The sequence below is a fragment of the Ruditapes philippinarum genome, unplaced genomic scaffold, assembly GCF_026571515.1.
Source record: "Ruditapes philippinarum isolate M1 unplaced genomic scaffold, ASM2657151v2 ctg4908_1_1_1_1, whole genome shotgun sequence".
In the NCBI taxonomy this organism is placed as follows: Eukaryota; Metazoa; Mollusca; class Bivalvia; order Venerida; family Veneridae; genus Ruditapes; species Ruditapes philippinarum.
Window position 1 is genome coordinate 197,275 of NW_026862890.1, and position 72,089 is coordinate 269,363.

General features: G+C 32.8%; 5 protein-coding genes across 5 annotated transcripts in view; 2 read left to right on the forward strand and 3 right to left on the reverse strand.

Annotated features, from left to right (window-relative positions):
- The first annotated feature begins 4,647 nt into the window (after positions 1-4,647).
- LOC132720547 (SH3 domain-containing YSC84-like protein 1) lies at positions 4,648-18,622 on the forward strand. Its single transcript, XM_060704706.1, has 9 exons — positions 4,648-4,893; positions 6,519-6,667; positions 7,381-7,503; positions 8,300-8,364; positions 9,633-9,874; positions 11,198-11,390; positions 12,218-12,527; positions 13,588-13,692; positions 14,033-18,622. The coding sequence occupies exons 2-9, from the start codon at positions 6,553-6,555 to the stop codon at positions 14,143-14,145; spliced, it is 1,266 nt and encodes a 421-aa protein (XP_060560689.1). The 5' UTR covers positions 4,648-4,893; positions 6,519-6,552; the 3' UTR covers positions 14,146-18,622.
- Positions 18,623-22,893: 4,271 nt separating this feature from the next.
- LOC132720548 (uncharacterized) lies at positions 22,894-24,999 on the forward strand. Its single transcript, XM_060704707.1, has one exon. The coding sequence runs from the start codon at positions 22,990-22,992 to the stop codon at positions 23,845-23,847; it is 858 nt and encodes a 285-aa protein (XP_060560690.1). The 5' UTR covers positions 22,894-22,989; the 3' UTR covers positions 23,848-24,999.
- A 3,089-nt stretch (positions 25,000-28,088) lies between these two features.
- On the reverse strand, positions 28,089-49,031 carry LOC132720549 (uncharacterized). Its single transcript, XM_060704708.1, has 11 exons — positions 48,951-49,031; positions 45,459-45,535; positions 40,590-42,052; positions 40,196-40,323; positions 39,099-39,294; positions 38,289-38,332; positions 37,828-37,894; positions 37,090-37,118; positions 34,710-34,817; positions 33,445-33,666; positions 28,089-32,687 (listed from the first exon to the last, which is right to left on the reverse strand). Exons 2-11 carry the CDS (start codon positions 45,500-45,502, stop codon positions 32,640-32,642), a joined length of 2,349 nt encoding a protein of 782 aa, XP_060560691.1. The 5' UTR covers positions 45,503-45,535; positions 48,951-49,031; the 3' UTR covers positions 28,089-32,639.
- A 6,655-nt stretch (positions 49,032-55,686) lies between these two features.
- LOC132720550 (synaptonemal complex protein 3-like) lies at positions 55,687-66,999 on the reverse strand. The gene is made up of 8 exons (XM_060704709.1): positions 66,816-66,999; positions 66,584-66,656; positions 65,428-65,462; positions 63,320-63,440; positions 62,782-62,881; positions 61,263-61,361; positions 58,383-58,487; positions 55,687-56,225 (listed from the first exon to the last, which is right to left on the reverse strand). Exons 1-8 carry the CDS (start codon positions 66,919-66,921, stop codon positions 56,172-56,174), a joined length of 693 nt encoding a protein of 230 aa, XP_060560692.1. The 5' UTR covers positions 66,922-66,999; the 3' UTR covers positions 55,687-56,171.
- Positions 67,000-71,972: 4,973 nt separating this feature from the next.
- LOC132720541 (uncharacterized protein K02A2.6-like) overlaps positions 71,973-72,089 on the reverse strand; it is a 3,302-nt gene continuing 3,185 nt past the window's right edge. Inside the window, exon 2 of the mRNA XM_060704697.1 lies at positions 71,973-72,089. This exon is cut by the window's right edge and continues 2,492 nt beyond it. Coding sequence (XP_060560680.1) covers positions 71,973-72,089 — 117 coding nt within the window.

A 72,089-nucleotide genomic window follows, 5' to 3' on the forward strand; every position in this document is an offset into this window, starting at 1 on the left:
CAAATGAAATATAAAGTACAAATGCGTGTGTATAGTGTCGTGTGGGCTGCAACTAGCTCAATTTTATTTAAAATACCGTAATTTGTGATGCAGACGGTAAGATTGTTAAATGTTTGCCTTGACTCTACTTTTGATTACACGTTAGTTATATTTACAGAAAAAAATGTAGAAGTACTCACAGGGTTCATGTTTATCGAGGGTCATGTCCACATCCTGAAATTATTAAATAGTAGAATAACAACACGCTTTGGTGAGATAGAGTGTACCACTACCCTCCCACAACCCAAGTCCCAGCTTTAACCAAAAATTTATATTACCACATTTATTAAGTATTCATAACTTCATTTATATGACACTGTTAGATAATTTTCAACATACGGCTATTAAGTTAGTAATTACTAATACAATATTAGTTATGACTAATACCAATTGTCTTATATAGTGTCGTATTATTGTTGTTATGAATACTAACTGTGAGAAATGACTTTTATTCATATCTTTTGGGATTTAAAGCAAGGAGGAAGGGGTACTGGATGGGTTTAGTGGCAGTACAGGCACGGGGAGGGGGCTAAGTACTTCGATTGGAACATCTCGGCTATTATTCATAATGATCCGAAGTTTGACGGAAAGGGACAAGATTTGCAATTGATTGATACTACTTACATCGTCAGATGTATTAAAAAGCGAAAGAAAAATAATAAATTAAAAATCAACTAAATAGTTCTCGAGCGGAAGCATGTTGTCCTGTGGTGCACACTGTCTGAAAAAGATAACAAGTTCAGTCATCCGTTGAAAACATTTCTAGTCTCTTGACAGTACTTAAACGGCCAATTATTCCCCAGAAATGCTGGCGAACTGGCGAACTTTGGCAACCGACCTCTTATGATCTCATAAACAGCACAAGCGTTTTAATACGGGTTTCTATGTTTTTATCTGGATGATTTTACGTCATAAACTAGGGGATAGTACTTTACGTTCGGGAAAAGGAAGCAGATAAATGTTTTACCATCGAGATTACCTTAATCAATACAATGTATCTTGTTTCTCTACGGCACATTCTATATTTGCGACAAAAGGTTCTTCTGGGACACCATACTTTTAATTACAACTACTTTCTAGCCAGACTCCCAAATTTTAAAAAAAAAATAGTGTTTAAATTTAGCTTACGTTTTACGTTATGCAAAATCTATTAATATATAAAAACACTTTGTTGCCATGTAATCCAATTAACTCAAGTGTCTAGTGTCCTACTTCTGGTTTCCTTTACATACTACATCAGCCATATAAATAACTGTCAATGAAGGCTCTATACTATAGTATTTAGAGATGTCAATTTTATTTGTATCTTTATAGTCTGTTTTTTTTGCCATTCATAATGATTACGGGTGATGTATATTAATGAGCCGCGCCATGACAAAACCAACATAATGCGTTTGCGACCAGCATGGATCCAGACCATCCGCGCAGTCTGATCAGGATAGATTTATTTCGGCAAAATGTAAATATGTTACATGATAAACAAACACAATATAGATTAAAACAATTACAAATAAATAAATAAATAAATACTATATTATGTAAACCATGACATGTTCCCAAAACCAAGGATAACACAAAAAAAAGCAAGCTGGTCCTTAGCATTTGGTGGCGTGACAAAGAGAGGTATTTCAGAAAAGAAAAAAATGCATGTATCACTTATTATAAGAAAAATCACATTAATGAAATATATTATTTAAAATTATTACAATTTAAAATGTAAATTAATGTAATTCATTAAAAAGTCAGTATCACATTAAGAAATAATCATGTGCATATTAAGAAAAGATTACATTAAAAAATTATCACAGTTTACAGGATAGTTGCGATTAATTATCACAGCGACCATGGTGTATTAAGAGTAACTAAAATATGAACATACAGTTATGAGTATGTAAGGAAAGAACATGCCATACATCGCTTCGAATTATGTAAGGATGGTATCAGATATACTAGAACCAACAACAACCTAAACAAAAATATTATGTTTCTTATATGTGGGTCGCCGTAAAATTTTACCATTTTTAATGATTTTTGTCAAAGGATGAAAGTCGAAATGCTATTCAACACATATAAATATATACATGAACATCCCATTAATAACCCATTAATCACGCATAATGTGATGCACTGTGTTTTTTTATGTTTTTTAATTGGTGCCGTTGATTCTGGTTTGTCAAATATCCAACAGGACTGAGGTTATCCGAAATGTCCAAAAATATAGGCATAAAACCATAAGCAATCAAATAACAATGACAGCAGCATAATGCGGGTGATAATCGGAAATGCAAGACAATTTCTTATTGAAATGGGATTATTAATTATAATGTCTTTAAACAGGGTCTTTCAAATAGAAAGACCCTGCTTTGACTGTTGGGCATCAGCTTGTAATCGAAAGATGATATACAGGCACTCAATACAACTCAATTGCTAATTGTACATGTATCTTAAAAGTCCGAAAAAAATCGGAGTGAGGCAGTCATCAAAAAAGTTTCAATAGTGAAAAAAAATACATCAAACAATCATTCTTGTGCTGAATTAAAAAATTAAAGCATTGTCCCCTGGTAAACATTCATTGACATTGTTAAAAAAAATTTGGAGAGTGACAAAAACAACAGTTTCTGCACATTATAACGCCAGCAGTACAAGTATAACTATAAATGTTCATTTATTAACTTACCGTGGCATTTTTCATTATTCCGTTGTTATACATGGTTCCGTTTCCGAATTTATACTGTAAATAAAAGCTGCTTCTGTGAATATATAATAGGCGATGTTCTGGAATTAGTTTACCGGGAAACCATGGCATATTCTATTTATAACAATGAGTTATGGAAAAAGGTAGTATTTTAAGTACAATACTAGCTGACAATTTACATCTTGCGATCAATGATAAACTGAAAGATATATGTTTTGTTGTTGTTTTTTTTTTTTTTTGGGGGGGGGGGGGCATTATATCCAGGTCCATTTATTTATAGTAGGTTACCCTCCCCACAATTTTATGGAAAATGCCAAAAAGTTACTAGTGACAGTTGTCTATGTATATGGTAGTGTTCATCCGTGCAGTACAATTTTACTTCTCATTATATTGTACAGTTGGTAGGTTGCGATATTTGACCTCAGATCTTGTATATTTAATTAGCATCATGTTACTTTTCAGTAATTGAGAATTTAACAAATAAAAAAAACAAATAAAAACCCAAGATCGATTATTTAACTTTACTTTCTTTTTTGGCCATTTGTTGCAGCTGGGATTCCATTTCAATTTATGTAGCTGAGCTCAGTGGAGGCTGAGCTAAATTTTATAAATATTTAATGACTTAACAAAGTTAAGTGCCACTAGTTTCGATGGAAATATAATTAGAAATAGTACAAACTAGATAATTATAGTCATTATGGGAGTTTAAATAAAACTCGCAACTTTTCACTACTGTATACTACTTACATGTATATATCGATATCGTATGGTGGCTGATTTGGTGCATTGCGCGTTGCGCAACCTATATCGCTATCGCCTTTTCGTCCTGTCGCTATCGACAACACGACAATGCGCAAAACCCCGTAAATTACCAAAAAGTGATCAAAATGTGCATAAACATAGACACTTTGGGTGTGGAGCTAAATACGCCTTTAAAATCCAAATAATATGTATATTTGTCAATCCCATCATATACTGAACATAAGACTTAATTGCTGGAAAAAAAAATAAGAGAAACGATTTAAGGAATTGCCTGTTATTATGAATTGATGATATATTTTTGTTCATTTATAATTTGTAGTTGTAAGTGATTTACCGTCATTTCAATGGTTAAATATTGCAGCATTGCCGCTAACAACAATAACAAACCTACTTCTTTGCGCATTCAATCAGGCACATGTATATACATGTACGAATGTCAACGTAATAGCGGTAGTTCCACGTTACTCGAATTCCGTTTCTCTCGAAGTAAAATGCCCAGTCCCTTGGATTTCGAGTTACCGAGAGTCAACTGTATATAAAAAAACTTTATGTAAGGCGTTTTGAAAAAAATTCGTATTCCAACGTCTATAATAATTATATAGGCGTTTTAAAGGCGTTTTTTAGCTCCACACCCAAGTGTCTGCGTGCATAAATATAGTCTTTACTGCGTTAGTAACGCAGTAGAAAATAGTTGTAAATACTGAAAAATCAGTCATTAATCGCACATAATATGTAAGATATTACTTGAATCTTGAAACTTTTTACTTTTCCTTACATCTTAGTACATTTTTTTCAAATTTGATTTCATTGAATATTTTGACTCATCTGGAATCACGGATTTATATTACATGTAGGCCTAATATAAATCCGTGGTAGTAATTTATTATTGAACACAAATTGGGATTTTCGATTCAGTACATTTGTTTTTGATTTTGTATCCTGATGAAGTTTATTTTGAGATGTTAGACGTGCATGTGTTTTGAATGTCGGTGGAGGGAGTATTGATCATTGATGTTGGTTGTCTACAGTAGTAGCAGTATTTTGGTTTCATTTGGTCTTCTCTTCTTAATCCGATGTTAAAGGTCTGATAATGATTTGCGCGGTGCCTGTGGTAATGTATTTTTATATAGGCTATGTCACGTCTCCTATGAGGCTTGACTTTTAATGTTAGTTAAACATTAAATACATGTATTCCCTCTATAAGTAGAATTGTGTGAGGGGATATTCCCGGGATCCCCCGGCGATGACGCAATAAAAAAATCAAGTCGTAAATTAAACTTATGAAGCAAGGGGAAATTACTCTAACAATGTAAACAAAACAAACCAGGAAATGAATGTTAAAAACTTAAATATAGATATATCATCATCTGAATAACAGAAAGTACATCAAAATAATTGTAAGTATTGTCTGTATTATTTGTATGTCTGTATTAATTTTCTGTTTTAACTTTTAGTCATTTTATAAAGTCGTCATAATTAAGCAAGACGGATATTTATCAGTTTAAAATTCTTTTAGGAATTCCATTTTTTATGGTTTTTAAATAGTTTAAATTCAGATGAACTGATAGATGATCGAAGGTCCTGTGACATGCATGTATGCATTTCAATTATGACACACTTGACCCCTACCCCGTTATAAAAACTATGATTTGGCACACAGGTCAGGCCCTGTCCCACGGCTTGGAAAAGAGTCAACTCGGCCCTATACCAACTCGGCACGGGTCAACTCGGCACGGGTCAACTCGGCCCACTTTACAAAAATATATATAACGTATTAACTTTGCTTTGCATGTTGTTAAGGTAAATGAATAATGAGAAATATTTTATTATTATATAATTTTACATTGTAGATCTACTTCTACGGAATTAAATATATTTAGAAAAAAAGTTATTTATTTGTCTTGCAGATACGATAAAATTAATATAGATCTAATGAAAATGTGTTTCCTTAGATGCATTTTGTTTGTATTAAAAGTACTATTCAAAAAATAAGAAACAAAAACGTGTTTACTTAATATCATAAGCTTCTAATTAATTGCAGGTGGTCACTAATCAAATTTGAATGAATGAATTAGTTGGACACTGAAGGTATTTAAATTTACGGTTAAACCTACCACGAGTCAGAAATACAGTGAGATACGCAATCGGTTATCTTTACTCACTATTCTACTGATAAGAAAGCCTGTCTGCTGCTAGTTCAGAAACTGTCAATCCATGTATTATAAATAATTACAATAATTACAATAAATACCTAAATATTATTAATTGGAAAGTGGGCCGAGTTGACCCGTGCCGAGTTGGAATAGGGCCGAGCTGACTCGGGGGCCGAGTACGTTTTAGGGCCGAGCTGACCCGGATTCCCACGGCTTGAACTGCTCCTGTAAGCTGTCAATAAACACATTTAACATTTTAACACAATAATTTATTGCAGAATTTGGCATCTGTCTAAATAATCATTTCAGCCATGGAGTTTTTGTCTGTGTTGTTTTTAAAAAGATATTTTATGTGTAAATAAAATAAAATCAAAGATGTAAAGAAACAGATATAGTGTATATAAACTAATTGAGGATATATAGAGATAAACATTCTCAATAACATTGGTAATAATTACAAAAGAAGTGGATGTAATTACAAGAGGGGAAAACACTTCCAAAACGGCCTAAGAAGCTCAGCTAAGCATCCTTGATGATGTTCCGGCCTGAAATACTACATGAACTACATGTGATTTCAACAAGAAAAAAATTGTCAATGACCATCAAATCTCAAAAGAATTAAAGATTCAAGCTCCAGAAATAAAAACACAAACTCCTTTCCCCCGAAGATCGAGTTCTTGGCGCTTAACACGAAAGTGGGAACTCTTTTCCTATAACTCCTCTGTCTGGATGATAAATTTACTTTGGAAATGTTGTATTTAATATTTTAAGGAAACAGTAAAATATATTAGGTAAAGATCAAATAAATGTTATTACAGTGATCTTTCTGAAAATGCACTTTTATTCAAATTTCTTTCTAATACTTTCAGATCATTTGTTGACAGTCAATCAGTGAGCATCAAAATGGTTAACACCCCTATTCCTCATAGCCTGAAGTCAGAGGCAAAAAAAGCTGCTAAAATTCTCAAAGAATTTACAGTTCCCACTGCCAAAATGGGACCTGACAAACTTATACCAGGTATGATAATAAAATTGAAATGTCTTGTGTTCTTATTAAAGTAACTAAGTTAAAGGCCTAAAAAAATCTTCTAAATTTCTTATATACAAAAATCATCTTTCAATTTATTTGGTTAAACCACAATAAAATAAGACATCATTTGCCTTTTATAATCTGTTTATAATACAGAAGTGTTATATATTTTTGTTTATATACACAAATATGTGAACTTTGACCGCCCTCAAGATGGGGATTTGTTCTATATTAGAATTTTAATTGTTGTTTTTATGATACATTTTGTATTTGTTTTAAAAGGAAGTTGATTCCATATATCAAGTGGTGATGATTTAAATCATACACAGGTGAACATGTTCACATGCTGACTAATTATAAAGGAGTCACAAGTACTTTAGTCATACCTTTCACCATAGCAACTGTTTTAAAGTAATATTGGTGGTTATATATAGTTTCTTTTGAAAATGGTGTGTTTTTACTCAACCCTAAAATATTGTTCAGTTTATCTGCAAGCGTTTTTAAAATACAGGGCTGATTTGGGGCTGAAATTTGGCACAATTATTCTCTCAAAAAATGTATATATATTTTCAACCAATTTCTGAAGAAGAAAAAATCCCATCCACCAATTTTTTTCTTTTTGATCATTACCATTTTCTCACATATTATTGTTACAAATCATAGATTATTATTACATGCTATTCCATTTCATAATCTTTCAGCTGGAATATTTATGAAAGCCAAAGGGTTGGCAGTATTAACTGTAGTGAAAGCTGGTTTTCTGGTCACTGCTCGTGGAGGGAGTGGCATAGTTATTGCTAAAAGGGATGACAGTATAAACTCAGGTTTGTTGAAATAATTTTACATTTGTGAGGAGATAATTTGAATGCTTTGATAACGCGTCAGACTAGTAATCTAAGGATTGCTACCCACATGGGTTCAAACCCTATCAGAGGCAAGCCGTTGTTTCCTTGGGCAAGAAACTTTACATTCATTTCTTAGTACTTTTTAGTTCCAGGAACGGATTTGAGAGTGTTTCAATAAGCCTATAGCTTCCAACACAAGCTAACTAAAATAAATGTGTATAAACTAAACTAATGCTTTGATATGATACTCTTTGCTTCAACTCTTGATTAACAGATCTCTGATACATGTAGATCATTTAAATTAATCTATAATCTGACAAATTTGTGTAATGGATTTGCCCAGCTTTGAATTTGGAAGAGTCCAATCAAATTTGAAGGGATTTTGTTATGAAAATACTTAACTTTAGCTACCAATAATATAAGATGGACCCTGGTTAAAATGCATAGTGATGTGCAGGCTGACCTGGCTCAATACTGGTGGCAAAGGTTAATCAATTGGTTTTGCCTAAAGTGCCCTGAAATAATGTAAAGTGGAACAATAAAGTACCTCATAGTGCTATTTGTGCTCAAAATAATTTGATTTTAAGTGTTACAATAAGGTGCCTGTACCTGGGGGATTTTCATCATCAGTATAGCTTGGAAATCAACATTACAACCTTAGTAGTAGCGTCAGTGGGACTTCTTCTTCTGTATCTTAATCAAGTACCAATGTTTATATGTTATAAATTTATTTTGTGTTCAATACTGAGCAAAAAATGTTTTATTTATTTATCAGGTTGGTCGGCTCCTTCTGCCATTGGTATAGCAGGTATTGGTGGGGGCTTTGAAATTGGAGCTGAGGTATTCTTTTGTAATTTTGTTCATGTATATAAAATTCATAAATTGTGAAAGATATACTATTCTCAAATTTGATATTTGAAAATATCAGTAATTGCTACACAGTCTTTTGACGTCACACAAAGTAGATATGTTATGCTTTAGATCCTACACAATATAAGTTGACACACCAGGAATATTAAGAATTAGGACCAGTTTTACTTGATCTATAATAAGGAACGCTGATTCCCATGCATAGTTTGAATGTTCTTTTATTTATATAAGACATATTCAGTAAGAATTTTATAGATTTTCATAAATTTCTGCAATAAAGATATTTTACTTAAAAATCAGCATAGTATATCTTTAAAGGTAAAATATGACCATCTTGTTATAATCCAGTAGAATTTTTCTAAAATGTAGTAATCTTTTCCACAAATTGTAAATCTAATTTAAGTTTTCAAATTTCATAACAAAACTAGAATTTATAGAGATTATATGAGTCTCTCCCCTTGTGGCTGAGGGGTTGCCCTTACGAGTTGAGTCATCAGAATGGCAGCCACCAGAGTGATCATAAGAAGTGACTGAATGGTTCAAATTATTGGGGTCTATGCATCTTAGCTCCAGCACAGGTGAGGTTGTTTTGACACCTGGAATTGCTTAAAATTTGAAACACCCAAGGTTAGCGGAAATCATCCTTCGGGTTTTGGCGCCATATGACTTAAACTGTGTCAGTGTGCCCTTAAACCAAACAAAACAAACAAATGTCATCAGCCTCATTAAGTGTTATGTTCTGTAAGATTTGACTGTAAACCTCTTGAAGAGTTAACTTCTGTGATATTACACTATTAGCCTCAGCGAAAGTTACATGTATGTTCTGTGAAATAACACTAAAATTTACACAAAGGGTTAACTTCAATTAAATCACATGGTGAGCCCCAGCAATTATTAATTTCATTGACATTTCTTTTAGCAAGAGTTATGTTCAGTGATATTACCCTATATGTTACAAAAAAGTTAACTTCAATTGGAATACACAAAAAGCCTCAGCAAGAATTTGAAACATTCAGCAGTGAGAATACACAATAAGTCTCAGCAAGACTTATGTTCAGTGAAAATACACTTAAAGCCTGACGGCAAGATTTATGTTCAGTGAAAATACACTTAAAGCCTGACGGCAAGATTTATGTTCAGTGAGAATACACTTTTAGCCTCAGCTAGAGTAACTTATATGTTATTTAATTCTTTATAAGGCTTGATCTTACATTCTTCTTTATTACAATATATTACAGGTGACAGATTTTGTCATCATTTTGAACAAACGTTCCGCTGTAGATGCCTTTTCAAAGGGAGGTAATCTGACAATTGGCGGGAACTTTACTGTGGCAGCTGGCCCTATAGGACGTAACCTTGAGGCTGATGTAGCGCTGAGAAGTACTGCTGCAATTTATACATACTCTAAAACTCGGGGATTATTTGCTGGAATTTCTGTAGAAGGGAGCGGTCTTATAGAAAGAAAAGATGCTAATAAAAAGTAAGCTTTAATTGTTTATTATAAATCTATCATTTCTTATGTTCCATTTGGGAACAGCTGAGAGTTCTCAATAAGTAATATTTAAGTTGAAGTCATGCAGTTGAGAATGAACTGAATTATTTATTAAATCTTGCTGCTTTGTTTAACATAATATGATAAAATAAATCCATTGACACCAGTCATCTAAAATAACACCCTAAATACTAGGTACAATACAAGAGTATACTAAGATGAAACAGGGTCTTTCAAATAGAATGGTCAGGAGTCAGACCAATTTTACGAAAAAAGATGTCTCCGTTGAATCACGTGATAAGGTTATTTACTGACCGTGATCTGGCATAGTACATTACACCATTCAAAAATCAAATTATAAGATGTTTTGTAAATCGTTCAAAAAATTACTGAAAACTAATCCTGGCTACATTACATAATTAGTTTTTACTTTAAAAAGTAGCAATTTTATAAATTTGCAATGAAATTAGGAACTTTTCGTTCCCTGGTGTCAAGGCAAAATTTTACTGCTCATATTTGAAAATAGGTCCGAGTTTTATAAGCTTTTTTAAATTTATGCATTGTTCAATGGGAAAATAGAAATTGATTGACAGTTAAAAAAGTTATTTTATCGTATCATGTAAAAAGTTTATAATATTTCACGATGTTATTTACAAATATTTGATGTTTAATTTGGTTCATTTTCAAAATTGTGCCGTTTAGAGGCACCTTTTCTGAACAAGCAATCTATGTTTTCAACAGATGTTGCTTTAAAAACATTATTTTCTGACATATTTATCCTTTTTTCACAAGTTGAAAGATTTTTAAAGAACTTCTTGTCTTAGAATTTTCATTTTTGCTCTTGTATTAATTTTTTGCCCTTATCTTGAACACTTACCTAATTTGCGTATAACAAACTATACGTAGTTCTGCTGAGACATATTTAATTGTAGTGAGGGCATTTCAAGACTATTCTATTTGACAGAGCCGGGATAAACTTATAGATAGTTCACTTTTATGCTTGAATTTTCTTTTTATGCTGCATGTTCTTAATACAATTTCATTAATGTTCACAGTTTTTATGTCAATTTATTACCAGACATTGTTTTTAAAGCAGCTTGATTTCTGTTTTAGAAACAGAGAAACTTAGATAATTTAAAATAAATAGAAAGGAAATGACAATTATCGCACTATGACTATAAATTTACACCAATGTTCAAATACTCAAAAACCATTTGAATGTTTGGAATCTTATCAGAACATTCAAATGTTCGAATGTTCAGTTACATCCCTGATACATTGTATGAATTTTCAAAATTTGTTTATTGTAAGGTTTTATGGGCGGGATATACGAGCGTATGAAATACTTCAAGGGTATGTTGAACCCCCAGAAGAATGTGCGTGTTTGTACGAAGTTCTTGAAAGTCACAATAAACAAGCACAGAAGGAACTTGTGAGAATGGCTAAGAAAGAGGCACTGAAGGCGGCTACTGGTGCATCAGGCGATATAAAGAGTAAATTTAGTGTATGCAACAACAAGATTTTTATATATACATTGATTTGTAAAATTATCTTTAAAACTTTGTTGTGAAAATATTTAAGGCACATTTTGCCTCAGAAATCCATATTTTTTAATTCTTTAGAAATGTCAACATATGTTTAATAATGTTTAAATTATGGATTAAGTGCATTGTAAGGCATTTTACAAATGAAAAAAGAGCCGCTGAACATGCAGATATGTGTCGTAAAGGTAGCAAAATGTAAACAAAGTAGTATTTTGACTTCCATACAAAATACTAATTCACTGTAATAATACCAACTGAATTCCCCAACAGAACTAAAGATGCAAAATATAGTAAATATATATAGCAAATGAGTATGGGTTTGGAAACTGTAACCAAAGATAAAAAAACCCAAAAATCAACCGTTTTTGAGAAATTAAAAAAGGATAGCTTTTCTGAGTTTAACTTAAAGTTGATTTTACTTACAGTTTTTATCACAAAATTTAAGCATCAGGTTACTGTGTCACCTTAAAGAAAAATTGTTACAATTGAAAAGTAGAGTTTTGTTCCAGATCATATACAAAAATGTATATTTCTTCATTGTGAAAAAGAATGAACTTACAATCTCATCAGAGCTTTCAAGGTTTTCTTTAATATTCTTACCCTCTATGTTAACAAATGTTAGTAGTCTCTGGAAATATAAAGTACACTATTATTGATAAGTGGTTTATCTAAGCAGCTATTTATATTTACATCTACATGTGTACGTCCATTTGTTGTTTTGGATATAATGTCAAAGATTTCATTGTAAAATATGTTGCATTAAAAAAATCTATTATTACTATTATAGAGTTTTACTGGCTCATTTAAAACGAGACGAAAATCTAAAGATAAATCAGACAGCTCACCAGGTAAAGATTGGGACTCAGATGATTCCTATTCTCCACCTCAACATAGAAAGGCCAGACCTACAGGAAGTGTAACCCCTCCTTCAAAAAATAAATTTCCTCCTCCAGATAGTAAAATTTATTCAAAACGCATGACAAAGACTACAAAAACTGTGACAAAACATACACCAAGTAATTATAAGTCATCAAGTCCTGTTTTACACAGAAGTCCTCAGAAATCAGCTGCAAAAACAAGACCAAGATCTGCCTCAGGTATTCTTGTTTTAATATTTTTGTAGTAAATATCATGCTTTATTCATTATATCTTATTTTAACATTTAATTTTTCTAAATACTTTAAATGTACATTAGAGTCATAGGCAAATAATAATTTAGTTTAACCTATAACCTGCTGAATTTGAAAATTGAATTACCCAATCTTGAATTGAGAGCTTAAAGGATTTCAATACTAAAGTATAAGAATTGAGCTCATTTTTGTTTGGTTTAGTTTAATGCTGCACCAATACAATTAAGGTCATATGGCACTGGAACGGGAAAGATGATTTGGGTAACCTAGGGTGTTACAACACCAGGGGTCAAAACCACCTCACCTCCTGGTACTAAGAGATTCATACACTTAGACATCATTAGTTGCCTCTTACGATCACATAGGGATAAACGGTGACTGCAATTCTGAACCCTCAACCCTTTAAAAACAACAACCCCTCAGCCATAAGGGATCTAAAATTGAGCTACCAACAGTATAAAGTCTGGTCAGACTATTTGGATGTGCAGGCTGGCCTGGCTCTATTCTTGTTGCTTATGGCCAGTCACTTTGGGTTTTAGCAGGTTAAGAGTTAAACTTTGATGAATTATATTTGGCTGGTCATAAAAAGTTTATTTTCTTGATTAGAGATTTGTTGATATTGTCATGAATATTTACTGTGACTTTTAAAGCAGATGCCTCCAAATTCATGCTAATTTTCATGAAAATTTTGAAAATCTATCTAAATAGACATCATGAAGTGAACAATGAAAGTGATTTTGACATTTCAAACAGCAATGAAAATCTATGTAAATTACCAAAAACATGATTAAGTATGCAAAAATAGCCATTTCTGCATCAGACATGCATTAGAAATATGGTGATAAATACTGCAAAATCACATAACATGTAAATGATGTAAATCTTTAATCTTTTTATCTTTCTTTGAATTTTAGAACAACAGTTTTCCCAAGTTTGATTTTCTTGAAAAAAAAAAAGATCTGGAGGCATAGAGCTTTAAGGTTTTAGTTCTTTAATATGATAAATCTTAATTAACCATTTTTCACAGGAGCAAGTAATCTATCGATTGGGTCAAATGACTCCTGGGAGCTGTGGGCTGTAGCAAAATATCCATTTGAGGGACAACTACCATGTGACCTGCCTTTCAAAACTGGTATGCAATACTTTAGGCAAATAAAGTTTAAACTGAGAAAAGGGGGTAAACTGCTTGTTTCATCATACATAATTATATGATATTATGTTTTAATATTACAGTAATTGGACCCCATTGGAAATAAGCTTTTAACTTAATGGGCAATTTTAGGGTAACATAAAACATATACTACTTAATTTTATAATTATTTTTGTTTTTGAAGAAAGGTTGTGCAGTTTCCATTCCAGCATTGTAAGCATTTACCAAAAGCTAAATTCATTTTAGGTAAAATTAATACATGTATTTTGACTTTCTACTGTTACGTATTTTATGATTAATTAAGTAAGATTTTATTTTACAGGGGATAGAATAGAAGTATTAACGCGGACAGACACACAGAATGACTGGTGGGAAGGTAGATTAAAGGGCAGAGTTGGAATATTTCCTGCAAACTATGTTCATATCAAAACCTGATTTCTTATCCTGCAAGAGAAAATATGGAAACTCGCATATTTTGTAAAGGATATCTTTTTTTTAACTGTGCAGAAATGTGTATGATGAGTTTAGAGGGGAAATTATTCTAGAAAAATACTAATGACATTGTTAAATATGTCCAGATAAGATAACTAATCTAGAAATATAGAAATTAATAATTTCTAAACTAACTTTTCAGTACAACTTTTTATTCATAACATATTATGTAAATTTATTATATGAGATGGCATGTTTTCAATGTCATATAATCAATATTGATTTCTTTATTTAACTTACTTATTCATGATAAATATCATGGATGACATTATTTAATAAACATCACTTTACTGTTACCATGCCTACTATCTCAAATTGACCTGTCCATCAATCAATTGGAAAAATCAATTTTTTTGATGAATGAATGGAATCTGAGATGCCACCAGCAGTTAAAATTGATTTCCTGTTCTTAACATTTTTAAAACCGTTTAGATAAAATGACAACAATTATAAGATCCTATCAATAAGTTAAATTTATGGATAGCCTGATTTTAGAAATGGCACTTTAGCCAATGATTTTGTTTTTGTTTTCAACTTTTTGTTTTTACTTTATTATATCATTTGATATGGAAATTTGTATTTCAAATTGGCTGTCATTTGCCTTGACCAAAAAAATGATAATAAGGTAATAAGAAAATGTATGTTTGGCTCATTACTAATGTGCCTTGGGTAAGTTGTTATTGTTGTTTGCTTGATAATTGTTGATATTCTTTGGGATCACTCTTTCTCTCCAGATTATGATAAAGATTTGTGATATGTTTTATCCAACATTCCTTGAACTAGTCAATAACAAATGTCTCCATATAGCATTAATGTTTATTTCACCTTGTGTTTGAATATTGTTGGAGATCTTATATTTGTCTATGTACTTCAGTGTGTCTGATAAAAGTGGACCTGCTTAGGTGCCCACTTTTGCCTGAAATAAAGCATGAAGGACTACCCCTAAGCCAGTGAAGCTGGAAATTTGCCATATGACCATTACCATGTCAGTCTGACTAAGAATTCAACAAAGATATAAAAGATACTGAATATTTTTTAGATTATTTTATTCAGATTTAAAAACTCCACATGATAATTATAGGATTCCTGATTTTTTTATTCATGTTTTTTTTTTACTAATAAAGTACTTTCTTATTGCTGTGTGTTTTAACATACTGTAGTACACATTCTCTGTAGAGTTTTAATTCTATATATAAAAGTGCTATTTTTTATTTTGTGTGCAGGTATTTAAAGTAATTTAAGAGGTTTACAATTTGTTATGTTACAGTTCATAATTCAGATGTTGAACATCATACAGGCATATGATATTATACATTTATTGACTGGTATCAATTCACAATTAAACCTGGACACTCTTTTCACAAAAACTTAATAATTTTATTATCTTTTTCATGCACTTTATTGAAAAATATGAATCACTTATTGTTAGGATGATTTGTTTATCCATACTTGTTACATTGTTACAATATTGATTTATTTGTGAAAATTAACATTATACATATATATATAATATGTGATGCATCACTGATGTTTTTATGGTTTTTTTATGTTTTATATCACAAAAGATATACATATTTGATATTCTTTGTAACAATATTCTTTGCAACTAGGTAGGACATAAATTGATCTGTAAGAACAAAATACGATAGATTTCACAAAAAAACTGAATTAAATGTCCTTTATTCATTCGTTAAATGTAATTTTAAGTGTTTTATTTGATTTTTTAATGAAATAACAAAAGTTATTCATTCGAATTAAATGATCCCTTTTTCTGTCTCCCAGCAGTCAAAAAATCAGTTTTGAACCCTTACCCTGCTAAATATCTTAAATAGACTTGTCCATCTTTCTTTCTGGACAGAATTCATCATTTTTTATGGGAAAGTTCCAAATATGTTGTGACTGAAAAGGGAACAGTGTAGGCCATGATCAGTAAAATAAATTATTAATTTTCTTAGTCACACATCTCTTTAACATTTTTCAAAGAATTATGAGACATAAGGAAATTACTTTTTTGTCAAAAACTGCTGATCAACTGATTTTTTAGTTATGAAAAAGGTAGAAAAAATAATAGATAATAAAAAAAAATCTGTGCTGACAGTATTGCAAAAAGGGCAAACACTTTTTAGACATTAGAACCTTGTTTGTTTAAAGGGGTGGGGTTACTGTAATGCCTTATGTGTAAATCATTAATACGGTAGAGAATCATTTTGTTCAATACAGTTTCACTGGATTTAATTTATTGTTCAATCTCTATTTGTAAAAAAGATCTTAATAATGATATTGTTTAATTTATTTTACATACATGTAGGTAATATATGAGAATACATTTGTCAAGGGTGATTCATTGTTTCAGAATGAGTATTTGTTAAAAAAATTATTATGCTAGAACATTTTAACAGATTATTTATTTGACTTGAAAATTTGTTGAGGCTAATTTTTAATATTTGAAATTTTTTTATGAATACATGTAATTATTATGTTTGGACATTTGTGAATGTTTATTTATTATTCCTAAATATTTATAAAGGCCATAAAGGGTCATTTTTATGCCTGGACATTTGTTAAGGACAGTTTATTATACTTGAAAAATTGTGAAGGACAGTTTATTATGCCTAAATATTTGTTAAGGATACATGTAATTGAATTTGCCTGAACATTGGTAAGGAAACCTTGAGCAATCTAACTTTTTATGCCCCCACAATGTGGGAGCATATAGCGTTGCACTTGTCCGTCCGTCCGTCAGTCCGTCCGTACGTCCCGAAATCTTGTGAACGCAACTCCTCTTAAACCGGATGACAGATTTTACTTAAACTTACAGGGATGAACAACCTTAATGTGTAGATGGTAGTAAAGGAAGGAATTTTCGCTGCAACCAAATTTAACAGAATTATGGCCCTTTGTTGATTTTTTCACTATATACTATGTAGAAATCTTGTGAACGCAACTCCTCTTAAACCGCATGGCAGATTTTACTTAAACTTACAGGGATGAACAACCTTAATGTGTAGATGGTAGTAAAGGAAGGAATTTTCGCTGCAACCAAATTTAACAGAATTATGGCCCTTTGTTGATTTTTTCACTAGATACTATGTAGAAATTTTGTGAACGCAACTCCTCTTAAACCGCATGGCAGATTTTGCTTAAACTTACAGGGATGAACAACCTTAATGTGTAGATGGTAGTAAAGGAAGGAATTTTCGCTGCAACCAAATTTAACAGAATTATGGCCCTTTGTTGATTTTTTCACTAGATACTATGTAGAAATTTTGTGAACGCAACTCCTCTTAAACCGCATGGCAGATTTTGCTTAAACTTACAGGGATGAACAACCTTAATGTGTAGATGGTAGTAAAGGAAGGAATTTTTGCTGCGACCAAATTTAACAGAATTATGGCCCTTTGTTGATTTTTTCACTAGATACTATGTAGAAATTTTGTGAACGCAACTCCTCTTAAACCGCATGGCAGATTTTGCTTAAACTTACAGGGATGAACAACCTTAATGTGTAGATGGTAGTAAAGGAAGGAATTTTTGCTGTGACCAAATTTAACAGAATTATGGCCCAGTGTTGATTTTTTCACTATATACTATGTAGAAATTTTGTGAATGCAACTCCTCTTAAACCGGATGGCAGATTTTGCTTAAACTTACAAGGATGAACAACCTTTTTGTGTAGATGGCAGTAAAGGAAGGAATTTTTGCTGCAACCAAATTTAACAGAATTATTGCCCTTTGTTGTTTTTTTCATTATATACTATGTAGAAATTTTGTGAACGCAACTCCTCTTAAACCGCATGGCAGATTTTGCTCAAACTTCCAGGGATTAACAACCTTAATGTGTAGATGGTAGTAAAGGTAGGAATTTTTGCTGCGACCAAATTTAACAGAATTATAGCCCTTTGTTGATTTTTAGTTTTCAACTTGTGGCACATGTAGTCCAAAAAATATTTGACCTAGAGTCATAAGATTGACAGAACAGTGGCGTGTGGGGGGATCCGTGTCCTATGGACACATTTCTAGTTTGTTATTCTTGTATTGTCTTGTTTTTTGAAAATTATTATTGATGTAACTCAGATCAATGTATAATTAATGTGTTGGTATTTTTTTCACTTAAGGTTGGTTTGTAAGTTATGCTCTTGACAAAGTAAACAGCATTATTGAACTGTTTTCATGACTTGCTTATTAAAGTTTATTAATGTTTGTACATGACATGTATATACAGGATATAAATATATGGTGCAATTTTGTTATTTTATCAAGTAAATATTCCATTTCTTTCTTTTTTGACACAAAGCATTGTTAATGATAATTATAAAACTATTTTGTTGATAAAAGTTATGCATATTTTTTGTACAGCATTTTACACAACTATTGTTATATATTTATTGTCTGATCTTTTTCTATTAAATATCATTTCAACAGTACCAGTCTGAATTGTTTTTTGAAGATAAAGATTTTTTCACTTGGGTATTTTACATTAACTATTTAATCAGCTTGTCCTTTTCAATTTATAATTATTATTTAGCTTGATTATGGAGAGAGCTTCAACTACTGAGAATATATATTCATGTAGACGGCTGAGGGGCTACCTTGAATGGATGAGGCACAAGTTTAGAATAACAAGAATAACACCCACCGTTAATCCCTGCGTGATCGTAAGTTTTTATTGAGTGATTCACATATCACCTTGACCTTTGAAAGCCCTTGAAGGCTTCGCCATTTTAAGCGTCTTATTGAATTTACATTTTAAAAATATAAAAATAGGCGAGTGTGGCCCTTGCTTGTGCAATGGTAGTTCTTGTTTTATGAATAGAAGCTGTTTGTGTCTGTGTGTATTTATTAAAAAAAAATTTTAGCATATAGACGTCCTAAAAACATTCGAGATTATCTTAATAGAAGTGCTTTACGTGATCGCACATTTTTATCTAGCCAATGTTTACGAAGTAGATGTTCACATTGTAACAATATAATTGTTGGTTCCCAATTTAATAGCAGCATAACAGGTAGTTCTTTTGATTTACACAATGATGTTAATTGTACTACGCGTAATGTAATTTACCTCATTACATGTAAAGGCTGTAAAAAGCAATACGTAGGTCAGACTAATCAAAATGTATCATGCAGAATGAATAAACATAGATTTGATATAAGAAATTGTGACGTTAATCCAGTTTCACATGTTGCGATCCATTTCGGATCAAACGATAATAAGTGTTCATTGTCAGATTTTTCATTTTTACCTATAGAAATTATAGACAACAACATGGACCGGTTATGTAAAGAATCTTTTTGGATCCATAAATTAAATACTATGATTCCAAATGGACTAAATAATAAAGTATTGTTTGATTTATAATAGGTTACATGAATATTAATATGTTTGTCTATTATCTTATTTTTATTAACACTGTCTAATAGACATCTGTATCACTGTTGATCCATTTTAATTCATGTACCAGCTTTATTTATAGCATAAATATTTGTTTCTACATGTTATCATAGTTTTGCCGCTAAACGCCATAACGTTTTTCGCGCGTTTAACGCGTGTTCCGTTATGACGTCGCTTCCGGTAATTTTATTATGTTTTGCACTGATGAAGGCATATAGCCGAAACGTTTGCAATTAAATTAAATTACTAAATGTTCGTGTTTGTGTGGCTTGTCTGATTATTTTTTTTGTGTGTATTTATTGGGATTCATCACATTCAGTGATAGTTCTAGTACATGTCTGTATATGGCTGTAAAGTTTTTTCATTTTTTTTTTCATATAAAATTGTTTACCTGTTTGGTATAATGTACATGTTTTACTAAAATAGTCCTCTCGTGAGTTCTGTCAACGCATATTCTTTCAACAAACATAGCTTAGAAACGTAAAAGTTGAAGTAGCACATTTTGGCTATTAATTAATTTCCTGTATGCTCACCAACATTGAATCATATACAAAATGTACATGGCATAATATATATTTCCATGGTACATCCACGAGCTTTTAATTAAATGGTGTAAAAAGCTTGAACTGGCAAATTATACCATAAAATCAAAAAACCTACAGTCATGCTATGTTCATTCACTGAAAGTTATATTCAAACATGTATATCGAGTGTTTTGACGCACAAGTGTAAGTGCATTTTGTATGTTCTATTTCGTTATTCACAAAATTTTCAACTGCTATTGATAATTCTAAGGCTTAGATGGATCAGTTTTTTATATTTGAGATCTCCAAACATAACTATTTCAAATTAGTTGGCAATTTAGTGAAAGGCATGGATCGACTGGTACCAAAAGTCCATTTTACCCGAGCAATAACTACCCACAGGTACCCGCCAAGTATTCAAAGAAGAAGAAGAGGATTTATACATATCGAGGGAGATTCAGGTCAGAACATTACGTAGTGCAAGAATATCTTGTAGTTCATGCGACATCATTAATTATTATATCTGAACGTGCGTTTAGCATGATAGTTCTATTTTTTCCAAAGCAACATTCATATCTTATTCATTTTATCTTTGAAAAACAGAAACAGATGCGGCACCGTTTTGTATTAGAGCCTCTGCCTGAACCATTTCCAAAAAACAAACAACATTCTTTCTCTGTTACTGGTCCGATTTGAATGTACGGGTGATTGTGTGGGTGTGTATTCCAACAAGGCTGCAAGACAAACACTCTCGGATTTTTCCTTTTATTATGTCTGTATGCGTAAAGTCTAAACAAAATGGAAGAAATTGGTTTTCCTTGTGAACTTGTGAATAGGTATATAAACATAAAGCACAAGGCACTTCCGTGACGTCACGACTTGAGCAAATATATAACAAATGAATGCGCGTTCTTATAGAAAACCAGTCATTCTACCAATTATATAGTTTTATGCCCTTTAATGAACTTAAAGATGAACGTGATTCTTATATAATTATCAAGTAATGTACCTGCATGCAATTTAAAAAAAATAATTTACACATGTAAAAGAATATCACGGGCCTAAGTCGCTAGAACATGGAATACGACAAATTCAATGTGTTTATTTAACTCATCTAGATCTTTACAAGAGTTACATAATCTGGTAAGAAATAAAGATTATTTAAGAATATGCAATAAAAACATGTACCAGAAATAATACGGAGAATAAGTACTATATTCTACACATGATTTAAATGTTTTTCACAAATATATTTTTAGAATGTGTCATTGAATTAGTATGCTTATTCATCACATATTCCAAATTGAAAATACTAGGAAATTTATAAAGTCTGGATCTAAGTATCTTTTTTTCCTTTCATTTTTAGCGAAGGGCGTTGTCAAAGACAATGAAAATCATTGCCTATACAAGAATAACACAAAATACATATTCTACTCGATGGCACCCCGTTCTATTTCAAGTTGCAGCAAGAAATATGATTTTTAGTTCTAAACTTTAATCAAAAATCATAATGAGTTTTTTTTGCAAGATAATTTTCAAAACAAAACAAAATATGCTTAAACAGCAAAGTTTCACTTTTCACAAGTTGATATTTGGAAACATCATTTCCTGTATCATTTTAAATTGTCTAATTATCAATATTAACAATCAGTGATAAAAGAACAATTATTATCATAAATGTGCTCGGGAATATTGTAACTCCGGCGCCAACTCCCACAGTTGCTTTCTTTTTCTTTGGGTTGCAATCACATGTTGCAGCGGTCGTCCGGAACAGAAGAGTTGAACATGTCTGCCGATTAGTGACTGGTACACATGTTTTGTTGTTGGATTCATCAATTGAGTACTCCATGTAGAGATCACATTCTGTCATATTGGTGACAATGGTGTTATGGGTTGATAGGCAGTTGGTAAGCTGATGTTGAGAATTGTCTAAGGACTGAATCTCCCTATCAAAGTCGCTTGTACCACATAATGGACACTTGTTGGTGCTTGCACCTACAGGTGCTTCCCAATTCTGCATTCCACAGATTCTGGCTATAGAGAAGAAATACGGTTTGTACGCTATGACGGCAGCTGTAGTTTTCGGCATTATTTCATCGAAATCGTACTTTCCGTCTGAAGACTTCTTTAATGCGATGATCGCGTGCTCCCCTACTCTCATAATAGATTGGACCAGCGTCCCGGAACAGTCGTCACGTGGTGCTATACCAGCTATAGTGATGATTTCCTCAACATCGTCGTCCCACTTCTTGAATACACATGACACTTCAAACACAGCGTCAATTACGTAAATTTTCTTGCCGTCAACAAAGGTTTTATGCGGCATATGGCTTATTGTTTTACCATATACCACATACTTGGATTGAATTAGCCTCTCCATAATACTCATATCTAAATATCCCTGTATAAGACAACCACTTGTATAAGAAACACAAAGTCCTATGAAAAGTATCTCCGCGATTTTCACATGTCCCATTTTGAGTTGATAATCACTTTTTTCCTAACAACAAATAACTATATACTTTACAATGATGATCTGCCTGTTTTACCCACAGTCATCTGCATACATTCAAATGTCTTCATAAAGTTCACACTTTAGTTCAACTTTAATCTTCTGAAGTAAGCTAATCCATATTATAAATGAATTTTAAACATTACAAAATTAATGTATAATGATAATACAAAAGATTCAAAATTTTGTAATCGTGTTTAATCTGTGAATTTAATCTGTTAATCTATTACCTCTACCTATTTTTTCAAAGCATTGGTTACTACATACATTAAACTGCATATGACCTTAAAAGTACAAAACTGGAGTTTTAGTGGTACATTGGTTGAATAACTGAAAATCATTTTTAAAAAAAGAAGTAAAAAATGGAGCAGTGTGTAAAATATTTATTGCTACTGGGCATTGTGTTCGGTTTCATAGTGAAAGATGTTATCTTATCGAAATGTTCAATTTCCAAAGACTGGACAGAACTTTCTATGGAAGAACGACTACTCATGTCAGATAGTGTAGTGTATGGAAAAACAAAAGAACATCGGGCGAACGTCAGAAACATCGGCGGAAAATCTTATTATGAAATAGACGCTGTTTTTGAAGTGTATTGTGTGCTGGAAGCCGGCGAGGATCCGATCACGGAGGAGATCATAATTGAGAGGGTCGCGCCAAGAGATGGTTGCTCTGGTACTAAAGAGCATATGAAGATAGGCGAAGAAGCTATTGTAAGCTTACAGATGTCTTACGGTGGAAAATACCAGTACGACGAAGTTATGCCAACTCAGAGCGCCACCTTCGCTGCGACCAAAGACAGTCTCTATACCATTGCGTCATTATGTAATATGCAATTATGGACTTCGCCTTCAAATGCCACTGTCGACAGATGCCCGATTTGTGGCCGAGGAGAGTTCTCAAAGAGCGTAATGGAAGGCAACCAGAAAAATACAAACCCTTGCCTCTTTGACGGTATCAACTTTTTAAACGATACGAACTGTAACATGTTTGCTTCTAGCAGCTTAGACGCTGACAGCTTGTGTATTCCTCAAAACACGCTGAAAACATGCACAAGAATCGTGTACCAGGCACCGAAAGTTACATGCGAGTGTACTGGGGGAAATGACCATAGAAATGTTGATCTTAGCGGGTTTGGAGACATTGACGCTGCTCTGAATGTTCTACCATGTTTAATTACAATCTTCATCAGTTTTGTTTGTGTTTTCCTTGCATTGTAAACTTCTTTGAAACTGATGTGATGGCTCATTCCTTATAAGTGTCACTAAACATGTCTAAAAAACAAAACAAATTGAATTCACCAGTCACAAAAAATGTAGGAAACAGTTTCATACTTTTTCAGTTTTCATTTAAAATGGATCTCCCTCTGCTAGGGAAAAGTTGATATCGTTATTTATCTGTTAAAACCACAAATATGATCTTGGTCACTTTCATTATTTGTTGATGTGTTTTTAAAGTGACCGTTTAGGAGCATGACAAACATATCCTGTATTTATCTATATAGCTGTATTCTGGTAATTGTTAAAATCAAATTTGCCACAGTTTCCATCATATCTATAACAGTCTGGACTGAAGATCAAATATGACTAAATCTCTACACTTGTAATATGGTACATGTACTAAGTTTACTCATTTTTTAATATTCAGTTGCTGTGTAATAATTGTAAAATTGTACATCAAAATTCAGTCGTATATAATAATGAAATGTACCGTGTAAATGCAATTTATTTCACATATGATGTATCCATTATATTTCTATGTCTTTTTCTACGTAAGAATTGTTTTAATTTAATAGATAAATAGAAAAAAATTGTTCAGTTTTCAGTCAAGAGATATGCCTATTTTGGTAGAGTTGGGAGGTTCCTACATTGAGTAAACTTAGTGTAAACTTCAGACTTTTTCTCAACTGAATACAAAAAACAAGATACTTCAAAGCTATCAAAGGGTTTTCGAAAAAAAAGCTATTCAAATCGTAAACTGCTACAACATAAATTTACAATGACCTGCAATACATGTAACTATAATATATGCAAAAGTCCCCGTATTAATGTTTTGTAGCGTATTTTGAGTGGTTTTGTCAAATGCATATTCCTTTCCATTTTAGAAAATCTAGATTTTGGTTAATGTATTTTGGAGACATAACTTTTTCTAAAAAAAATAAAGGATGTTTACAGGATCTGTAAATTTATAAATTGACCGAACAAACGCGAGTTGGATAAAAGCTTTGTCAGTATTATATGAATTTGAAGTCTTATCTAAATCGAAATTACCTTCACTTTCCGATAGTAAAATGTTTTCCTACCAATAAGTGAAGGTAATTTTATTCTAAACAACAAAGTCTACAAATTTATATCTGTCATACAAATAAAATGTTTAAACAAGATCGTTTCTTTTCTATTCCCAGTACAATTATCTTTTCCATTGAACACTTTGTAATGCGGTGTTAAATATCACGTGTTCAGACAGGCACACCAGTAAAATTGGGACCACTCTTACTACCCCTACAGTCAAACATTTGTGTAAAACCTTTTTTTTTTCGAAACGAAATCATACCATATATAGAGACTTCCTTATATTTTTAATAACCTCTAAGTGTGACCTTAACCTTTAACCTAGAGACCAGGTTCATGCACGCCACACTGCTTCTCATAGTGGTGAGCATTTCTATGAAGTTTCATTAGAATCCCTCCATGCGTCTATGAGATATGCTCTGGACAGAATCTCTATATTTTATCATCTTTAGTGACCCTGACCTTACATATATTAACCTTAATTAAACGTTTCACAACGGTAGTCATGATAATGACCATTTGTGTTTTAATCCCTCAGTCCAAGTACCATTTTCATATTTTATCTGAACTTTGGACCCCTATGTGTGACCTTGACCTCGGTAGCAGGGACTTGAATTTTTCAATGACCTCGAAGTGTGACCTTGACCTTTGACCTAGAGACCTGGCTTATCCTCGTGACACAGCTTCTCATATATAGTGGTGAACATTTGTATGAAGTTTCATTAAAATTCCTCCATGCATGAAGGAGATATGCTCTAGACAAAATATCTATATTTTATCATCTTTCGTGACCTTGACCTTGCATATATTAACATGTTTCACATCCGTAGCCATGATAATGACGTTTTGTGCTTCAGTCCCTCAATGATTGATGACTAAATGGTCCAAATACACATTTTCATATTTTATCTGAACTTTGACCTTGACCGCAGGACCTGAATTTTGCACGTGACACTGACTCACAATTGTCAACATTTGTGCCATGTTATACTGAAATCCTTCTAAGCATGAAGAAGTTTTGCTCCAGAAAAGTGTGTTTCATTGACCTCCAAGTGTGACCTTGACCTTTGACCTGGTTCATGTATGTGACAGAGCTTCTCATAGTAATGCGCGACATAGCTTCTCATTGTTATGAACATTTATAAAAATTATGAAGTTTCAATAGAATTCCTCAAATCCTCAATGCGTGAAGGAGATCTGCTTCGGACAAAATTGGACACCGCCTGGCCTCCTGCCAGGGGCGAAACTATAATACGACTTTTTTCTCAAACGGGCAATAATTCTGTGAAAATCCAATTAAAAATTATGGGCCTTAAACAGTGACATTCTATTATGCTCTCAAATAAATGTAATAAGTTTCAACCAGTTCCCTTCATTGGTTATACCTACTTGCAAGCAGAATTAAACCACTGTGAAGCCAATGCCCAAGTACAATAGCACTCCCTATTCTTCTAATAGTTGATCTAACAAGAGCTGTCGGTAGGACAGCACGCTCGACTATTCTAAGTGCTTGATAGTAAAAGAGCCTTGATAATGATAAATTTTTTAAGTTGACAAAAGGTCTAATTTTTTGTTATAAATTCATGTTATAGGCCTTAGAGAGAGTCTAATTATACAGTATTGGCTTGACTATTCAGAAGGTAATGTCACAAGGGTGTTTTATTGAGTAAGATAATACTAATTACCTATGAATACATAAATATGACAGAAAAGGTACAAAGGCTTGTTATTAAGATGTTTTATCAAGTAAATCACTGCTTTATTATTATAAAATTGTCCCAAAAAAGGCACAAACCCTTCAGTACTTATTGAGATAACAGCTTACAAGCAAAACTTAACCATGAATTTCTAAGTTGAAAAAGGGGAGAAAAATCAGCCTAAATGCAAGATAGAATTATGGATCTTTGTCAGTGACCTACAATTATGACCCTAAATGCATATGTGAAGTTTTAAATAAATATCTTTAATAGTTATTGAGATATGTAAAACTTGCATGAAAACATTAACCAAGAGACTAAGTAGAAAAGGGGATATGAATTAGCCTTAATGCAAGATAGAGTTATGGAACTTGGTCAGTGACATACAAGTATGACCCTCCAATTATGACCCTAAGTGCATGTGTAAAGTTTCAAGTAAATATCTTTGAAGACCTTTAACCAAAATTTCTAAGTTTCAAAGGGGCAAATAATTCTGCAAATATTGCAGGCAGAGTTATGCAATTTTGCAAACTGATGTTCATTGTTACTATAAAAAAAGTATTTTAAATTTCAATTGAATATCTCAAGCAATAATTGAGATATTTGACTTTACAAAAAAACTTTAACCAAAATTTCTAAGTTCCAAAGGGGCATAATTCTGTCAATATTGTAGGCAGAGTTATCCAACTTGTCAATCTGATGTACCTTGTTACTATAAATAAGTATTGTAAGTTTCAATTGAATATCTCCAGCAATAATTGAGATATTTGACTTTACAAAAAAACTTTAACCAAAATTTCTAAGTTAAAAAGGGGCATAATTCTGCAAATATTGTAGGCAGAGTTATCCAACTTGTCAATCTGATGTACCTTGTTACTATAAATAAGTATTGTAAGTTTCAATTGAATATCTCAAGCAATAATTGAGATATTTGACTTTACAAAAAAAACTTTAACCAAAATTTCTAAGTTAAAAAGGGGCATAATTCTGTCAATATTGTAGGCAGAGTTATCCAACTTGTCAATCTGATGTACCTTGTTACTATAAATAAGTATTGTAAGTTTCAATTGAATATCTCAAGCAATAATTGAGATGTTTGACTTTACAAAAAACTTTAACCAAAATTTCTAAGTTAAAAAGGGGCATAATTCTGTCAATATTGTAGGCAGAGTTATCCAACTTGTCAATCTGATGTACCTTGTTACTATAAATAAGTATTGTAAGTTTCAATTGAATATCTCGAGTAATAATTGAGATATTTGACTTTACAAAAAACTTTAACCAACGCAGACGCCGACGCGGACGCCGACGCCGGGGCGACTACAATAGCTCTCATTTTCTTCGAATAGTCGAGCTAAAAATGACCATTCTGGAAACATGGTGATCAATGGTTAGGTGTAATACATGTATATCATGTGAATACATGTATATCATGTGAATACATGTATGTCATGAAAACAGCAAATGAAGACATTGATATTGACTAATAACTTTATTGCAAACTTTTTCTATTATAACATTGTACAACAATGGTGACTAAACACATGTAGCCAAAGATATTACATTCTCATATACTTACAACTTATAAATCAGGTTTATTTTTCAAGTGCCGATTACATGTAGTAAAGAATATGCACGCAAAAAAATCAACCCCACCAAGTTTAAACAAAATGTAATATTTTTTTTTCTGTAATGTTGTTATATCTTTTATAAAGTAAAGTTCTATGTAATATATTAATAACATACATGAATAAAGCTAACAGTAATATTTATATTTCGAACGCTGTGTGACAAGTAGGTACATTTTTCTCCCTTCTGTATATACAAATTATACAAATCAGAAAAATTGCAGTTCATGATCATTGTAAAATGAGAGAGGGATAGAAAGAGAGAGAGAGAGAGAGAGAGAGAGAAAGAGAGAGAGGGAGAGAGAGAGAGAGTGTGTGTGTGTATAAAATTATTAACAAAGTACAATATAATGTTTTTCCTATAAGTCATAGAAAAAAGAGTAAGTTTACATAAAATACTGATTTTACAAAACTAGTATGTAACATATGAATAGTAAATATAAAAATCTGAAATCAGTTTTCAAACAAGAGCTGTCAGTAGGACAGCAAAGCTCGACTATTCTTAGTGCTTGATAGTAAAAAAAGCCTTGATTAAAAGGTAAAATTTTCTCAGTAAAGAAAAAGGCAAATTTTTTCTTTAAATCCATATTACAGTTGTAGGCATTGAAGAGAGTCCTATTATGCTCTCAAAGAACATGTTTCAAAGCCTTATGTCAATGAACTTTGAAAATATTTCAGGTATTACAAAAACTTTAACGTAAATTCTAAGTCGAAAAAGGGGCATAATTCTGTCAAAATGCTTTATAGTTACCTCCTCCTGTTTACAGGTTGGGGTCATGATGGTCAACAAGTACATGCAAGTTTTAAGGCCATATGTCAATGGATTTTGAAAATATTTGAGGTATTACAACAAGAGCTGTCGGTAGGACAGCAACGCTCAACTATTCTTAGTGCTTGATAGTAAAAAAAATGCTTGATACAGTTACCTCCTCCTGTTAACAGGTTGGGGTCATGATGGTGAACAAGTGTGCAAAGTTTCAAAGCCATATGTCAATGGACTTTGAAAATATTTGAACTATTACAAAAACTTTAACGTAAATTCTAAGTCGAAAAAGGGGCATAATTCTGTCAAAATGCTTGATAGAGTTACCTCCTACTGTTTACAGATTGGGGTCATGATGTTGAACAAGTGTGCAAAGTTTCAAAGCCATATGTCAATGGACTTTGAAAATATTTGAACTATTACAAAAACTTTAACGTAAATTCTAAGTCGAACAAGAGCTGTCGGTAGGACAGCATGCTCGACTATTCTTAGTGCTTGATAGTAAAAAAAATGCCTTGATACAGTTACCTCCTCCTGTTTACAGGTTGGGGTCATGATGGTGAACAAGTGTGCAAAGTTTCAAAGCCATATGTCAATGGACTTTGAAAATATTTGAACTATTACAAAAACTTTAACGTAAATTCTAAGTCGAAAAAGGGGCATAATTCTGTCAAAATGCTTGATAGAGTTACCTCCTCCTGTTTACAGGTTGGGGTCATGATGTTGAACAAGTGTGCAAAGTTTCAAAGCCATATGTCAATGGACTTTGAAAATATTTGAACTATTACAAAAACTTTAACGTAAATTCTAAGTCGAAAAAGGGGCATAATTCTGTCAAAATGCTTAATAGAGTTACCTCCTGCTGTCTACAGGTTGGGGTCATGATGTTGAACAAGTGTGCAAAGTTTCAAAGCCATATGTCTATGGACTTTTGAAAATATTTGAACTATTACAAAAACTTTAACGTAAATTCTAAGTCGAAAAAGGGGCATAATTCTGTCAAAATGCTTGATAGAGTTACCTCCTCCTGTCTACAGGTTGGGGTCATGATGGTGAACAAGTGTGCAAAGTTTCAAAGCCATATGTCAATGGACTTTGAAAATATTTGAACTATTACAAAAACTTTAACGTAAATTCTAAGTCGAAAAAGGGGCATAATTCTGTCAAAATACTTGATAGAGTTACCTCCTCCTGTCTACAGGTTGGGGTCATGATGGTGAACAAGTGTGCAAAGTTTCAAAGCCATATGTCAATGGACTTTGAAAAAATATTTGAACTATTACAAAAACTTTAACGTAAATTCTAAGTCGAAAAAGGGGCATAATTCTGTCAAAATGCTTGATAGAGTTACCTCCTCCTGTCTACAGGTTGGGGTCATGATGGTGAACAAGTGTGCAAAGTTTCAAAGCCATATGTCAATGGACTTTGAAAATATTTGAACTATTACAAAAACTTTAACATAAGTGGTTACGCCGACGCCGACGCCGACGCTCGGGTGACTGCAATAGCTCTACTTATTCTTATCGAATAGTCGAGCTAAAAAGGGGCATAATTCTGTCAAAATGCTTGATAGAGTTACCTCCTCCTGTCTACAGGTTAAGGGTCATGATGGTGAACAAGTGTGCAAAGTTTCAAAGCCATATGTCAATGGACTTTGAAAATATTTGAACTATTACAAAAACTTTAACGTAAATTCTAAGTCGAAAAAGGGGCATAATTCTGTCAAAATGCTTGATAGAGTTACCTCCTCCTGTCTACAGGTTGGGGTCATGATGGTGAACAAGTGTGCAAAGTTTCAAAGCCATATGTCAATGGACTTTGAAAATATTTGAACTATTACAAAAACTTTAACATAAGTGGTTACGCCGACGTGGATGCGGACGCCGACGCTCGGGTGACTGCAATAGCTCTACTTATTCTTATCGAATAGTCGAGCTAAAAACTGTAACGTAAATTATAAGTCGAAAAAGGGGCATAATTCTGTCAAAATGCTTGATAGAGTTACCTCCTCCTGTCTACAGGTTGGGGTCATGATGGTGAACAAGTGTGCAAAGTTTCAAAACCATATGTCAATGGACTTTGAAAATTTTTGAGGTATTACAAAAACTTTAACATAAGTGTTATGCTGACGCCGACGTTGACGCTCGGATGACTACAATAGCTCTACTTATTCTTATCGAATAGTTGAGCTAAAAAGTTTTGTTTTTTATTTTTCTATTTGGAGTTTATGTCACACCAACACTGTAAAGATCATACTGAGACTTTCCAGTTTTAGTGGTGGAGGAAGACCTTAGGTACCTCATTGTGTATAATTTCAGGCACAAGAAATAAAGGCATCCTAGTTTCCTCTTAAATCTGATAGTAATCAATGTCAGTCAAATTGTTATCATAATTACTGGTTGCATTTAAGCTGTATACCATCAATTACAATTTATGTAATCAATTTTGGCCAAGGTAATCAATTACATGATGATTACAGTGTAATCATGCAATCAATTAAAAAATTGATGATGGTGATTAACGATTACCCCAGGTCTGCACCTAAATAGAACCACCAACTTCCTGTAAGCTTGCTAGATAGCTTCATCATACTGAAAGAATCGGAAGTCCCCGACTGGTTTTGAACCCACAGTGGTGAGAGGCTAGTGATTTGAAGTTCATGTGTTAAATACTTGACCATGGAGGCCTTTACTTTTCAGTAATTAACAACTTTGTCCAATAAAATTAACTTGTAATTTATATAAATCAATATATAATCTAAAGCATGTTTTCTATTGAATGTACATACCAGTAATCAGATCTTGAATTTTACCAAAAGTTGGTAGCTCAATGCATGAAGATTGACACTAGGGATTTAAAACTTCAGTTTGAAATAACATACCCTTATTTAACATTAATAAACCGTGTGTATTGTATAACAAACTGTTTCTAATAAAGATCAAAAATAAGTCTCTATTTGATCAAACATAAAAGACCTTGCCAAGTTGCTGCTTTCTTACCAAAAATTATTACATTAAAAATTAATGATGTATCAACTGAGGAAGCTGAATAAAGTGAAACATGTTTTGATATTTAAATTTGTGTTGGTTTTTGATCCAATTGTCCTATATACATTAAAAATACAAAGTTAAATAACATTAATTTCGCTATCTGTTTCTCTACTTGTAATAGGGTTTGTAAGCGAACAGCATGGATCCTGATCAGACTGCACGAATGCGCAGGCTGGTCTGGATCCATGCTGGTCTGGATCCATGCTGGTCGCAAACCCATTATGTTGGTTTTGTCGTGACGCAGCTCAAATCAATTGTACATATATTATGTTCACTTAAAAAAGGCTCATTACCAGGTATATCTATAGTATTGTTATTATTCAAGAGAAACCAAGATTTGTGAATCTAAGCTCGCATCAATTGAACAAATCTAACAAAAATTAGATTCACTCTCAAAAGTTAAATATTCTGGTTTTCCTGTACAGTTCTTTCAAGACAATTATGGTACCATGAAATAATCATACACCTTATCCTGTCCATTTTGTCTAAATCTTGTGACAGGCACAGAATTATGATGACAAATCAAATGATACAACTAAGATTGCACAACTTTAAACAGGAAGACGGAGGTAGATTCCCGAGGCTAGTTTACTGTCACTTCAACACGACATATGGGGCATGTAGCATTTTTCTGAAATAAACGATACAGAATTATAAATATCTATCATTTAACAATAGGCTTATGGCTTATGTTTTGTAAGAAGATGGTCTTACTAACTAAATTTTTTACAACCTTATATCTACAGCATTAATTATTCATTTTTTACGAAAGTATTCTGAGAAAACTGACCATGAAAATAAAGTAGTTAACCTATATACTAACAAATTACACATAACATTTTTTTCCAATTAAACTTGAAGGTACATTATTAATTTTTTGTTGATTTTTCCATAAACTCTATTTAACAAAACTTATTTACTTGTATGTTACTTTTCTTTGATGGATTATATTTTTAATACCGACAGTGATCAAAAGACATGATGATATCCAGCTTTAATGATGATGAAAAATCTTGAAAACCATCAGTATATGTCTTGAACTCCTACATTCAATGGCAATATCACATATTTCCCCTAAAATGTGCCCCAGGGCCAAATGCCAAAATCACATATCTCATTTAACATGTACCCTTAGTCATAATAGTAAAATTAAAGAATCTATCACAGGGTAATATTGATGATAGGGAAATCCTAACCCAACAATGATCTGTCCCATCAGGAACGAGCCTTGGCAAAGGTTGAAGGTCCCTGACAGGGCTTCATATTTTAAATTCTTTTTGATCATAAAAGGAAGAATCAGATGAATTAATGAGATTCACCTTTTATGGAAACAGTTCATATATTGAAAATCTAAACATTCAAGCTTAAAGAAGCTATTCCCTAATTACCTTTATCCATTTATCAATACAGAGTGAATGAAAGGAATGGAAACAGGGTAGAATTTTCTGGCTGTCCCCTTCCTCATAGTTTGTCATACAGATATTACATTCATCTATTTCCTCCTGTCCGACAGTTTTCTTGTACGGCACCACCGGAAGACGACAAAGGTCAGACTTTGACAATCCTTTGTCTTTGGCTTCTCCTAACATCTCTGCTAGGTTCATAAGATGCTGAAACAAATGTATTAAAAGTTCAAACCATGAACATCATTTATTTTACTTCCCTGATTAAAAAAAATCGTTGTCAAGAAAAAGTCTTCACAGTATATAAACGAGTCCACCTCCTGTTTGCACAAGAAGGGTACACAGATAATATACAGGCTTCCAAGACATGGTACAGTGACAGCAAGTAGCAGGCCTTTTTACTCGCAAGATATGTTACACGTTGAATTGTATAGGCTCGCAAGACATGGTACAGTGATTTTGTTTATACACTGTGGTCTTTGGAAATTTGAATATATTTTTTTTGATAAATGAGCCGTGTCATGACAAAACCAACATAATTGGTTTGGGACCAGCATGGATCCAGACCAGCCTGCAAATCCGCGCAGTTTGATCAGGATCCATGCTGTTCACTTACAAACCCTATTACAAGTAGAGAAACTGATAGCGAACAGCAGATGCGCAGGCTGGTCTCGATCCATGCTGGTCACAAACGCACTATGTTGGTTTTGTCGTGACACGGCTCAAATACAGTCTAGCCAGAAAGTAGTAAGCTAGTAAAACAGCATGATTATTCCTTAAGTGTCAAGGCCACTGGTGTCTAGACTTGCTTTATTAATGAATTGAGGAAACTGTTGTTCTTGATAAGACAAGTATTTCATGCAATACTGTGACCTTGACCTGATTACCTAAAAATTAAAAGGGGTAACCCACTAGTTATAAACAACCTTTTCAAATTAAATCTTATGACTAAAGGCCATGGCACTCTAGTTATTAGACATGTTTTTAGGGGTCAAGGCCAGATCGACCATACCCTTTTCATTTTTTGACCTTAAAATCAATAAGTGGTCATCTACCAGCCATGATCAAGCTCCATACCAAATCTTAGAACTATAGGCCTAAGTGTCCTATAGGATTTGGTCAGACAAAATTTTAAGTGGGGCATCACAAAATGTACAGTTACATCAAAAAGGATCGTCTACAAACTATGAGGAATTTCACAAACAAATTCTCCCACTTAAAAGTGGGGTATAACAAAAAGATGGAATCACCTCATAATCCTCTCCTCCTGCAGCAGGACTGAACATTATACCTCCTAGCACTGTTGAACGGCCCCTTCCTCTACCTCTTCTTCGCCTACCTCCTCTATGTGGAGAGTTCTGTAAACATTCCATAATTATACAAGAAGCGCCGCAATGCGACGAAAACCAGGTTTTCAACGACCAAGTTTTGATGTGACAGAAATCAATAGGTCAAAGTGCACTGAAGTTATTGAGTAGAAGCTGAAAATTCTATTGTAAGCAAATGACCTTGAACTTGCTCCCAGATATCTAAGTGGCAATCCAAAGCTGCCACTCAGCAATTTTGGTGTCAAAAGGTCAAAGCAAACTCAAGTTATAACATGAAAACTAAATACATTAACCTTGATCAAAGACACCTGGGTAGCAATCCAAAGCTGCCTCTAATATAAGCTACCAAAACACCAAGTTTGGTGTCAATAGGCCAAAGCAAACTCAAGTTATTGAGCGGAAACTGAATTTCTATTTTTAGTAACAGTGACCTTGACCTTGATCACAGACACCTGGGTAGCAATCCCAAGCTACCCCTTGATATAAACTACCCATTCATCAAGTTTGGTGTCAATAGGCCAAAGCAAACAAGTTATTGAGCAGAAACTGTATTTCTATTTTTAGTAACAGTGACCTTGACCTTGATCACAGACATCTGGGTAGCAATCCCAAGCTGCCTCTTGATATAAGCTATCCATACACCAAGTTTGGTGTCAATAGGTCAAAGCAAACTCAAGTTATTGAGCAGAAACTGAATTTCTATTTTTCAGTAACAGTGACCTTGACCTTGATCACAGACATCTGGGTAGCAATCCCAAGCTGCCTCTTGATATAAGGTATCCATACACCAAGTTTGGTGTCAATAGGTCAAAGCAAACTCAAGTTATTGAGTGGAAACTGAATTTTCTATTTTTAGTAACAGTGACCTTGACCTTGGTCACAGATACCTGCAGTAGCATCCCAACCTGCCTCTTGATATAAGCTATCCATACACCAAGTTTGGTGTCAATAGGCCAAAGCAAACTCAAGTTATTGGAGCGGAAACTGAATTTCTATTTTTTAGTAACAGTGACCTTGACCTTGGTCACAGATACCTGAGTAGCAATCCCAAGCTGCATCTTGATATAAGCTATCCATACACCAAGTTTGGTGTCAATAGGCCAAAGCAAACTCAAGTTATGGAGCGGAAACTGAATTTCTATTTTTAGTAACAGTGACCTTGACCTTGATCACAGACATCTGGGTAGCAATCCCAAGCTTCGTCTTGATATAAGCTATCCATACATCAAGTTTGGTGTCAATAGGTCAAAGCAAACTCAAGTTATTGAGCAGAAACTGTATTTCTATTTTTAGTAACAGTGACCTTGACCTTGATCACAGACACCTGGGTAGCAATCCCAAGCTGCGTCTTGATATAAGCTATCTATACACCAAGTTTGGTGTCAATAGGTCAAAGCAAACTCAAGTTATTGAGCGGAAACTGAATTTCTATTTTTAGTAACAGTGACCTTGAACCTTGATCACAGACACCTGGGTAGCAATCCCAAGCTGCCTCTTGATATAAGCTATCCATACACCAATTTTTTTGGTGTCAATAGCCAAAGCAAACTCAAGTTATTGAAGCGGAAAACTGAATTTTTATTTAGTAAAGTGACCTTTGTGACCTTGTTTCACAGACACCTGGATAGCAATCCAAAGCTGGCTCTGTGATTAAGCTACCTACACACCAAATTTTTGGTGTCAATAGGTCAGAGCAAACATCAAGTTTTTGAGCGGAAACCCAAAAAGTTGAACGCCTCCCCCCGCTCCGCAGCCGACTTCCGCATTGACAATAACCCGGTTTTCGTCGAAAACCTGGTTAATAACAATCATGTTATATTTTACAAATTTATATATAATAGAAAAATCAGCATTTTGATGAACAAAATATCATACAAGTTCTTTAATCTTTTTCTTCTCGTAGCTAAAAGCAATTGGCCTTTCCTATCAATAAAGTGCAATGCTAGCCTGCATTGTCAATAAGTGTGACCAGGCTCTATACTGTTGGCCGCTAATTTTTGTGTATTCATATTGAAATCCCTTAAACTTTGAATTAACTTTCCAAATGCAAAGCTTTGAAAATTTGATATAGCTAATCACCACAAGTGTAAAGTTAGGTATATATGTGGCATCTAACATTAAACCTTCTGATATTGAAATCCCTCAAATTTACAATTTCCAAATTACACTTGGGGGCATGTCCATTACACAAATCCATTAAGCAATAAATGGGTCATTCAGTGACTATTTAAATAGAATTACAGATCTTTAGAGTATAATCTAAGGTAAAATGCTTGTTGTACAAAAATAAAATTGTACTTACACCTAACCACTGATCAAACTGCACATGATCTGAAAACAAAAACATTGTAATAATTGTAAAAATGCAGACTTTATGATGCCTTTTACCTCAAACTAAATGTTAACATTAATGAAAGAATACATGGACAGTAAACAATAATTTCTTCAGCAAGCATATTCTCTGCTGTCTTATTACAATATCATATAGGACCTGTCATCCCACTAAGAAATAGGAAATTATGTCATTCCATCAACACATAAAAGCTTTCATTTAATTGTCAGTAAGAAAATGGAAAATATTAACCCATGTTACAAATTAGAGGTGTCATTTTAGCAAGAAATAGGATATGTCATTATTATCTCTATCATTTCATTAAGAAACTAAGAAATAGAAAATGTCATCACATTAACAAATCATATCTATGATTTCAGTAAGAAAGGGGGAAATGTCATTACATCAATAAAATAGAGCTGTCATTTCAGTAAGTAATGGGGGAATGTCATTACATCAACAAATTATAGGGCTCCGTCATTTCAGTAAGAAATAGGGCAAATGTCATTACTCTAACAAAGACTGCAGTCTGAACAAGCTAGATACTGTTGGTAGCTTTATGTTATACAATTACAAATTGAAATCACTTAAACATTGAATGGAATATTCCAAATTCAAAGTAAAGCAATCCATTACACAAATTCTGCAAATAAAGGGTTAGAAACCTTATTAGAGAATTTGCTAAACACAAATATAAATAAAATTTACCATGTTCCGAGCTGGCACCAAGCTCAGTATTGATAGTTTCCATTGTTTGCCTTAACAGCTGCAATACCTAAATATATAATATCATAAATTAATTCTCTGAAATCATGTTAACTATATACAAAATTATTCATCAACAAAACTCTGACAAATAGGTGGTTAAGAATGACCACAGAAAATACTTCTTTGAATTTTGGTTGCAAGCCGTGTTTTGTAATTGAAAATTGTTGTTTAAACATCGACACTACCTGTAGTTTTATGTAAGAAACAAAGTGTTCTATTACTAGGAAATTACCAAAACAATGCAGTCCCGGTTGTAGTGCTTGAAATTATTTATAGAAGATTGTAATAACAAATTTGTTAGGCTCATGGGTAACTGATTGTTTCCTTAGTTTTTTTACCTCATTCAATGAACAAATTGAAATTTAGATTATGTTTATGATTTAGTTAGAAACACAACTTACAGCTTCATCTGTTGGATTGTCATGGACATCTCTCCTGCTACGAGCTGAAATACAGACCATTAACTTTATAATATAGATATAACTATCAACTTAAATCTCTTATGAGCTTGAGAGTTTCCTAGAATTGAAGAAATTCAAAGTATCTTGGTGTGTTTAAATTGAATGCAATGGAATTTAAGTAATATAAACTTTAAAGTGATTGAACTGTTATCTTTTTAGACAGCAGCTACCTTTTATAAAGTATACCTTATAGGTTTTTGATTAGATTGCTAAATATTTTTTATGAGTTTGCTTAAGATAATCTGTATTATTGACACTAGTCTTAAAAATGTCATATGTCAAATTTCTTGCTACTGGTAAAGAAAAACTTAGTGATCCTGAAAATTTAACAAACATTTAATAATATTGTGCAGGTAGTGATTTTTAGGGTTGATTTGGGGCGGAAACTTGACATATTCATTCCCATCTGCAAAAGGTATATGTATTTTTTTATGGAAAAATCCTCCTCCAAAGAATTTCTCTATTGAGTTTACCAAAAGAATTGGACAGAGAGACATTTTAATTTGATGGAGTTATTGTATTGCATCACTATGTAATAGACTGTATTTTTTCTCAAGACACAATTTCCCCTCTCTCTGTAGTGCCTATCACCATTCCAATAAAATTGAAAAAGACTGTTGGCAAGTATTGTCCAAACAATAAAATAACAACATATTTTCAGTCATATGCATTCAAATTCCTATTTCAAACTTTCTATTGGCAATTCATTTTCTTATTAGAACTAGACATGAAATAAATAGAAGTTTTTACCTCCCCCTACATTTCTCCTTTGCCCTCTTCTTGCCTGTACAGGTGTGTTCCAAGCCTGACTTGTTACTGTGTCTGGAATGCCTGTATTTGTAGCACCAGAAGGGGAACTTCCAGTTGCACCATGTGGATAGGCATCAGAGCTAGTATTTGGCTCACTGTTTTGAAGAGACATTGCAAACTCCATATCTAACTGCTCCTGTAACAAAGAAAACAAACTTTTGTAACAAAAAAAACAGACTTGGTAAACTATAAAGGAGTATATGATGGTTTTCCTCAAGTGTTAAGGATTTTGAAAAAAAAGGCCAATAAAAAGCAACCAAAACCCTTTTCCCCTTTTTTTGTCTATTCATTTTCTCAATAATTTGTGACTTACTAAATTACCTAATATATCAAATTATTGCCCTAAAATATTCTTTTATTTACACCTGGTGATATTGTTTAAAACAAACTATGTCATAATGTCATAAAGAGTGGCGCTAAATTTAAATGTCTTTTATAAGAAGCCAATTGTTAACAACTTTATGGCATACAGGGTAATAGCCTATCAATTGTTAACAACTTTATAGTATATAGGGTAATAGCCTATCAATCAAAAACAATGTTACGTTAAATATACACCATGTGTAAATTACACATTTAATAGACAGCATTCTATCAGAGGAATATACAAGGATAAGCTAAATAGGTAGGCATTTTGCTGACCTTTCTTATGAACATTTACCCCACTTTAAAATGGAATAGAATATGGAATATAAATAAACAACCGCAATAAACGGCTTGTCAGTGTGAAAAAAAAATGCGGACAACTATGAAAAATTACCAAAAGAATAATTCAATAATTCAATCATACAATAAAACAGTTATTCTATAAAAACAATTTGGTGAATAACCAAATCTATGGGCTTGGTTTATGTGATATTACAAGTCCATAGACTTGGATATTCACCTCATCATCATACAATGTTTGTATATTTTTAAATGATTTTATTGGCGGAAAGAAGTAAAGAACCAACAACTGTTGTTAACTATAGATAAAAACACTACAGGGATCAAACTATCAGGGCTGCTATTATATTTAAAAAGAGGCTTAACAGTACCTGCATTTGTCGAGCAAACTCTTCATCAGCCTCCATTTGTCGTATTTCTTCAAGAGCTTTTTTTGTTTCAGGTGTAGCTACATCTGTAACATCTATAGGGTTATCACTAGTTCCTAGAGGACTGTTGTCTAAAATAGAAACAAACAACCAAATGAACCCATTAAAATGTTTGTGAAAACCATTTCATAACAAAAGCTGTCTGAGGAGCTGTGTGCTCCTCTTTTCCCCAGTACCTGATAGTGTATTAAAGCAAAGCAGAAAATGGGAGAATAATTCAGAGAACTGTCAGGCAGAAATATTTGCCTTGAAATTCATTAATTATTTCAAGTAAGAATTATGTCCAACTACTTAATCATAGCCATAAAGAATAATATTTTTGAAGCTTATTACTTACTCAGATCTGTATTTCTATGAGCAGGTCTCTGCCTCCTTATTGGGGAGAGCTCAGTTACACCAGGGGCCACAACTCTGTTTGATTTTGATATTCTGTAATTGTTTTTGTTGCTATGTGTGTTAGAATTGTCTGCTGTCTGAGACACAAGCCTGGCAGGACATACTGATGTCACAGGAGTTTTTGTCGGTGTACACAATTTTGGTGAAATTGACACATTACCTAGATTGTCTCTTCCATGCTTACTGTATGGAGAAGTTGATTTGATTGGTGATATAGAGCTATATATATGAGAATTAGGGTGTCGAGGACTTAAACTAGAACCTGAAGGTCCTTCTCTGGCCGAAGAACTATTTCCTGATTTTTTACACTTAGCACCTAGAGAAAAGCCCAGTCTTGGGTTAACAGCCGCCTCATCATTGTCTAAGTAATTTATAGGTCTGCTGCGTGTGCTTGCTATAGAAGACTTTGCCTTGCATCTATCCTTAAAAGTTATTCTATTCCTTTCTGTATTTTTGTGTAAATTTTCATTAATACTCAAAGCACTCTGACTAACTCCAACTTTTACACTTCCAGAATTTATTCCATCATTCCCTGACATTAACCTCTGACCAACAGAATCACCACAGAATCTTTCTTTGGCATTTGCATTACTCTCAGCCTTTTTCATTTTCTTATTTTTGGAGCATGTCAACATTTCATCATCAGAGTCTGAGCTTGACGGCCAGGAGAAAGTGGCTTTTTGCTTCTGAGCTTTAGGTCTTACAACACAGTCAGTATCTTGGCTTGAAATTGTTTCAACTTTTCTTTTTTTAGCTTTCACTGCATCTGAAGAAACAAACCCAGCAGTACTTGCACTAACAGATGATTTTGATGCATTTGAACCAGGTCTTGTCAATAAACATGAACTTTTCACAAACCCTGAATAGTGGTTATCTCTTAGTCCATTCTTTACAGAATCATCTTTTATAGGAGATGGTGACCACATAAACTTGTCATTAGGTTTACATGCTGATAAGCAATTCACCCCTGCCTTTAAAGGTGACAATTGAAATTTTGATTGGGAAAATGGTGAAATTTTATTTTTCATTTTCTTCCTTTGCAAAACTTCAGCTCTTTCACGAGCAAATTCAGGACTTCCAGGTAATGGGGGTGATTTGGAATCTGGAACCATGCCATTAGATTTTGGTTTGTACGTCTTACTGACATGTGATGTTTTAACATGCAAGAGCTGTCTTCTACAGTTAAATGTTGGGCTGTCTGACCTATTTCTGTTCTTAACTAAATTTATATTGCGATCATCATCGGCTTTGGTCAGTACTGGAGACGTCCTTTGACCAGTCGATTTTATTTCATTCTGCTGGTTTATATCAGAACTTACTGAAGATCTAAATGAGTCATCACTTGATATATTTATCACCGAGTTAGTTCTTTTAACATGAATTTTTCCCTGTGCTGGAAATGAGCTGAAAGTAAATATACAGACATGAAGAAATGAAATCAAATCAAGATACTGTATAACTGGTTTTTTCTGCGGATAAAAATTTCTGCGATATTTTGCGGGTCCCTTTCGGCCGCAAAAATTAAATTCTCAAATATTTTGTAGTTTTATATGTAGTTTACCCAATTTGTCACCTCAATTTACCTGTTAAATTAATCAATACACACACCCCGCCCGAGCCCCTCTCTCTAGTGAAAATTGAATGTTTATAACATGTTCTCTGTGTAGTCAATTTAACTCAAAGGATTTTACATGTAGTTTATTGTGTAATAAGTTTAGCAAGTGTGTGTTTGTAGGCTGTATACATGCTAAGTTGATTATCATTTTTTAACTTGTATTTTTAAATGTGCTACATGGATATATTTTATCATATGAAATACATACTTTTTAAACTTGATATGTTACCTTTCTCTTCAAAGAACCCACTCCGATAACTTTAATAGAAAAACGCGGAAATTAAACTTAATTCAGAAAAATTAATATACCCATTTTCAGTCCCAAAACGCAAACATTTGCACCCGCAGAAATGACCAGTTATACGGTAAACATATTCCAACAAACATTCTTATTTATAAATACACTTATGTACAATAATGTACCAGATCTTTACAAAATCTGAATGATGAAACTATGTACATTTCTTATATAAGGAAATCTGATTCAATTCAATGGAATTTTTATCAATACGGATAACATCTTTAATTATTGCTGGTAACCATTTACACAATGTCTTTAATGTAGTTATGCTCTGATTAATTTCTCATATTTGTTTTGCCCCAGGAACTTGAAATTAAATTGCAGCAGGAACTTGTAAATTTACCAATAATTACTGTAAAAAGTATGTTTTTCAAAACGATATATACCATGTCCTAATGTTGTAGTCTTTTTATACAAGGACGGGTTTTTGTGCTTTGTTATAGAAATCAGACAGTAATACTAATTATTGATAAAATTTCAAGTTCCTGTAGTTTTGCCTACCGCAAGATGGCTTCAGATAGGAAGTCTCATAATATATAATTATGTTTCTTTTTTCTATACCAGAATTTTACTGTTTTTCTGCTAGTACAGGTTCATTTTAAATGTTTTTGTTTTTTTAATTTAGGAAAAAGAGTATTTGGCATTGTCTGTTTGACTAAATAATCACAGTAATAGGCATATTGTGCATGTTATAAGAATACATCTAATGTTACAGTGTCTATTCTAGGATTAACTCATATTTTTGAGAATTTCCCCCAAATTTTTTCAGAGGCAGAAGGAAACATTTTATATAGAGAAAAAAGGAAAAAAATCAACAAACGTAATAAATTTTTCACTTTTCGATAAAAATCCTGTTTTTCGCATCCTAGAATAGTTTAATTTCATCAGATGAATAGTTTATTGATTTCTTCAGATGAATAATATAATTTCTGATGATTATATGTGCAAGACACATCCCCAATTTGCTGTTAAATGTTAAATCCCTAGCAAATTGTTGCTTGTGATCAGAAACTGCCCATTATTGGCCATAGCCAATCAGAGCATTCCTTTTGCATGAGATCTGCCGCCATTGTAGGAAGTCGATCGATTTACTCTCAATCAAAATGCAAAAGGGATGCTCTGATTGGCTTATGCCAATAGTGGGCGTTTACCAATCGAGAGCAACAATTGCTTTGGATTTAACGTTTTCAGCGAATGGGGTATGAGTCTTGCACCTGTAATGATCATCAGAAATTGAATTATTCAACTGCGGAAATTAAGCTAATCAAACGGTACATAGATATCACTAACCGTGATATTTTTTATTAAAAACTACCAGATTTGAATGTGTCAAATGGGATGCACATATTTTGAAACCTTGCCTCATTTTTCGATTTTTAAGTGTTACGAACATCTAGATTTATCACTGCTTCTAAAACTTTTGCTTTCAGGGTAATGTCATTTGTGTTACAACTTTGCCTTGTCATGATTATTAAGTATTACAAGTTACAAGTTAATAGCTTAGATAGTTTTGAAATCATTCTACTAATAACAAATAATTTTGACAAAAATTCCAAATTAAAAAGGGTAACACTCCAAAAGTATAGAATTGAAGTATTCACAACCTTGTGTTGATATCTTTTAGATTTGAAATTATTCCACTTATTAGACAATTTTAACATAAATCTTACATTAACTAGAAATGTGTCCATAGGACACGGATGCCCCCACACGCCACTGTTCTGTCAATCTTATGACTCTAGGTCAAATATTTTTTAGACTACATGTGCCACAAGTTGAAAACTAAAAATCAACAAAAGGCCATAATTCTGTTAAATTTGGTCGCAGCAAAAATTCCTTCCTTTACTACCATCTACACATTAAGGTTGTTAATCCCTGGAAGTTTAAGCAAAATCTGCCATCCGGTTTAAGAGGAGTTGCGTTCACAAAATTTCTACATAGTATATAATGAAAAAATCAACAAAGGGCCATAATTCTCTTAAATTTGGTCACAGGAAAAATTCCTTCCTTTACTGCCATCTACACATTAAGGTTGTTCATCCCTGGAAGTTTAAGCAAAATCTGCCATCCGGTTTAAGAGGAGTTGCATTATAGTATATAGTGAAAAAATCAACAAAGGGCCATAATTCTGTAAAATTTGGTCGCAGCGAAAATTCCTTCCTTTACTACCATCTACACCTTAAGGTTGTTCATCCCTGTAAGTTTAAGCAAAATCTGCCATCTGGTTTAAGAGGAGTTGCGTTCACAAAATTTCTACATAGTATTTAGTGAAAAAATCAACAAAGGGCCATAATTCTGTTAAATTTGGTCGCAGGAAAAATTCGTTCCTTTACTGCCATCTACACATTAAGGTTGTTCATCCCTGTAAGTTTAAGCAAAATCTGCCATCCGGTTTAAGAGGAGTTGCGTTCACAAAATTTCTACATAGTATGTAGTGAAAAAATCAACAAAGGGCCATAATTCTGTTAAATTTGGTCGCAGCGAAAATTCCTTCCTTTACTACCATCTACACATTAAGGTTGTTCATCCCTGTAAGTTTAAGCAAAATCTGCCGTACGGTTTAAGAGGAGTTGCGTTCACAAGATTTCGGGACGGACTGACGAACTGTCGGACGGAGTGACGGACAAGTGCAACGCTATATGCTTCCACATTGTGGGGGCATAAAAAGGGGCATAACTCCAAAAATATAGCTTTCAGAATAATGTCCCTTGCCTAACAACTGCCTCTTATCATAAGAATGCAAGTTTCATATTTCATATTGAAACCTTTAAAATTGTTTGAATTGTCTGCATTAAAGCTTATAAATGCATGACCACAGTAAGACTGCATTTATCATAACAGCCTCAGTTTTTTCTTTAAAAAAGATGAGCTAAAAGTGGAATTTCTACTGATACCTTGGTGTATCTGGAATAATGCTGACTGAGTCATCATTGTCCATAATTATCTACTTTCCCGCTTGCCAAAATGAAACCTGAAATTCAAAATTTTGGATGAAAATTACAAAGTTTCTATGATATACACAAACATGAATAGTATGCACATTGTTTCTGACTTCAATCCCTTATTAAAGAGATTTATTTGAACTGAACAACATCTTATACTGTAGAATCTATGTCACACGTAATACAAGATGACAGCTCTTTAAAAAGTCTGTCCAACATGTCTCAGAGATTTTTAACACATCCTTCTCCATAGTAATTCATAAAAAAATACCTGTTAAAATTTCTTGCCTTAGACTTTTCTTCTCTTTAATGGCTCACACCAAAATACATTTACTCACAAGATGATGCACTCGCTTTTTTTCCAAACCATATACTTTTTATCCCTACTTTAACACTATATGCATTTTAATAACATAAAAGACATGTTTTTGAACTGTCACAAGGTATTAGCAAATGACTCCGTCTTACAATACCTAGCCTTTTCATTAAATAAGGGACAATAAAATAACACTTGTAAAGTTGTATATCTTTCACTAGACACAGGCTATTATTGGTGAAATCCCTCAATGCTGCCTATGTTGAAGTTTTTATACAGACGTGCTTTTCTCTCTGTCAGGGTACTATTTACCTTATAGGGTACTGGGACAAGGAACTCTCAGGTAGGCAAATTTCACAGTATTTTCAAGAAAAAAGAGCCATGATGGCCCTGAAATTGCTCACCTGTATATAGGCCCCTGGGCGTGGCCAATTTTAACCCATGGGATTTTATTTGAACAAACTTGGTAGACACCCATTAAAAGATGTTTTATGATAAATATCTAAGCTCTAGCTCTTTGGAGTTTTAAAAAGATGATTTTTTAAAAAGTTTTTACTATACACATATAGGAAAAAAGTATGACCGGTCACCCCCCGGGTGGGGCCAATTTTGACCCCAGGGCTTTTATTTAAACAAACTTGGTAGAAACTCACTAGATGATATTTCATGCTTAGTATCTTAACTCTAGCTCTTTGGGGTTTTTTAATGAAGATTTTTTAAGTCGTTACTTTTTGCCTTATTCTCATCGATTTGTGCCTTCCCATCGATTTGTGACCTAAATAAATGTCTGGTATAAATACTTCTGCAAGGACATACACCATCTGAAAACTACACAAGTTTTATTAGACACTTGATTTGACAATTCTATCCAATCAAAATGCGTTATTGAACAGGTGTAAATGTGCTTACCCTACAATCAGCTGATGACCTAATTACTTGAAAATGTTAAATATTGATGTTATAATTTATCAAACACACAAATAAGCCAAAAAAATATTCATTATACTGTAAGAATTTACATAAGACTTTGAAACATATATTGATCAGATTGGACTGAAAATAACCATGGGAACATTTAGTGGTGTGAGCACCTATATTTTGATGACGTCACAGGGTGAATCGGATTTCACGAATCGATGGGTAAGTGTTCAGCTACGCAAGACAGTCATGGTTGACATGTTCAGATGCTCTAATCTTTGAGTGGATGTTTTTAGAAGTAATTTAAAGTTTTTGAGCTTTTAGATAATGAATTTATTTAACAAATGCACTTATTGCACTGTATGTATGTCTGATATTTGTTGTGCAAGTGCAATTTTTCAAAATAAGAGTCACGAATCGACGAGTGAAAAGCATACACATTTGTAAGCAAATCAATTGTCCCGGGGTGGATCAATTTTAACCCCAGGGCCCTTATTTGATTAAACTTGGTAAACACCCATTAGAAGATGTTTCATGCTAAATATATAAGCTCTAAGTCTTTGGGCTTTTCAAAAGAAGGCTTTTTAAGTTTTTACAATGACACCCTGGAAATATCCTCATAAATCGCTGAGCCAATTTCATCCAAACTTCACAGGAATGTTCCTTTTGTAGTCATATTTTTGTTCACATGGAAATGCGCAGTAGACCAGTCTACGCATCCTTTTTCAATCAGAAATCCTCGGCTTTTAAGTCGAAAACTTACGATTGACCATTATAGCGTTACCAGTAATTTCGCAGTACTTCCGGTTAAAGTTTTCAAAGCCACCTCTATCTAGCAGGTACTCGTTTTCTTTTGAGAAATGTTGCTAAAAAAAGTGAGCACTTTTTCGGGGCTGCCCACCATCCAAAAGATACATCAGGGGTTGCCAGAAGGGGGATGTGCCCCCTTCTGTTTGGGGGGGTTTGAAGGGGGGCGGAGTCCCCCTCATCGCCAAGAAAATTTTGGACTTGTGAGAGGCTTAAAATTACCCCAGGTCGATCATAAGGTAACATGTAACCAACGCTGAAAAGCCTTTGACTCTATCTCAATCCCTTGATAAGTTGCAGCACTTTGAAATAAATTTTGATGGGAAAAATCGAGGCAAAATAGTGATTTTTGGCAATTTTGAGATGTCCCCTCGTTGCCATGGTAACAGGAAATTTAAGACTGAGCATGTCGTTACAAAGGCAATGGTCCAGTCAACATTTGTGCCAAGTTTGATTAGTATTGAAGCATTTTTCATAGTTTCATAGCAGTTTGAACTTGTAAGAGGAGGCTTTTCAGTGAAAATGGCCATTTTTCACAATATGCTCATGGGGGGAAAGGGTTAAGGGTGTGTGTGTGTAAAAGTGTCTGTAAAATTTAGGTGTTGGGGTTGAAATGTCTTACAGATTTTAAGGGTGTGTGTTAGTGTCTGCAAAATTTGAGGTGTGAAATGTCAAGGGTGTTACTTTACTTTACTTTTACTTTACTGGAGTTGAGGTCGCAAGACGTCATCGTCTTCTATAACCCCCCCCCCCCATGGCTTTGTACCCAGTTCTGATCCGGTATGGTGGTATACTGTGTTGCTCCCATGAATTTGTCCAACCTGTTTTTAAAACTGTTAAGTGAAGGAGCATTCACAACCACTTCTGGTAAATTGTTCCAGTCCGAAATAACCCGTAGAGAAAAGAAATGCTTTCTAATCTCAGTTCTACATGATTTCACTTTCAGTTTATACCCATGACCTCTTGAGGCTCTTGTATTTGCATTGTTATTTAATTCAAAAAACACTTCACAGTTAATATCCTCCTTATTATGTAACAATTTAAAAACTTCAATCATGTCACCTCTAAATCGACGATATGCTAGTGTGTGTGTGAAATGTCTTATTCTCTGGAAAAGAACTGTTAACTTGAGATTTTAAAATGTTATTTCAAGCTGTTTTAACTTGTCAAAAATCTAGTTGAAGGTATTTTGAAATGACCTTTGCCAGTTTGTGCTTGGCAGTGGAGAAAGTCGCAAATTTTATGTACTTGTACCAAATTTAGCAGTATTCAACCAAAAAATTATTATCTAAAACTGGTGTAATTTGGCAAATTTTTATCAGCACAATGTTACAAACAAGCTCATCGTTTTTAAGTTCAAAACGAAAAAAAATGATTCAAATTGAAATAGAAGTATCGCTTACTCTTTAAACAAATATAATCTGGGTGATTTTAATTTTGTTTTGATTCCCTCTCAGTAGGTGACGTGAGAAATACTATCTTATGATAATAGGAAATATGGTTAAAAACGAAAAAGAAAATTAATTTAACACGAAAAGGTCAACATTTCATGAATTACTTATTCAAAGTTTTTCTCTTTTTTTCTTTTTTCTTTCGTTCCTTTTTTTTTATAGTATAAGTGAATTATAATGTTGAAGCCAGACCATTGAGAATTGCATTTTTAATATAGAAATTTCATCAAATTTATATTCTGCTCCCATCATATTGGATATTGTATAATTTGTAACAATCTTTAAATTGAAGGATATAATACATATTGTTTATTAAATGAAAAAAATATATCCTGGTCAAAATGATATAAGCAAATATAAGAATATCCACTATTGAGACCATCACATAAGTAAGACCACTTTGGTCCCATTGGTGGTCTTTAAAGCGGGTTTTACTGTATTATAAAGGGAAATAATTATTTGGAGCTACCACTTGGTAGTTGACTTTTTCCCCACCAGAGAAAATAATTATTATACTCAACATCACTAATTCCGCGTTATCACTTATTTCACGGTAATGGCATATTTTCATGAAACCACTGGTCTTCAATTGTTGTGTTTGTAATAACCAGTACTCGGTGGGGGATATAAATTCAACTAATATGCCTGTTATGCCCCTTTTTCGACTTAGAAATTCTTGGTTAAGTTTTTGCGTGTAAGCTGGTTAAGGCTCCCACGTTTACAATATTTTGTAAATGTTTACACGGTTGCTAAGAACCGAAACGATATTAAACGGTGGTACTTCTATGTACTATACTACCCTATGTATTCAAGTCGCCAAATGATGACTTACTTTCTATTTTAATACTTGTAGAAATAAATAATGTTCAGGGCTCAACACTTCTGTTTCGGCACACATTTTCTGCACTGTATCCCCTTTTCCCTCTTTTGAAAGATCAAAAGAAAATCAAATTTACCAAAAATCTATTATGTAACGAGCGATTATTGCGCAGTAATGATGTGTGGATGGTTGTAAACACCCGTTTTCCGTTTTTAACTTTGGAATTGATAAAATCCATGATAACGGACAATGATTAAGATATTTTGTAAGACAATATGGCCATTTCGTTTAAACGGTAAAAATTATCGTAAACGTTTACGAATGAAAATCGAATCGACGGTTAAACGTGTCACAGTGGGGGCCTTAGTGACCTAAGTGTTAAAATTGGGCAAAAATTACATATTTTATTCATACACCTATACAGCAAAGTTTTTGTTCAAAATATTTTAAATCTCTAGATTTTTACGTAAAACAAAACAACATTTTACAAATTTTTGCAAAAAGCAATAATAGTCCATTACATTTGTGCTTATGTCTGAAACAATCATCATTTTCTAAATGTTCTTGTTTGTTGAAAAAATAAATTTTGAGTTACAAAGTAAGGACAATTTTAATTTTTGAAATTCAGCAAAATAACATGTAGAAATTTTAACCGAACCATGAAAAAACTTATATGTAACACCATTGCCGTGATATAAATGATGACAAACTGTTTTCAAAATGGCCGACATATGGTCTACGTTTGGTCCATTAAAATTGACTTTGAATATATTGTTGTTTCCTTGTGCTATACAGCAGAAAATAATTATATGTTATAGCTTATGACACTTTTTGTACCATAAGATTCATTTGTTGTTTTCTTTTTGGTTTCAAAGCATTAAATAAGCACCGGAAACTAAGAGGAACACAGTATATAGTAAAGTATACTCCTATAAGATATTGTGGTAAAGAATACTTCTAGAACACATAATTTTTATGTACGAAATTTGACTTACAAATTTCAAATGGTCAAGGTCATTTAAAGGTTTAGTTCACAATTGTTTTATTCACCATTTTGTAAGTGTTCTTTTGTCCTAGAATGGATCAAAAACACAAATAAATAAGAAAGTTATGGCATTTTAAGCAATTTTCAATAATTTGACCTTGAAGGTCAATTTCTATGAAAGACCAAGGTCATAGTAATTAAGATATTTCAACAAAGGAAACGTTTAATATTAATAATGTTAGGATTGTTCCATACATATAAAATCCATTATGTCATGGAATGCAAAAATGGGGTTTCTTGACCAAATTTTTGATTTTCACTTTTTTTAATTTTCTAAATCTATGAAATATCAGAAGTAATTCCTGAAAATTTGAAGGTCGTGTCTTTCTTATTTACAAAGATATACATAATTTTGTGAGTATGGTGTCCAGTAAGTAATTAAAAATACACATAAAAATCTTTGATCTTTGTGATGTTTAAAGGTGCATGAGGAAAACAACTTTTGAAGCTAAAATGAATTTTGTGAAAAAATTGTTTTATGTTATTAAAGTTAATAAATGTTGTAGAATATTTTTGGAATACAGCCACCATAATTAAAGCATCATTTACATTATGTTGCCTAGCAACGGACCTATTCCTGGGTTCTTCCTGGCCTTTTTCGTGTAAAAAGTTATGTGCTAGGTTTATTTTATAACACTTGCAAGTATCAATACGAAATATATTCTTCTTTCACATTTGCAAATGGTTCTATTGCATTTCTACAGTGTTAACAGGACATATTACTGTTGAGAGATATCATAATACAACTTCAAAAGAACTAAACACAATGTCCATTTATAATTCATTTATTAACTTTATTCAGATATTTACTCTGACAGCAGACAACAGTTTAATACAACAGCAAATGAAAGATGACTCAAGTATAACATCATAAAAGGTAGTAACACTAAATAAAGGGTATAATTACACAAATACAACATGAAGGAAGCTATATTCTGTTACCTGGCAACCATGGAATATTCTAAATTTTTGTAATTTATTTTGTAAATATACAAATTTCTTGGTAAAATACAGCTAACAAAACACGTTGGCTCTGAGAAGTTTCAGCATTTGGAATAAATTTTGATGGAAAAAATCAACGCAAAATAATGATTTTTTGCAATTTTGAGATGTCCCCTCGTTGCCATGGTAACAGGAAATTTAAGACTGAGCATGTTGTTACAAAGGCAATGGTCCAGTCAACATTTGTGCCAAATTTGACTAGAATTGAAGCAGTTTTTATAGTTTAATAGCAATTTGAACTTGTAATGGGAGACTTTTCAAAGAAAACAACCATTTTTCACAAAATACTCGTGCGGTAATGGGTTAGATATGGTCAGGTAACTAAATTTGTATAATATATATAGGCATGTATAAGATCTTTAATTTTATATCAGTTTCGATAAGACTGCCTCGGTTACTGTTTTGTGCAGCTGTCACTAAAATAGGGTAACCATAATATAATCTTCAATTTAAAGATCTAATGTTAAATAAGAAACAATTTAGATTATGATAATACATTTTGTATAATTGTGGACTCACCACGACCATTGCAGTCTGTGAAAAATTGCCAAGTGTGTAAAGGGATCAGCAATATTTCACTGACTTGGATTCTCAAATATCTTTATTAAGTACATGTTTCCAAGCAAAATAAAGAATATCAATTTTGTCATCATTAGTGTAATTTAACTTAAAGGTCAATTTTTTAACATCACCGCTGACTAAAATGTATTTAGTGAAATGATGTTGCTCTAGTACTTTTGAATTGTGCCTTATATTATTTCCATTCTTTTTTAATTAATTGCAATTTTTGCCTTTAAAGGTGAACACAACCCCAAGATGTGCCCCTAGGAAACACTTGCAAAGGACTGTAGCTGACATAGTGAACAGAGTTTTTAATAATCAATTTGAGACTTATTAAAAAAAAAATATGGTTTTCAACAGACTAAGAGCAACGTAATAGTTGAAAACATTAGGTGATTAATGCAAAGAAAGCAGCAGTACCTACTAATACTTCCACTTTAAAAATATTGAATTGAGGATGTATTCTGTATAATTATAGAAAGACGGATATTTATTTGTGAAGAAAAGCAAAATGTGATATTTCTATGCCTTCTGTTTGATTACTATAATATAATTAGAAGTGAAGTTTAGAGTGTAATCATATAAACATACGTAAACATACATGTTTATATACCCATAAACTTTTACAGAGGCTGACTTCGTGAATATTAAATAAAGTATGTAAATACGAACTATTTTGGATACATATTTTTAACCTCTATAAGCTTGTTGAAATACAATTGTTTAGCCAGTTATTTGATTATCAATGGCCATGCAAGGTAGATGAAATATAGTACATCACCTACCTTTTCACTAAATGAGAATTCAGTGTCTATTTTTTCAAAAATTGTTTTAAACAGCCTTTATTAGCTCGCCTGTCACAAAGTGACATGGTGAGCTATAGTGATCGCTTTTCGTCCAGCGTCCGTCCGTAAACTTTTATTTAAAATGGCATCTCTTAAAAACCTTCCTTTGAAAGTCACCTTTAAATTTGTTCTAAGAATTTAATTCCATACAAAATTATAGAAAGATTATAGAAATTTTCTATAGAAAGAAATATCTTCTTTTAAAAACCCCAAAGAGCTAGAGCTTAGATATTTGGCGTGAAACATCTTTCAGTGAGTGTCTACCACGCAAATTAAAGCCCTTGGTTTAAAAAATTGGTCGCGCCATGGGCGGTCATTGAATTTCCTTATATGTACATAGTAACAACTTTAAAATATTCATTTAAAAACCCAAAGAGCTAGAGCTTAGATATTAAGCATGAAACATTTTCTAGTGAGTATTTACCAAGTTTGTTCAAATAAAAGCCCTGGGGTTAAAATTCGCCCTGTCCGAGGGGGTCATTGATTATTCTTATGTCTCTTGTAAAAACTTTAAAAAAAATCTTCTTTTAAATAACCAAGAGCTAAAGGTAAGATATTAAGCATGAAAAAAAAAATCTTCTTAAGTGTGTCTGCCAAATTTGTTCAAATAAAAGCCCTGGGGTCAAAATTGGCCCCGCTCAAGGGTGTTATTGGTTTTCCTTACATGTATATAGTTAAAGCTTAAAAGATCTTCTTTTAAAAATCCCAAAGGGCTAGAGATTAAGCAAGAAAAATCTTCTTATGGATGTCTACCAAGTTTGCGCCTGCCTCAAGGGGTCATTGTTTTCCTCATATGTACACATCTTTTGGAACTGTTGTTTTCTCAAGTAGTGTTTGTACACATTTACTATTTCAGATACAAATACATGCATGAATTAACTTTGTGATATCAGTATAAGATTTAGATTTTACGTGCATCTGCTTTTTTATAGTTTACAATATTATTTGCTCCTTGTCATGGGGAGTTTAAATGGCCCTCTTGTTAAACTAGTTATGAATTAAACATGGGGTCTTTTTTTGAAAAAAAAAGCGCAGATTTAAGACAGCAACAAGTTAGACACTATTAAACAAGAGGGCCCTGGATCGCTCACCTGAGAAATAGGTCATAGTTGAGTCCCTTTTCAACCAAGAAGCACAATTTGAAAACAAAGGACAGCTTAATCTGAACAATTTTTGTACACTGTCATCAAGTAAATATTCGTTTAAAACTATTTTAAATTGAACCAATGGTTTAGATGTTGTTTCTGGCAGCCATTTTATTAAACAGTTCAGCGCCTGTCACTAAGTGAGAGGTGAGCTAATAAAAAGATGACAGAAAAAGAGAAGAAAAACAAACATTTGATCTGGCTGGGGATTTTGATGTGGCTTACGAGTTGTTGAAAGAAATTGTTGACGGACGCACGCACAGACGGACGACGGAAAGACACACCTTGGACATTGTCCTCAGGTGAGTTAAAAATGGTGCAATTTCATCCAAACTACACAGGAACGATCAGTACCAAGTGTAGTTGGGCATATTGTTGGCATTTTCCAGTTCTATGATTTTTGTCAAGAGTTATGGCCCTTTAATATTTTTTTAAAGATTTGTGTGGAGTACTTCATCTTTACTACTAATGCAATTTGAGTGAAAATTTACAGGATTAATTGATACCGCAAGTAGCGGGCATTTTAATGGGGTTTGCAGTTGAATGATTTTGAGCCGAGTTATAGTCCTTGAATAAAAAGGTATTTTGGAATGTTAATTATTTTTGTGTCTCTTGCTACTCAATAGTTGCAACATATAGGGAACAAACGGGTCAATCTGACCCCTCAATACATCTGCTTTATTAATTGACTATCATCAGTCTACACATGTGATCAGCGATCTCTCTCTCTCTTGTCTATAATATATTTTATCCCATTAACAGGTCAGCAGTTTTATAATTAACCATATATGCATTTAAACATGATGTAACAAGTAGGACTGAGACGGAAGCTATCACAAAATTTTTTACACTCCAAACAGCTTTAGTCTATTGCTCTCCTCTTTACTTTTAGTTATTTATATTGTTTAATCTCTTGAAAAAAAACTCGAGCTATTTATTCAGCTGCAAACAACTGATCTGTTCCTGTTGCCATCCGAAATCTTTAACATTGTCCCCTTTTGAAAAAAGAAGGACATACTGTAAATCACTTTATATTCACATGATTTTTAATCAAATGAAATATTGAGACTTTCTTAAATATCAATTTTGATCTTGTTTGAACATGGAGCCTATGTATGAAAGTCTCACTCGAAAGACAGGATGCTCTAAGCCTGAGTTGATAATACAAGCTTGCAATCCCTGAATTTGTAATTACCCCAGAGTATCTGTACTATTGTGTTGTATCAGATGAAATGAAGGTTTTTTATTAAGAAAAAGAAGGAAAGCCAAATTCTCAATATGATAAGCATTTATATTTAGCCTAATTATTATCATATATGTAAATTGCACATTCTACTGAAATATTATATATTAATTCAAAACATCTAAAACAAACTGTAAATAAAACAACAAATTTTAATTTAAGAATAAGGTCAGCAACAGCCTAAAACTACTCAACAAAACAATATAAATACATACATTTACAAATATACTACACATGATTTACATTTGTATTCTGTCACTTTTAATTTCTGGGTGCTGTAGTTTACACATTTTTGAACATTGTTATCTTGCTTTTGTCATTTTATTTTGTATTGAAGATTTTGTGTGTAAAGTTTGTAATAAAATATTTGTTGCCACCCTGTAAAGTCATAGTACAGAATAACAGACAAGACAGAAATTGCATCCTATTAAATTTCATACACAGATAATTCAATGTTAATTAAGAAATTGATAGCAAGGTTGACTTGAGTAACACATTCTTCTTTACATCAACTAGAACAACATTGTCTGGAGTGATTTCCTAACATTCGCCATCTCCTGTTGTTGCTGTAAAAAATGAAACAGTCTTAATAATAACAATAAACTAGAACTGTATCCAAAGGACACGGATGCCCCCCACTGACAATATATATATGGTATATAGTGAAAAAATCAACAAAGGGCCACAATTCTGTTAAATTTGGTCGCATCAATAATTCCTTCCTTTACTGCCATCTACACATTAAGGTTGTTCATCCCTGGAAGTTTAAGCAAATTCTGCCATCCCGTTTAAGAGGAGTTGCGTTCACAAAATTTCTATATGGTATATAGTGAAAAGATTCTACAAAGGGCCATAATTCTGTTAAATTTGGTCACAGCAAAAATTCCTTCCTTTACTACCATCTACACATAAAGGTTGTTCATCCCTGGAAGTTTAAGCAACATTTGCCATCCGGTTTAAGAGGAGTTGCGTTCACAAAATTTCTATATGGTATATAGTGAAAAAATCAATAAAGGGCCATAATTCTCTCTTAAATTTGGTCGCAGCAAAAATTCCTTCCTTTACTACCATCTGCACATTAAGGTTGTTCATCCCTGGAAGTTTAAGCAAAATCTGCCATCCGGTTTAAGAGGAGTTGCGTTCACAAAATTTCTACATAGTATATAGTGAAAAAATCAACAAAGGGCCATAATTCTGTTAAATTTTGTCACAGCGAAAATTCCTTCCTTTACTACCATCTACACATAAAGGTTGTTCATCCCTGGAAGTTTAAGCAAAATCTGCCATCCGGTTTAAGAGGAGTTGCGTTCACAAGATTTCGGGACGTACGGGACGGACGGACGGACGGACAGACAGACGTACGGACGGACGGACAAGTGCAACGCTATATGCTCCCACTCTGTGGGGGCATAAAAAAAGAACAAGAGGGTCATGATGGCCCTGAAATCGCTCACCTGTATAAAGGCCCCTGGGCCAAGGCCAATTTTAAACCAGGGGCTTTTATTTGAACAAACTTGGTAGAAACCCATTAGAAGATGTTTACTATATACATATAGGGAAAAACAATGACCTCCCCCCCCCCCCCTGGAAGGGCTTTTATTTGAACAGACTTGGTAGACACTCACTAGTATCTAAACTCTAGTTCTTTGGGTTTTTATTGGAAGATTTTTTAAGTTTTTACTATACACATATATAAGGGAAATGACCCCCGGGCGGGCCGATTTTAAACCAAGGGCCCTTATTTGAACAAACTTGGTAGACACTCATTAGAAGATGTTTCATGCTGAATATCTTAGCTCTAGCTTTTTGGGGTTTTTAAAAGAAGGTTTTTTCAGTTTTTACTATATACATAAAGGGAAAAACAATGACCCCATGGGGTGGGGCCAATTTTTACCCCAGGGCTTTTATTTGAACAAACTTGGTAGACACCCACTAGAAGATGTTTCATGCTAAATATCTAAGCTTTAGCTATTTTGTGTTTTTTAAAAGAAGTTTTTTAAGTTTTTAATACATGTATTACAAATAAGGAAAATCAATGACTCCCTGGGGCAGGGCTAATTTTTACCCCAGAGCTTTTATTTGAACAAACTTGGTAGACACCCACTAGAAGATATTTCATGCTTAGTATTTAAGCTCTAGCTATTTAAGTTTTTAAAAAGAAGATTTTTTAAGTTTTTACTATATACAAATAAGGAAAATCAATGACCCCTCGGGGCAGCGCCAATTTTGACCCCAGGGCATTTTTTTGAACAAACTTGGTAGACCCTGACTAGATGCTGTTTCCTGCCAAATATTTAAGCTCTAGCTCTTTCTGTTTTTTCTAAAAGAAGATATTTTAAGTTTTTTTCTTTTGGTTGCCATGGCAACCAGAATTCTGCTTGGAATTAAATTCTTTGAACAATTTTTAAAGTTGACTACCAAAGAAACATTCCTGTGAAGTTGGGATGAAATTGGCTTAGCGGTTTATGAGGAGATGTCGTTTAAAGTAAAAGTTTACGGACGGCCAGACGCCGGATGAAAAGCGATCACAAAAGCTCACATGTCACATTGTGACAGGTGAGCTAAAAAACAGGTAAAATTAATCTTTGTTGTTAATTAGTGAATTTAGCAAACACATTACAAAATTATTAGAAAAGCTGATCAATGATCAATCAATTTTTAAAATTGTTAAATAAAAAAAAAGTTACAGTAAAATAAAGTTACATTTAAGGTTCATAACTTACAGTGTCCATTAGTATTTTCTTCTGCAGAAGGCTCATTTCTTTTTTAAGTTCTGCTGTTGCACTGGTGGCCTGATGGTGATGGGTCTTTTCCAAATCATCCAGGCCCTGTTTTACAAAATACAAATTGATAGATTTTAAAGGGAATTTTTTGACATATCTGCAGAAATATTTTTTTCAACATTTGTATATGACTTATTACCGGTATGTACTTCAGGTCTTGCAAATCCGTATCAATTGCTGACTCACTCTGTTTTTCCAGGATTACACAAAAACAAGAGGGCCATGATGGCCCTGAGGTCGCTCACCTGTATATAGCACCCCCCCCCCCACCCCCGGGCCAATTTTTACCCAAGGGCTTTTATTTGTTTACTTGAACAGACTTGGTAGACACCCATAAGAAGATGTTTCATGCTAAACATCTAAGTTCTAGCTCATTGGGTTTTTTAAAAGAAGATTTTTAAAGTTTTTACTACTATACACATATAGTTAAAAACAATGACACCCCTGGGGCAGGGCCAGTTTTAACCCCCGGGCTTTTATTTGAACAAACTTTGTAGATATTTACTTAAAGATGTTTCATGCTTAATATCTAAACTCTAGCTATTTGGGTTTTTTCAAAGAAGATTTTTAAGTTTTTGCCAAACACATATAAGGAAAATCAATGACCCGCCGGGCGGGGCCAGTTTTGACCCCAGGGCTTTTATTTGAACATACTTGGTAGACACCCATTAGAACATGTTTCATGCTAAATATCTTAGCTCTAGCTTATTGAGTTCTTTAAAAGAAGATTTTTTAAGTTTTTTACTATAATATGCATATAGGGAAAATCAATGACCCCCTGGGGCGGGGCCAATTTTGACCCCAGGGCTTTTATTTGAACAAACTTGGTAGACACTCATTAGAAGATGTTTCATGCTAAATATCTTAGCTCTAGCTCTTTGGGTTCTTTAAAAGAAGTTTTTTTAAGTTTTAACTATATGCATATAGGGAAAATCTATGACCCCTGGGGCGGGGTCAATTTTGACCCTAGGGCTTTTATTTGAACAAACTTGGTAGACATTCACTAGAAGATGTTTCATGCCAAATATCTAAGCTCTAGCTCTTATGGTTCTTTAAAAGAAGATTTTTTAAGTTTTTTACTATATGCATATAGGGAAAATCAATGACCCCCCGGGGCGGGGCCAATTTTGACCCCAGGGCTTTAATTTGAACAAACTTGGTAAGACACTCACTAGAAGATGTTTCATGCTTAATATCTTAGCTCTAGCTCTTTGGGTTCTTTAAAGGAAGATTTTTTAAGTTTTACTATATGCATATAGGGAAAATCAATGACCCCCTGGGCGGGGCCAATTTTGACCCCAGGGCTTTTATTTGAACAAACTTGGTAGACATTCACTAGAAGATGTTTCATGCTCAATATCTAAGCTCTACCTCTTACGGTTCTTTAAAAGAAGATTTTTTAAGTTTTTACTATATGCATATAGGGAAAATCAATGACCCCCTGGGGCGGGGCCAATTTTGACCCCAGGGCTTTTATTTGAACAAACTTGGTAGACACTCACTAGAAGATGTTTCATGCCAAATATCTAAGCTCTAGCTCTTAGGGTAGTTTAAAAGAAGATATTTAAAGATTTTTCTTTCGGTTGCCATGGCAACCAGAGTTCTGCATGGAATTAAATTCTTTGAACAATTTTTAAAGGTGACCACCAAAGGAACATTCCTGTGAAGTTTGGATGAAATTGGCTCAGTGGTTTATGAGGAGATGTCATTTAAAGCAAAAGTTTACGGACGGACGACGGACGGACGCCGGACGGACGGACGCCGGACGAAAAGCGATCACAAAAGCTCACCCTGTCACTTTGTGACAGGTGAGCTAATAAAAGGCAGTATAAAATGCTTAAAAACTTAGGACTTTATCAGGTTAAGATTGCATAGAAATCAAGAATAGATTTGATTCTGAGTATTATAAGTTCTTATGTTTTAATGCATTACTTTTCCGAGGTATTAGTGTCCCTGTTGATCTATGTAAGAATTCCATATGTTATGTTTTGTAGGCATTTAACCTCAGTGGAGCTTTTTTTAAAAAATTTTTAGGGTTGATCCTTTAAAACTTTTCATCTCTAATTTCTTTCTAGATATAAAAATATCAAAAATCTGTGCTTTTATTTGGCCAATATTGAATAAAAGTACTTAATAAGTCTGAGAAATAATAAGTGATTACTAATAAAATTATCAAACAATATTTGTGAGAGAATTTTTCAAAAATGCAATTTTTATTAGATATACTTTCTGGTCAATTCTGATTTATTTCAAGAATAAATACTCAGTGATTTTTTTTGGTTGATTTTGACCCCGAAATAAGGCCTATTCACAATGAAAAAAAAAACCCATAAAATACTCACAAAAATGTGTAAAAAATTCACAATGGGCAGGGTTGCTTTTCAGTGCCAAACAAAATAATGAACTGACAAATGACAATCTTGAGAATTTGATTGATATATTTGAGGGAATAAAAAGAAGAAAGCTTAAACTATGAGCATTATTATTAAATATATGAATAAACTGACTACATGTGATGATTTATTCTTGTTTATTTTTTCACAATTTGACAGATTATTGTGCTAAAAATTCACATTAAAAGTAAAAAAAACAACACTGATACTGACTTAAGATTTTTGAGAATCAATTTGGTAATTGTACATTAGGTACATGTATGTATTAGGGTTACAATTGACTGGGACATTATTATATCTGTAGACAATTTTACTTCTCAGATGTATGGTTTGACAAAGTTTGCATCTTGTGCACATAGGAAAACAGCAATTTTTTTTTTTCAAATCTTATTTTCCTTACTTACAAAGAAAAACTTTGACACATTACCTTGATATATTGACAATGTAGCTGCTTTATTGTCTTCAACCTTTGACATTGTACTGCCCGTGCCTGTTCAAATAACTTCTGTTGCTGCTTGTATAACATCTGTAATTTTGATAATGAACAAAATTATAAACATTGATCTTTGACCTAAAAATTGTGACAAACTTTGTAAACAAAAGGTAAGTTTTTGTCAATCAAATTAAACTTTAAACCTGTGTAACATTTAAGCATTTCAGAGTTCCTATGGTAACCTTGATATTGGGGTACTGAAATACTTAATTATTATAAATCCACTTTGGAAATTTTTCAATCAGATTGTACATAAATTGAGAAATGACACAAAGATGCTTTGCTGAGTAAACAAGAGATATTTGTCCAAATGTGCTTGCAATGTTGCTTGAAAATCATTTTGGCATACAAGGATAATGGCTTTTTAGTAATATACCCTTTAATATAAGATATATTTTGATAAAATTATGTTCAATATTTTGCACTTAAATAGTAAGTAACCATGTTCCAGATTGCAATTTTTTATTGTTATTTAAATTGATAATTTAATTCATTTTTAAATTTATAATATAAGTTACAGGTATGTATAAAGTTGAACAAGATATTAAACAAAAACAACACTGACGGCTGTTAAATAGCATTAAGTACTTTCAGTCAATATACTTAAAAATAAAATATGTAAGAAAACATTTTTGATTTCCCTCCACTTTATACAAGTGTGACTTTCTATAAATTAATGAACTTGCAAAATGACAAATTAACTCACATAATTGCATCAACAGGATAGAAATTTCTGCTTTATACTGTTCATGAATTTGTTTGCACACATGCAAAATCCTGCATAGACAATTTCAGTTCAAGTTTGTTTAGATCAAAATATTGCAAAACTTATGATTTTGCTGGTCATCTGTGATGTGGTTTACAAAGCCGCCATGTAAGCAGATTTTGTTTAAATAAGTTTAATATTTAAACAGAAGAAGTTTTAGAGAGCTGGAAAATATTAATGATTTGGTTGAGTAGGCCACAAAAAGCACTTAAATTGAAACAGTTTGATGACTACAAAAGGTATGCTCCTTCCAAATTATGAAATATAGAGACATAAATTAATAAAAAAGTGTATTTTAAGAATAAGTGACCTTGACCAAAGTGACTTTCAAGTAAAAGTACTGTCCCAAATATGACAGATATCTGTCAATGGATAAAAGCTGCATAAGCAAGCATAAAAATCTATCTTGACCGAAGTGACTATCAGATATAAAAAAACTTTTGTGAAAAAAAAAAAGACTATCATAAACAAGTAAAAAAAAAAATTAGCACCACCCATGGAAGTCCGTCCAAGGTACATTGTTGTATCTACCTACCAAACATGAAAGATATTGGTAAATTAATGAAGATGCATCACTTTAGTAGAAACTCTGGCAAAGCAAGACGGAACAAAGCAGCAATTTTATGCTCCTTCAATTTTTTGGGGAGCATAAGAATATAATTTTATATTAAAAGATGGATTTCTTACAGTAAGCTTGGCCTCCTGTTCTTTTGTCTTTTCAAGGTCAGATTCCCACTGCTGGAACACAGCACCCACCTGTTTAGAATACTCATCTTGAAGTCTTGACCTGTAGAATTTAAAGCAAATAATACTTAAACTAAATTGAGAATGAAGGCATTTTCCAGTGATTGTGAAAAATTATACTTTATTTTAAGAAATTTTGAAATGTAGAAAATCTACTTAAATGACTTTCAAAACTGTTGTTTTCTCATTTTTATGATCATATTATTGGTCACTTTATTTAAGAAACAAGTGAAAACAGTTGGGGTTTTTTTTGGTGTATTTTTTTCGTGTAAGTTGTTGTTGTGAATATTTTTTGTTTAATTAGGAATAACCGAATTTGTATTTGGAATAAGGTCATAAACTCGCTTCTGTTATAGGGTAAAATGGCATGAAACTAGCTTTTTTAGAAAGATCTGAACTGTTAATAATGAAAGTTGTTCATGACTTTTCATGAGATATAAAGTTATTTCATTTACAATAACAATTTTACATATCATAAAACCTTTCATTATTCTGAACCCTCCATATATCATCCACAGTTTTACTACTAGCCTTCAATGCACCATGTGTCAACTGTTCAAGTCTCTTCTTCTTGTTCATCAATGAGTTTTTTATATAATCACCTGCATAAAAATATCATCAAATTTGAATTAAAAGCAGAAAAAGTTGAAGCTAAATACCCAACATTTTAAAATAAAAACTAAAGATTAAATAACAGGAGCACTGCTACATTTATGTCCATAATTTACTAAGTTTTACAGAATTCAAGTTTAATAATGTTGTCTTAAACGCACATTATGCCTCAGAAATGAATAAATATTTACTTCTTCAGTAACTTCAAACATGTGTTTTACCACATTGAATAATGGTTTTAGAGCACGTTACGTGCTTGTTACCTGAAGAAAATAGCGCTAAATGTAACATTATACGTCATAAAAGTAACAGAATGTAAACAATTAGTATTTTGACTTCCATGCAAAATACTAAATCACTATAAATGTACTTATTGCCAAAAAGGACAGAAGAAGAAGAAAGTGCAGATAATTGGCCAATGAGTATCTTGTTGAAAACTATAAAAGAATACAAAAGATAAAGAGATTTTGAGGAATAAAAATGAAAGCATATCTGGGGCATTATGGGCCTTTAAGTAAAAGGTCAAGGACAATTGAAAGTCAAGGTCATACTTGAAGGTTTTGTCCTAATTTAAATGCTGTTATGTCCAAATATGTACAAATCGATTCAATACTAAATACAGTCTTCGAAATTAACGCCAGTCCGAGGCCACTAAATTTAGCATTGGTCCGGTGATTATTGCAAGGTTGGTGGTCCGACGGGCCAGTAGATTTTTGGCCATGAAAAAATTTTATAAGAAAAACGCAACAAAATAATGAAGCAGGGCTCTCTAAAAGATTGATATTTTTGCCTTTTTTGCAAATGAAACCCATCAATTCTGTCCCTAAAATTCAAAACACAGCGAGAGATGTCTAAATTGTATTGAGTAATGGAGGCCGCCATTTTTTCTTGGATATTTTCCGTACCGCACCGTACAGTTACGGAAATTAAACCATTGTTTATAATGGTCATTATTTACCTATGATTTTGTGATAATTGAGTTAAGTTAATATTTTGTGTGAAAGTGATTTGTTTGAAGTAAACAGTGTTGTTCATGTTCAATGCTAGTCAGTTTTGCCTTAACATTTGGTCCTTCTAAATTTATAAAGCTATCAACTTATGGTCCAGAATACAAGAAGTATTTTGCTTCTTTCAAAATTAACAAGGGAAGCATGATAAAGTGTTTTCCTTTACCCATCAATTTATTACCTATATATGTATTTGGTCCGGCTAAAAATCACCAGGTCCAGTAAGATTTGAAATTTTACTGGCCCGAATGTCCTGTGCTTTTTAAAGTTTTTCGTGAAGACTGTAAATATTTGTTTGATCTTAGGCAAATTAGTTATACTTCTTTAAAGGTCAAGGTCATTTACTTGAAGTTGTTAAGGTCAACTGAACTTATCTTGTTGAGGGTGTTTATTATCTCATGTGTAATTGTGTATACTTATTCAAGTTTATATAGTCTACTCTAGTATCAGTAATACAATTACAGCAACTGAAGCAAAATCCAATCATTTGGCCTTAACTGTCAAGGTCATTTTAGGATAATCATCAAGTTCATCCTGAATTGCTCAATTTCCGAATTGTATGGTGTTAGTTTGTCTAAGCATTAATCAAATCTGTCCAAAAATAAAAAGGTTGAAATAGGCAAATTTTAGACAAAAAAATCAACTATCTTACCATAAAGGTTAAACTCATAAATGTCAAGGTAAAATTCAGTTTGATCTACTTGAAGGTATTGAGTAAGGTTGTTGTCCCAAAGAACGAATTTAAAACATCCAAAAACAACCAAGTTAAAGCCAGTTTTAGCATGATTTGAACTGATTTCAATAATTTGACCATTAATGACAATTTCAGCATTTACCTTAAAGGTCAAAAGCATCTTTAGGGGGGTGGGGGAGTAAAATAAAAGAGAAATATCTCAAAGAAACAACTATCATTTAGATATTTCATTGATATTTCTCTTAAAACTTAACAATGGATTATATAGATACATACTCCCAAAACACTCCAACATCTTTTGTAAGCCTTGCCTGAAATACAAAAAAAAACACAGAGCTCTGAAAAATATTTATAGCAATCTACTCTCTAAATATGTGTAATACTGTTATACTTATAAATAAATACATGTCAAGGAGCATATTCTTTATATTCTATGTAAAAAAGTAAATTATGAAAAGATATACTGGCGCCTCATATTTCCGTGGTACCCATATTTCCAAGGTATTAGGCTTAAACAGTCCAAAGTGCCTCCTAGACTTCATGAACCTGCCAGTAGTTTTACTTTTACTATTTTATTGTATTTTTATAGAAATTTTACATATAGAACAGGAAAAAAATATTCTTTTTATTCAGATTAAGAGCAAAGTAATTTATATTTCACCATTTTACTTTTAGATTTCATACCTTTTAAGACAAATGTCTTTGTTAAACAACCATTGAGATATTTGATAAATGCCAAAGAGAAAATCCCCACATTCAGACAAGCCTAGGTATAGGTGTACTAAAAAATAAATATTACTATTGGGTTTGCTTTTGAAACTATTAAAATGCAATTGCCTTGGTAATATGAGAACACAACTTTACTCACTAGGCAGCAGATGGGTGTTAATTACAATGCTGTATACATAATAATAATTGCTTACATGCACACATTAAATGGAATAAACTATGATGCAACTGACATGTCTATCCTACAATATTCAATGTGTTTTTCAGAATTTTATCCTTTTAACTTTTGTTGTCTGGTTAAACAGTTAAGTACCTCGGAAATATGAGGCACCAGTATAATATCAAAATAGATCTAGTCAGTTTCTAGTTTAGTTTATACAAATTTGTTTTAGAATCTTGTTTGTGTTGGAAGCTATAAGCTTTATAATTGAAACACTCTCAAATTTGTTCCTGGAACCAACCAGACTTACCAGTACTAAAATAAGTGCACAGAAAAAACAGTTTCCCCTGACGGGTTTGAACCCACTCAACCATAAATCATTAGATTACTAGTCCAACTCGTTAACCACTCCAGTTTACTCATGTCTCAGGTAAAACAATTGTTGGCAGGCTGACTTTTGTTTCAAAAGAGTTTTTAGAATTCTGATAGCATCGATCAGAAACAGTTTTTGTGATTTTTGTTAACAGAGTAAGAATATTTTACCCAAAATCTTCCGAGTCCTCTACATCTCCCTCAAGTGTGCGTTTCTTTCCTTTACTTATTATTGGAGTTTCTTCTGAAAATTAGAATTATACGCATTGAACATTCAATCCATTTACTGCCAAGCCAAGAAAAATTTGAGCCATAGGTCTAGTCTAAAAATAAATGCCGACGTCACATGGAAAAAACTCCAATTTAAATTATCATTATTATGTTTTTTAAGAAAACAAGGCACCTCTTAGAGGACTGTTACTCTGTGAACTACTCTGTGGAGAACCGGAAACATTTTCTTCCAACTTTGATGTTGTTGCAATTATCTTTTCCTTCTGTTTTTTCGGCATTTTGTTTGTTACGGTATCTTAAATTCTCTGTAATTGCAGACGACAACAACCATTGACTGCTGTTATGATTTAATGTAAATAAAGTGATATCGATTTTTCAAAACATTGAACCAGTCAAATGTAAACGGTGTTATAATAATTTAAAACTGTATGCTCGACTTTATTGTTGAAAATGGAAATGATAACGAAACGAATAGATAAGCTTCACTACCTAAAAAGCAAATCTGACATAAATACGAAATGAGCAAATACCAAAACGTTAGTGTAATAATAAACATAATTTTAAAAGACTTTTCCTCAGAAACTAAAAAGCTTAGAGTTTAGATATTTGACATGTATCCCAATACTGCCACTTTCCAAGTTAAAGATTTAGCATATAAGTATAGAAGAGCTTTTTCTAATTTTCGCTGTTCATGTCATAATCTTATGATAGAGAAAGGTAGACATATTGGAATAGATAGAGATTTAAGATATAGCTTTCATTGCCTAAAGACAAATATTTATGTTATTGAGGATGAATATCATTTTTTCTTTGAATGTTCACTATATAACAATATCAGAGCTGTCTATTTTAAAGATACATGGTTACATTATCATTCCCACCATTCATTTTATTCTCTCATGTCATCAACAATAATAAATGAAGTAATATCTATTGCTAAATATATATATTATGCAATGAATGTAAGAAAGGAAGAGCTAAATACTGTATAATTATTTACAAATTCAATTCATTACATCTAGTAACAAATGTATTTGCAATTTATCACTCTACTGTTTGATGTATTGTTGTACTTTGTATTTTGGGCCTGAGGCCTATATTACTAGAAATAAACTGAAATTAGGAATTAATTTTTTTTAGGAAATTATGCATTGCAGTCAAAGCATAACTGACCCATTTTCCTGTTCTTCAAAACTGCACTGCCACTTTTTCAATCAGTTAACAAAATATATACTGTTCCATATAAAAATATCATACAATGCTAAAATAGAACTAGTTATGTATTTGAAGAAATTCTGAATAACTAAACATCAGATAAATGGTAATTATCTATTTTAACATATTTATAATGCCATTTTTCAAGTTTGATATCTATTTGCAGTAGTAAAGCTGTCACAATTGGGGTATGAATGTACATCTCAATTGCATAACAGAAAAAAGCATGTTTTTCTGAATTATTTTGGATCTTAGGGTTGACATGACCCCCTTCTAGTGACAGCTTACTGAAAAGTTATCAGAGAGGATGCTTTTCTTTGGTTATTTAAATAACTGTTTCTTTACCGACATATTACGTTCTAATGGAGAATTGTTATGTAAAATATATACACATCAAAATTATAGCTTTTGTAGTGCAGTGTACATTATGACTAAACAAAAGTGAAACAGTGGTCAAGCTTAATATCCATTTCTGCAGACTGACAAAAACAATGGTAGGATACTACGTCATCGCGCTACTGCTGTATAAGTGTTTTTCTCTGAATGCTCCCACTCGGACTTTTCCCGAAACATATAAGAAATAAGGTTGAAAATCTTCTTGAAAATTATTTTTAACGTACCGTAACATAAACCGAGTCATGTTTACCCATTATTCTAGATTTGTTTAAAATATTTCTATTCAGAAGTCAGTTTTTCTTAATTATTTTTATAAAAATGGAAAATGCTCCCACTCAGACTCAATTTCAGAGATGCTCCCACTCGGACCTAAATATATACAAATTTTGAAAAGCACATTGCTGTGTTAAGATATTATTATTTTTTCAAAATATCTTTATATTCAAGTTTATTTATTCATAAAATCAGTTAGAAATCAATGAAACAGCATTTTAAAAAATACGATACTAATATTTAGATCACTAAAGTTGTGACATATTTTATCATAATGTTCAGTCTCGTAAATATGTCTTCTGAGAGGATCAGTTATCGGCCTAAGAATAAGAAAAAAATAGGTTCTGCTAAAAAAAAATCCTCGTTAAATAGTTTCGCAGAAATAAGAAACAAATTGATTATACATGTTAAAAATATAATAACGTTTTGTTTTGCAGAAAGTATTTGTGTTTGTGACCAGTATGGGAAAACGTATAAACCACATTGCGACGTAATAAGGAAGCACATGGCAGGACATCTTGGCACGACATAGCTGGAGCAAATATTTTAGATACCAACTGTGGATATATCTCAGTGAGGAGGAATACTCAAGAAAACAAAAGAATAATAACTCCTCGAAGTAATTGTATTTTGTTCAGTTTTGCCTTAATTTTCGGACAATGTGTCATAAAGGATCAATTTATCTGAAACTTCACTGGAGGATAGATTACAATAAAGTGAAATACCGCAAACAAGAATGACAACTCTCCAGTTTTTTAGTTATTGCTCTTTGTATTTACTATAATTAGTTTGCAAGGACCATACATCTAAAGGTATTTGAGATATAAACTTGAAACTTTATATTGAACATGTTTAATAGAAGTGAATGCAGAGCATTTGGACCAGAAGTGTTCACTTAATACTTCTTTGTTGTTTTTTTCTTTGTTTTTTTTTTATTGGAGTGTTAATTTTGTCATGATTTATTATGTCTAGGCTATGCCTTTTCATTAATTTTCACAAGTGTCATTACTTGGATTTTTACATGTAGGTAAGGGTTACTTCCCCTATGAAATGTATTTGCTCCTTTTCGGCGGGGGATTTTACTGTCTGTGATGCCTTCTTGTATAATTGTTATTATTTTAACGTCATTTAAATATCCTGAAATCAATTTTCTATGGTTTTGTATCATAAATATAATGCTCAAATGAAAATTTATCAATATTACATGTTCCAAAAAGCACTATTTGTACAGAAAATGCCGAATTTACATTTCATAAAGGGAGGTAAATAGAAATATATTTTCTATAAAGTTTAAGTTGAATTCTTCAATAAGAAATGAATGCATACATCCTTGTTTTCTAATTTATTTAATGTTGTTATTTTAGGTAAAATTGCGTACACAGGATAACTTTCATACTTTAAATTGTCAAAGTTGTCGTCAATAATTGTGGTGCATGCTTTATGTGCCATGGTATGACAGAACATTGACTTTTTAACCAGTTCATGACAAAAATGATTTACATGTTGTTCTTTAATAAACTATTCAAATCCACCGATAGATAAAATAGATAATCTGCGGATGTTTCAAAATTCAAATTTCACCATTTTTGTGTTTAAATGTTGAATTCTGCTTAAGCCGGTGCTAGGGGGCGTGGACGGTAACTTGCAATTTCCATTACCGTCCATGAACAGGCTTAATCAAACCGAGCCTACAACATTTTACAGTTTTGACGTGTTGGGCTTTTTTTAGGGATTCTGTTTTTCTCTATTTCTTTATGTTCATACACGTACCATTATGTTGTTTTAAAATCTAAATCACAAGTTTAACAAACACCAAATCATTGGGTTCTAAATTATTAAATAAATGCAGGCCTCTAATACGTATGTGTACGAGTTCAACAGAATCTTAATCCAGTATGGTACTAAACAATGTGTAATGACTTCTTTATAAAACACCACCATTTTTTAAACATCTCAACAAAACTTTATTCTTGAGATCCAAAACTGTCCATTTAAAGTCTTATAGTCCTAGCTTTGTTGTTGGCAATAATTTTGAGTCAAAATCCCTTCGGATCCAACACAAGCCAATTGCACCTTTTTGTAAAGTGATCCTGTCAGTTGAAACTTTGCCATGGCACCTTGTTCCTGCCCAACGACGTCATTCTTCAGAATCAAAGAAGTGATCTCTGTAAAAAGAATGAAAAATGCCGCCAAACACCACATTAGTTATTGACAAAATGGTGAAAAATTGTGAAAATAATCCATAAAAGCTTAACACAGCAATGTGCTTTCAAAATGTATATATTTGGGTCCGAGTGGGAGCATCTCTGAAATCTAGTCCAAGTGGGAGCATTTTCCATTTTTGTAAAAAAAAAAAGCTTTAAAAAACTGACTCTTGAACAGCAATATTTGAAACTAATCTAGAAAAATGTGTAAACATGACTCGGTTAATATGCCGGTACGTTAGAAATAATTTTCAAGGAGGTTTTCAACCTTATTTCTTATATGTTTCGGGAAAAGTCCGAGTGGGAGCATTCAGAGAAAAACACTTATCCCTTTTTCAGGCCTAAACCAGGCAATGAATCTATAAACTTATTTTACAATTATCTAAAGTACTATAGCCATTCTTTGGTGCGCTACATGATTTCTTGATACTCTTACGTTTTCTTATAATTAAATTGTATTTTAACTTCGAGTCGACAAAAAATTGGTCCAAGTGGGAGCATTCAGCAGTGTAACATTTATATTTTCTATTTGGATGGCTTACTAGCACACAAACTAAACAAGACCCGAAGGATGGTTTATATATTTTATTATATGTGTTGCATCCAAGTATACACTCATAAACTCCCAAACATCAAGTAAACATACACACAGTAACAATAACGATATTTGATATTAAAGGCGTGGCTTATTATATCTTGTAGACTTGCTTACTACATCCTCCTCTATCTTTAGTTTAGAACTCATCAATAAAATCAATAAACTTAAATTATCAAAACTTGAAATTTAAATGTGCAAACATATTGTAATAAGAAATATTTTTCTTTTCGTATGAAATAAGCTATATAGCAAGTCTATTGTTATAAACTCTTCTCCTCTTCATAACGTCTCGGCGGTCGGCGTTTCCTCTGCGGCCTATTTCTAGGTAAAGATGTATTATCTGCAGGTTTCGTCTGCACCGGCTCTTGATCTCCATGAACATATCTAAATTTGGAAACGTCCCGTGTGATTTCTTTTCCTTTATGTTTGATTGTAAGCATAGATCCTTTCATAGCGATGATTATCCCGGGGGTAGGATCAAACGCTGTTTCAAACTTATACCGTTGTTCTCGTTTTAATTGCACACGATCTCCCAGTTTCAAATTATTTGGCTGAGCTCGACGTTTCTTATCAGCATATATTTTGTTTTTCGCTTTTGATAGACTGTCCCTGTCTCGAATATCTGTGTATTTGTTATCAAAAGTCATTTTAGGTAATTTGTCTTTAATTTACGATTAAACATCAATTCACTAGGAGCTGTTTGTGTAGTTGTTTGTGGTGTGTTCCGAAAATTCATAAGATATCTACTTAACGCTCTTTT

What these genes read in the sequence shown, in the direction of transcription:
- LOC132720547 (XM_060704706.1), top strand. Translation starts at nt 6,553, where the DNA reads ATGGTTAACACCCCTATTCCTCATAGCCTGAAGTCAGAGGCAAAAAAA. An exon ending in AAGACCAAGATCTGCCTCAG is followed by an intron (nt 12,528 to 13,587) that starts GTATTCTTGTTT and finishes CATTTTTCACAG; the next exon opens with GAGCAAGTAATCTATCGATT. An exon ending in TGACCTGCCTTTCAAAACTG is followed by an intron (nt 13,693 to 14,032) that starts GTATGCAATACT and finishes TTTATTTTACAG; the next exon opens with GGGATAGAATAGAAGTATTA.
- LOC132720548 (XM_060704707.1), top strand. Translation starts at nt 22,990, where the DNA reads ATGGAGCAGTGTGTAAAATATTTATTGCTACTGGGCATTGTGTTCGGT.
- LOC132720549 (XM_060704708.1), bottom strand. Translation starts at nt 45,502, where the DNA reads ATGGACAATGATGACTCAGTCAGCATTATTCCAGATACACCAAG. An exon ending in TCATAGAAATACAGATCTGA is followed by an intron (nt 40,324 to 40,589) that starts GTAAGTAATAAG and finishes TTTCTATTTTAG; the next exon opens with ACAACAGTCCTCTAGGAACT. An exon ending in CAGGAGGAGAGGATTATGAG is followed by an intron (nt 33,667 to 34,709) that starts GTGATTCCATCT and finishes CATTTGTTTCAG; the next exon opens with CATCTTATGAACCTAGCAGA.
- LOC132720550 (XM_060704709.1), bottom strand. Translation starts at nt 66,921, where the DNA reads ATGCCGAAAAAACAGAAGGAAAAGATAATTGCAACAACATCAAAGTTG. An exon ending in GAGTAACAGTCCTCTAAGAG is followed by an intron (nt 66,657 to 66,815) that starts GTGCCTTGTTTT and finishes TCTAATTTTCAG; the next exon opens with AAGAAACTCCAATAATAAGT. An exon ending in GAGGACTCGGAAGATTTTGG is followed by an intron (nt 65,463 to 66,583) that starts GTAAAATATTCT and finishes TTTGTATTTCAG; the next exon opens with GCAAGGCTTACAAAAGATGT.